This window comes from Cyprinodon tularosa, unplaced genomic scaffold (genome assembly GCF_016077235.1).
Source record: "Cyprinodon tularosa strain WSP-4 unplaced genomic scaffold, ASM1607723v1 ctg409, whole genome shotgun sequence".
Lineage (NCBI taxonomy): Eukaryota > Metazoa > Chordata > Actinopteri > Cyprinodontiformes > Cyprinodontidae > Cyprinodon > Cyprinodon tularosa.
The window spans coordinates 2,781-74,656 of NW_024039129.1; the positions used below are offsets into that span (position 1 = coordinate 2,781).

Below are 71,876 nucleotides of genomic sequence, written 5' to 3' on the forward strand. Positions count from 1 at the left end.
GCGTAGAACCACCTGCTACAGATTCAACCCCACCTGGAAAGAACTTCAGCATAAAAATGACACAAAAAATAAAGACAGCTCTTTTGGTTTCTTATTTAAAAACAAACCAAAAAGAAAACAGGATTTTCTTGATTCTCCTCAAACTTTCACTATTGAAAAAAGGTTAAATGTTGAATCTATTACCAGAAACAAACTACAGCTCTCATATGAGAACTCATCTGAACAACTTGGCCACATGGCAACAACTAACGCCTTAATAAAATGAATAAACTACAAATATCGTCTGCCCAGAGTTTCTCACATTGTTATAATGTCATGCTAATCTTTAAAACAGTGGTGTCCAAATTCATTCCTAAGGGCTGCTATCTGCCATGTTAAAATTGCATTTCAAGAAAGAAAAATAGCAACAGTGGATTACAAAGCTAAGCTGAGTCAAAGGGAACAAGTAACTAGTAGCTTCCTAAAAATGGAGTGGAGTAGACTTTGAAATTTAGTGGAGTGAGTTATATGTCCCCCCCTAAAAAAATACTCAAGTATATATATTCAAAAACGTACTTAAGTACAGCAAGCAAGTAAATGTACTTTGTTACTTTCCACCACTGGATATAACATGATCTGGATTAATTCAGTAATTCATTAGCATCTCTGCATATAAAGCATTAGAGCTGAAGCTCTGCTTTGTCTGCAGTGATGTAGGCTGGAAGACCCGTTCTTTAGGGAAGGGGTGCTGCAGCATCATTTATTGATGGTCTTTTCTCTGACTAAGTCACATGTGGACTTGCTCTTGAAGACTGAGTGTCTGGATTTTATTTGAAGTCTAAAGCTTTAGAAATATATTCGTTTTTTTATGTAAAATGTGATCATTTAAATCAGTGTTTTTCATCCCTGGTCCCCAAGGCACACTGCCCTGTATGTTTTAGATGTTTCCCAGCTTTCACACACCTGTTATCAATTGATAGCAGATTATCAGGCTTTGCTGAACTGCAATCATCTGAATCAGGTGTGTTGAAGCTCAGAAACATCCAAAACATGCAGAGCAGTGTGCCTTGAGGACCAGGGTTGAAAAACACTAATTTAAATAACGTAACTCAATGCTAGAACTGCTAATGCTGTCACTCGCTGTTCATTCCAAATGTTGTTCCAATGTGACTTTAGATGCTTAAATCAATTTGATGAAACAATTAACATTTGAATATATTTTATTGTTTATTTACATATTCATACTTTATACCCATGTGCAAAAAACACATTTTATTATCTCTCAGCTTTACAAATAAGTTATTCCTGCTACAAGAAAGTCTGTCATATAGGTTTAGTTTTGTAAAGTTATCTGCAGCTGACTTTCATGATATATTTTAGAGAAGTTGCTTCAAAGTTTACATTTCATGACTGATTTGATTAAATATTTCATGAAAAATAGAATATTTTAGGAATGAGTCTTTAATCAAGAAAGCTGCATTGATTACAGCTCAGTGATCAATATGTTGTCTTTTTTATGGTATTATTGATCTTTCAATTTGGGAAGAAATTTTGAATATTTTTACATTTTATTGAGACATTAAATAAGAGGCATTGGTCACGGTCTCAGGTTAGGTGGTTTGAATGCAACAGTCTACCAATCTGTCTGCAAACACTGTTTCATGGCTAGCTAAGACAGGCTGCTTGTATTTATTTAGTTTTAATAGAACACATTATTCCTCAGTTTGAGCATCAATCCTTATATAGCAGTGGCATATATGGGCGTAACATATAAGTTATATGTTACGCCCATATATGCCGCTGCTAGAGAACTGACACAAGTGATACTCTAATGTCTGTCTGAACTATAGAAAATTCACTCACCTCTGCATAATAAATGCTTAAAGTGGCTCCAACAGCAGATTAGACCAACCTATTTTTTTGTTTAAGTCATCTAATTCCAGTAATTTGAGGCCCTTTTGGATGGATCCATTATGTGTAGAGTGTTGGACTTTGATGCTCAGGCGCTAATTTTATTCTAAATATGTAAGAAATAAATTAGACTAGACTGACATCACAGGAAAAAGACTCCATCCTGATAGATCCATGCTTTACAAAAAGGGGAAAGTTATAAGGGACACTTCAGAGATATGATTAAACTTAATTTTCTATTTAAAGAATCTCATTTGTTTTAATAAATGATACATTTAGCAGGTTAAGTTTGTCTAACATGATGAATGAAACGGTTTTCAAGTAACAAACATAGAAATCTTGGAGGTCATTTTCATTATTTTTAGTCTTCATTTAATGGATATCTCTTTATTAAAGTAAAGGAGACTTTATTTTCAAATTGTTCAAGAAAATAAACAGTCTGGGTGGTGTTCATGGTAGCAGTTGATAAGTATGAAAAAATCAGATTGATTGCTTCACCCTAACAATCTGAAACCACCAAAGCTAAATGAACACAGAGGAAAAAAAGGCTGCCAGTTCAACTCTTTCTGGTCTCAAAGAGGCCTTTGCGTGGGGAAGAGAAGAATCTCCTCTTCATCAGTGTGCTGGCTGCTGCCCTGTCAGGAGGAGGTAGTTGTGATGGAGGGTGCGTAGCTCTGTCAGTCTGCCCAGCAGGCGGCCGAAACGCTGCGGCCCTCCCCTGGCTGCTGCTCCAGCCTGGGCCCCGCAAACCCTGGAGAGCAGGTCCAGGATCAGCTCCTGCATTTTCTCCACACAGCTGACCGCCTGCAGGGATGCTCGATCTGGACAGGACCGCACAGATGATACATGTTCAAACAACTGGAGAACATACATCCCAAAAGGATTTACACCTCCTAAACTTCTTCTGTTAAAACAACAAAGTTCCACATAACTGACAGGATTTTAGACCGATGCAAAGTGGCAGATCATTTTCAAAAGGTGTGTGGTGCATTTATTACTTATCTAACCCTCATCTAAGTTCAAGTTTGTTAAAAAGCATATTAACACAAAAAAGCATTTGCAGTGTTGGTCAAAGAGTTGCTCCTAAAGTAGCAGAGTAAGGACAAGACAACTAAAATAAAATGGAACCATAGTAAAAAATGAAATCTGCCACTGTGTGGAAGAAAATGTGCATCTTCCTGAATGTGCATTTGATTCAATTCAGTTAATTTTTTTTATTTTAGCTCCAAATCACATCACATGTCATCTCAAGGCACTTTACAGTTCAACCAGATCACACAGTTAAATTGATTCAAAGTTTTCTATCAAAGGAAAATCAGCTGATTGCATCGACTCATTGACTGAAAGGCAAACCCTCACACTAAGCATGCTTGTAGCGACAGTGGAGAGGAAAATTTAATTTTAACAGGAAGAAACCTCCAGCAGAACCAGACTCAGTGTGAGCGGCCATCTGCCGAGGCCGACTGGGGTTCAAGGAGACAGAAGCAGAGATGCAAAAGGCAACTGTAAATGGCAGCCCCGTCCAGGAAACATGCATGATGGCAGTATAATGCTATGGGAATGCTTTCCATCAGCCGGGAAGCTTAAGGGATTAAAGTGAAGATGGAGTAAACTACATACGGAGTAGTCCTAGAAGGAAATCTGTTAAAGGCCTCAAAAGACTTGAGTCTGATTCAGAAGTTCCCCCTCAAACAGGACTAATCTAAGCATAAAGAACGAGCTAGAGTCTATTAGAATCAAAACCTATTCATGTGTTAGAATGGCCCAGTCAAAATCCAGACCTAAAATAGATGAGAATCTATATAAAAAAAATAAATAAAAATCTTACTTTCACTTCCGACGTTAGTGTCCTTTCATTCTGATTGATCTGTTATGGTAATTAAAGGGCTCCAGATGTGCAAAGCTAATAGAAACCTTCACTTAAAGATTTGCTTTAAATCCTTTTAGTTTATACGGGAAACTAACTTTATTTAAAGAAAGCTATCTAAGACAATTAGATTATTTGTTATATAACTTGTTAAACAGTCCCTGGTTAAAATGTTTACCAACTGGAGATACCTGACCTGAGCAGAGCAGAGCTGTGGCAGTAAGCAGGGTGTATTCAGCCTCAGTCACACGCAGCACCGCCATGCTGTGAAGGAAGTTTAGCACTGAGCCCAGGAGATCCTCACTGCTTCCTGTCCACACCAGGAAACAGATCCTTAAAGCGGGCTCTTTATGTCCACAGTTTGCAGATTAAAGGGGATGTATGAGCTCACCTGAACCGACGGACGTCCTCATCTGGAAGTTTTCCCTGGGCTCCAGATTTCTGAACCAGCCGTGCGAGGAAGTGGTGAAAAGCTGCAACACTGATCATACAGTGATGGGCTGTTAGATTCAAACGGGTGTATTTTCTAAAACCGTGTTTATAGTTTTGTCTTTATTTTAGTTTTAGTTTTCTCCCTTTACCTGTAGTGGGGCTTGCAGGGTTATTGGAGAACTGCTGGGCAGAGAGCAGAAACATGACCTCCAGAGAGGAAACGGACAGGAGGGCCATCTGGTCAGAGAAATCCAGGAGATCAAAACCTGGGTGACAGAGCACAAGCATGCAGATTCTTAGACATTTAACTTTAATCTACAAAAATAGGAATGAAATGTGGACCTCTCATTGGGATTTAAAAAAAAAGAACACTGCCTAAATGTGGAGGTGATTCCTTACCTGACTGTTTTCTACAAATAGCTTTTTTTCATCAGAAACAGTCAAATGATCACCAAATCACCATGATCTTCCAAATGATTATCAAACTAAAACAACCAGATTAATGCCATTAATACCAAACACAGTTTATGCACCTGCAAACACCATGAGGCCACATTCTTTGGTGTTCCTGGTGAAGATTTTTACAAACCCTTAAGATCAATGTCTTTTATAGCAGCAAAAAAAAAACATGGAAGAACCTTTGAATCAACCTACCCTTTAATTCAAGCACATTCACCATTCACCTTTATTTATTTTACTAACTGAGTATATTTATTTGTTGTTGTTTTTTTTGTTGTTCTTTTAAATGAAAAAATGTAATAAAATTGTAAACAGCTCCATCTTGTGTTTTTTTTTTTATTAGGGGTAATAAGAGAAGTTGCCATTCGTAGCATTAAACTGCAAAAGTTTAAACAGAAAAATTAAAAAAAAGAAAAAATTAAATCTTTTTTTTTAATTAAGTGTATTTCCCTTTATTTGGAGTTGGTAAATAGGATTATCCGTCAATGGAATGAATATTTCTGCCCTTAAAATTAGATAATTAGGTATTATGCACTTGAAATGATAAAATGGAGTTTCTTTTTCTTATTTCTATTTTAAATGTAATTCATCTTATTCCATGATTTAGTTGTCTACTTGCTACCAAGCAATTAGAGATTTCCCATGAGTGGAGATGCTAATCTCTTCTCATCCTTTAACAGTTGCTTCCTAAATTACCTACAAAAAAGAAATATTAAAATATCTTCTCCACAAACTGGGATTGCACATGTTTGTATCAAACAAACAGACCCACAGCATTACAGATCCTCCATCATTCCTAACAGCAGGACTGAGGAGCGTTTCCACATTTTCATGCGTTTTTATATCAACCAGACATCAATTCTGAATTGAAATGTACCAAAACGATATCACCATGTTATGAGATTTAATTGCTACCAGAAACCTCTATGTGTAACAAGTAGCACTGGGACACACACACTAGGTAACATAATCACAGAGAAATCCTAACCTGAAGTTAAATGAGTCACACCAATCATCAGGACAGAGATTCAGAACAGTCATTTGATATTTACATAGTTTGACCGGAAAGAGAGAATTCAACAGATTTATCCTTTAATAAAATACAAAACGGATAAATGGTAAATGTCAATGAATAAAGGTTTCCATCCACCTCACCTGGTACTGTTCTTGCAAACTGCAGCAGTCTGTTTAGGTGTGGGGATAAAACATCAGGCAGCCCCGCCCCCTCCAGAGCACACTGCCATTCAGAGACCTGCCAGCATGAGAACAACATGAGAACATCATAACAGGTGGTAAACCTAAAGTCTGGACACATACCTACCCTGTAACTGCTGCTTTCTTGCTCCCTAAACTGGCGATGAGCCTCAACCATCCTGTCTACAGTGTATTTCTGCTCCCGGGTCAAAATGGCAGGCTGAGTCTGGGGCAGATAGAAAAGAACTTAGTTAACTTTAACACCATTCATTTATATTCATTAAATCATCTGTTCTATAAAATAATTTTCTCTTTAAAATGTACAGTGTCTATAGGGGTGCAAATACAATAGAAATACATAATTGTGTAGCAATTACAGAAAACGAGGCTTTTAAAATCAGAAAACCATACAAAGCCCACGAAAAAGGGAAATTTGCTGTTTTACTATTGTTATCCATGGCCGGGAAACTTTCCCTTTACATCCTGTCTTGTTTTATGGAGCCTAGACGGAAGTTCAACTGAAGAAACTCATTGTTTTTCATACACGCACCTGCGACAGCCAATCAGCTTTGAACCACACCTCCACGAAAGCCAAATGGCAACCAAAGCTCATCTTAAAAGGCCTCCGATACGCACCTGTCAGCTCCTGTGCGCAGGTGGCGGATGCACTGTAACTTAATTTAGATGACACAATCGTAGCAAAAGCTTCATCAGAGTGTCATTTATCCCGGACTCTTACTGTGTTCCCTGTCTCATCTTAACCGGTCCGTCAGAAGACCACCATGTTGAGCCTGGTTTTGCCAGAGGTTTCTTCCCAACGGGGAGTTTTTCCCTCTCCACTGTCGCTTCATGCTTGCTCATCATGGACAAGTTCTCTCAACCTGTGTTATCCAAGCTGGACTTCCATCTTCCAGGTCCCTGAGTGAAGCTCTAGTATCACAAAGCTCAGCAGACCGTCTCGCTAACCAGCAGTCTACAGACTGACCAACTTCCCTATTCTTCGCTCCTGTTCATGTATATCTATCGAAATTAAGCACTATGTTTCCTGCTGAGGCCTGAGCACCAAAGACAAAGTAATTGTATCAATACATTTCTCCTAATTGTCTTCTCTCTTTGTGTGAGTTTTTCAGATGGAACTTCTCTTTCTTTAGAATCACCTCAGCTCTACTCCGTTCATCAATTTCTAAATAATTCCTCTTCATAAATTCCTGAGCCATTAGCCTCTTCACTCTACAGAGTTTTATTGTTTTTGATTCCCAGAAGCAGACAGCCTGGACTGGTTTAGAACCGGCTGGGTCAGAACAGTGGTGTGGTACCTGTCCAGGTAACCGGCAGGTAGAGCTGACTCTCCGACTGTCTGTGCTCTCCTTCTCTTCTTGCGCTCTGCTTTTACCTCCTTTCCTCAGTCGTTTGGACTGGCATTGGACCTCTGTCAGAAGGCCTTGGAAGAAAAAATATATATACATATAAACACAGAGAGCTGGAAATATACTTATACCATTTAAACCTTTCACAGCGTGTCATTTTACTAACACAAACTGTAATGCTGGTGATGATTCTCAGTCTTCCAGGTCATAGTTATTCCAAAACAGTAAAAAAAAAAAAAACACCAATCCCCTGGACTTTGTTTCCAAGTCTGAAGACATTTCACTCTACATCAAGGAAGCTTTTTCAATTAAAAATCTCATAAGCATGGAGTTCGAAACTTCATATAGTGGCCATCATCTCAACCCCCACCCACATGCAAGGGGCCGAAAAAAACCATCTTGCCTGGTCAGCCAGACCAACAATTCCCCCTAACGACCCCCCTCTGAGAGGCATAGACCAGTATTGGGTATTGCAGGCTGACAAAGAATCCGAAACGACACCCCATTCTTAAGGGGCAGACCCATTCTTCTGGTTCATTTTGCATGTTTTCTAAACCAAAATAAGGCTTTGTTTTTGGTCCACTTTATAAAGCTTTGAACTGAACACTAATTCTGACATTTTGAATTGAATAAGCTTGAATAAGCTTTCTGGATGGGAAGCGAAATGTCTTCAAACTTGGTAACAAAGACCAGTGGATTGTTTTTTTTAAGCCTTTTTTGGAAAACTGTAATGCATTTTTACGACGAGTGCAGGTTTTATATCAGGAGGAAGGAAAAGGATGTAGTTAGTTTACTGATAAAGAGCTGAAAAGTGTGGTGCACATTCTGATCAGCCACATTCTAGTGGTTTCAAGTTTTAGAAAGAATCGATCTGTTTTAAACTCCATACATCTTCCAAGATTCCCCCACCAGAGCAACTTTCATCTAAAGCTCATTTACCTATGGGCCTTTAAATGCTTTTTGGATAAATAATTACTTTGCCCCACATCTACGCCTCTGACTACCACCCAATCTTCTAAGCATCAATTCGCCATGGTTCCCCCTGCAGATGGCGAGCCCACTGGGGGATGGCCTTGCATCATTCCTTCGGGCCGGGCCCAACCGCATCCCACAAGTAAGAACGCTGGCTACTAGGCGCTTACGGAAGAACCCTAAGCCCTGCCCTGGCTCCAGGGTGGCGCTTTGGTTGGGCAAAGTCACATGCCTCGATTTTAAGTCCTCATGGGGGCTTTGTGAACCACTCTTTGTCTGACCTGTCACCAAGAGCCTGTTTGATTGCCTCAAGTTAAGGAGCTTAAGTATCTGGGGGTCCTGTTCACCGGTCGGAGATCGATAGATGAATTAGTGTGGCTGCTGCTATAATGCAGACCCTTCATTTCTTGGTGAAAATAGAGCTGGGCAAAAAGATAAAGCTCCCAATTTACCAGTTGGTCTACATTCCTACCCTAAACTACATGGCTGGGCTTTCCAATAGAAATAGGGTAAGGAGCTTGGTCATGCCGGAGGGGCTTGGAGTAGAGCCCATATCGAAAGGAGTCAGCTGAGTTTGCTCGGACATCTTTTTTGGATGCCCTCTGGATGTGTCCCTCGGGAGATGTTCCAGGCACATCCCACTGAGAGGAGGCCCAGGACCAAGACCTAGGACCTGGCCTGGGAGCGCCTCAGAATGCCCCAGCGACCCAGTCTCGGATAAAGCGGGAGATGACAAGAGGCGAGAGAGATTTTAAAAACAACCTTAATGTTCACCCAAGTGCTGTACAGCAGTGTTTTTCAATCCTGGTCCTCAAGGCACCCTGCTCTGCATGTTTTGGATGTTTCTGAGCTTCAACACACCTGATTCAGATGATTGCAGTTCAGCAAAGCCTGATAATCTGCTATCAATTGATAACAGGTGTGTGGAAGCTGGGAAACATCTAAAACATGCAGGGCAGTGTGCCTTGAGGACCAGGATTGAAAAACACTGCTGTACAGGGATACAATGTCATGCCTTCTTGTTTGGGTCAGAAGATGGGTTTTAGCGTTCAGGCATGTCTGAATGGAAGCATCATGTGAAGAGCTTCAATAATAAAGTTCAAAGTAATAAAAGCGTAAGTTGAATGTTACAAGTTTTTAACAGATAGCAACGATTTCAGTCTTGATTAAAAAAAATGGATTGTTGTGCAGCTAAAGAAATCTTTTTTGTTTTATCCAACTCTAAGATTTTACCCTGCATGTTTTAGCTGCTAATTTAACAAAGATGTCCAGAAAATCTAGATTAGAAAAATTGTGATTACATCTTGGTCAAACAAGATATGATTAGCCAAGAGGTGGTCAACAGCACCACATTCCTCGGGGTGCACATCATAGACACCCTCACCTGGAATGTAAACACCACCTCACTGATCAAAAGGGCACAGAAGCGCATGTTCTTCCTGCTGAGGATGAGGAGAGCCCACCTGCCCCCACCCATCCCCACCACCACACTACAGAAGCACCATAGAGAGTGTTCTGACCAGCGCCTCAGACTGGAAGAAGGTGAGAAGAGCAGAGAGGATCATCTCTTCCCCACTGCCATTAGACTGCTAAATGTTATATAAATTGGGTGTTTTTTTTCATCACAGTGTTTTCAATCACTGCTGCTTACCTTTATCAAGGCTGCGCTTTAAAAAAATGAAAAAGTCTCGATAGCTGTACATAACGAAAATTCTTTTTGTATACACTTGTGTGTAGAAAATGACAAATTAAAATCTGTCTAAGTCTAATTTCTTTGGATCTTGTCTTATTTAAATCAAGGATCATTAAGAGTAACCCAGGCTTTGACTTCCAAAAGACAAATAATGATTTTAATGGGGATGAGCAGTTGCCCTTAGTTAAAAGTAGATCCAAGTGTTGTCAGCATTTGAATGGCAATATATGTTTCTCTGAAAATGAAACCCAAAGCAACATATAAATAAATAAAAATGTGACCAAGAATAGACTCCTGAGGTACTCCATAAGTAAGGGACAGCTGAAGAAGAGACAGATACTTCAACATTCAACAGCTGCAAACTCAGGTCTCTATCTGTTTTGTAATCTGACATTTTGCTTGCGCAATTTTTTATTTAAGAGCATCTGCATAAAGGGGAATGAATGCAAATCACACCATATTTTTCAGATTATATTTGATAGACTTTTTCCAATTAAACACTAAGTGTTGATGTTTTACATAAATTATAAATAACGGGCAATAACATTTTTGTTTAAAACAAGACAAAATGTTAAAAAGATTCCAGGATGGAGAACTATTTAAACATTAGCAGCTTTAGTTTATTCTCTGGTTGTCATTTATACTAAAGATTTTGGTTATTGCTATTAATGTTTTCTTATTGAACTTTTCATGTCATGTGCTTGGATCAGCGTTTCCTTACACTCAGCCAGCATTCCCACCGCGCGGCACTTCCTCAGCCGGCAGTCCTGGCACTTCCTCCTCATGTACATGTCCATCTCACAGCTGCCGCCGCTCTTACAGTGGTACACAGCCTTTTTAGTCACACTGCGCCTAAAGAAACCTGCAGTTAAGGTGGAAAAAAACTTCCAGCTTTAGCTTTAAAATACATTAAAAGGTTTAGAAAATAAAGTGTTTGAGAGATTACCTTTGCACCCTTCACAGGTTAGAGCATTGTAATGATACCCTGATGCTTTATCCCCACACACCACGCACAGCTCATCCTGCCCTTTACTCTTCCCAACCGAACCCATTCGAGACCTCCGTACAAGATGCAGCCCCGCCGGGCCAAATCCCTGATTCAGTTCCCCGGAGAGGGACTCCTGGCTGGGATCGCAGGGGCCCTCCAGGCACTGAGAGCTGTACTGGTATGGAGGATGGCAGAGTTGAGAGGGTGAAGCCAAAGACGAAGGCGAAGGAGAGGTAGAGGAGCCATAGAAGGGGAAAGGCATGTTGGCAGGGAGGTACTGCTGCTGGTTGTGAGGAAGCAGCTGGGGGTCGGGGTCCTGCAAGGGGTAGCAGAGAGGGTCTGCCAGCATGTCTGAAAGGAGAGATGAATGAAATGATGGAGATGTAAAAAAAAACAAAAAAGTTTTACATCATAAAAAAAAGAACAAATGTGCAGATAAAATTAAGAACACAGAGGTAATCCAATCATTAGAATCATAAGACAAAATCATAAAAACCATCAACCGGAAACAGCTGATGATCAAAGGGAGATTGCCAATCTGTGATAAGAGCAGCTTTTCCCCTGGATTGGTTTGCAGATTAAGAATCAAAGACGTCTCCAGCCTTGATTTAAAGCGATTATGTGTTTCAACAGTTTTTCAGATTAAAATTGCTTATAACTGGAAGCTGGTTCTTTATGTTTGGTTCCGCTTCTTTGTATACTGGAAACAGAAGACCTGAACACTCTGGAAATGTTGATAAAATGAAAAAAAGTCTTAAATGTATTATGGTGTTAAACTGATCAACAATTTATAACCTAATAGATGTATTTTAAAGTCTATTCTCTGACGTAGCCAGTGATGTGCTCAATTTTTCCAGTCTAATTAATGACACTAGCAGCAGCATTTTCCTTTATCTGTAGCTCTTTGGTTGATTTTCTGCAGACCTTTGAAGAACCCTTTGCAGTAATCAATGTGACTAAAGATAAAAACATGGATGAGTTTCTCTATGGAGGACCAAGTGAGTCACTGAAAATGAAAAACAGCCATTTCAAATTTAAAATCACATCACAAGCATTTTTATTTTAGATTTGAAAAAGAACTATAAAAATTGTATTAATGATTCCATTATAAAATACTGCAATCTTAAAAAAATGGGATTTAAATACCTCAATTCATAAACATAATTAAAAATAGCTTCCCTACTACCACATCATTGCATTTTTAAATCCTTTCAGCAGTTGCATTTTCTTTCTCTTTTACGCTCTCCATTTACATTTGGTGTGAGCCTTCTGGCCCCTGAACACACTGAAAACCAAAATGTGCAAATAGAAAATACTTTTCAAAGTGGATTTCTAATTGCTGTTTTCATTTTAGAGGGATTCCTCAGGTCCTCCATATTTCTCTTGGTCTTCTTGTTGCATTTGTTCTTTAATTCTGGACAAGTTTTTCAGGTAGTAGAAAGACAACTTTTTGTTTTAATGTGTTTCTAAAGGCCCAGATTTCAGGCCTGTTCATGTTTCTAAATGTAGTAACTTTTGTTGTGTGCTGATTCTTGATCGTTTATCATTAGATCCAAAGATAATACCTTCATTATTTAAAAGGGAAACCGTTACATAGAGCTTTTGTTTTTTTTATCATTATTATATCATTTTTATCATTATTATCATTGCCAACCATCAATTCTCCATATGTTTTGTTAATAGATTAAATTTATTAATATGTTGGAGTGAATTTGACAAAATTAATTTAACAGACTGTAACACCCTGTATGTTTTGGAACATATTTTTCTAACTGAACTCTTCCTACTTGGTTTTCCTTTTGGAAATCATAAGTTTTGCAATCTAAATGATTGAACAGTGAAATGTTTTATTCTCGTTAGACTAAAGAAAAAAAAAAGAAAAAAAAGAAAAACAATCGAAAGAAACAGACACAAATGCAACATTTCAAGATGATGCTTCCCAAAGCCAAAGAGCGTCATAGGACTATAATTTTACGTGCCTTGTGTGACTTCACCATTTTAATTGCCCTATTGGGAGACAATAAAAAGCCGAGAGTGAGACCTTGTGAACTTGTTCGGACGGTTGAAACAGGATGCAGCTGAGATCTCTGAGTGCCACGGAGGAGGGCCAGAGGTTGTCTCTGATGAACAGTTCATGAGTTTGTCTCAGCAGAGAAAACATGTGGGGCCCCTGGCATTGGATAAAAGAGCAGCTGCACCAATGGAGTCGCTCAGGGAGCTTCTAGCAATCATACACTGATTAAACAGAGAGCCCACCCTACAGTCATACTGTTAGCAGCATCTGCTGATGATGGAAATACAAGAGTGGATACAGCTATTCAGAATTTGAAAATGTCCCTATAAACATGTCAGATGAAACAAATAAATCACCCAGTGACGGCCTGTTAGTTTTTATTACCGTATTTTCACGACTATAAGGCGCACTTAAACGTCTTTTTTCCCCCTCAAAATGTGCGGTGCGCCCTTTGGTGCGGTGCGCCCTATGTGTGTTGTAACTGCGACTTTTGAGACCACCTCATTGAGGAGATGATGAAAGAGTGGCTGAATGTAAGGAGACCAGGTGTTTTATTTTCCACTCATCACCATCGCTGTTAATATGTAACTCCATGCGTGCCCATCTCACAGCTGATGTGAAAAACATGGGGAAACAAATTAAACCTGTGCTCGCTGTTCAACCGCTCGACATCGGTGTGAACCGGACCCAGCAAGTGCAGCAGAAGCAGCGAGTTTACATGCAAAGTAAATGGTTGACGCGCGTATAGGTGCAGCAAAAGGTCCTGCAGCGCGTTTTGAGCAGCAGGAGCGTTTAAGCATCTGCCAACGCGCTGCTGCTGCTTGAGATGGAAAAATTGAAGTTTTGCTGCTGGACGCGCCGCATCAACCAATCAGAGAAGCTGATCTGGGAGCTGACAGCGAGACAGACACAGCGCTCTGATGACATGATATTAACGCAAATGGAAAAGGCTGGATGGATGAGGAGATAATGAAAGCGTAGCTGAGGGAGGTGTAGCCTATGTGAGGAGACCAGGTGGTTTTTTCCACGCATCACCATCGCTGCGTGCCCATCTTGCCCATCAGTTGCCAAACAAGTTTGCGATCACTTCCACCATAATTAACTTTTTGAAGAGTTTCAGTCTGGCTTTAGAGCTCATCATAGCACTGAAACAGCTCTGGTGAAAGTCACTAATGATATTCTCATGGCCTCAGATAATGGACTTGTATCTGTGCTCGTCCTGTTAGATCTTAGTGCTGCATTTGATACAGTTGACCATAATATTCTTTTAGAAAGACTTGAATATTTTGTTGGAATTAAAGGAACAGCACTAGACTGGTTTAAATCTTATCTATCTGATCGAATTCAGTTTGTTCATGTTAATGATAGATCTTCAACACGCTCAAAGGTTACCTGTGGAGTACCACAGGGATCAGTGCTAGGACCAATTCTCTTTACTTTATACATGCTCCCAATTGGTAGAATTATTAGACAGCATGGGATTAATTTCCACTGTTACGCTGATGATACCCAGCTATATCTGTCTATAAATCCAGATGAAGCTAACCCATTACATAGATTACAGGCATGTCTTGAAGACATAAAAACCTGGATGACTCTTAACTTTCTGCTCCTGAATGCAGACAAAACAGAAGTTATAGTCTTTGGACCAGAGTCTCTGAAAAAGAAACTGATTAGCCAGTCACTTCATTTGGATGGGATTAAACTGATTTCAGATAATAAAGTAAAAAATCTTGGTGTTATTTTTGATCAGGACCTGTCATTTAAATCCCACATCAAAGAGGTTTCTAGAATTTCCTTCTTTCATCTGAGGAACATTACAAAAATTAGAAATATCCTGTCCAGGGGTGATGCTGAGAAACTAGTCCATGCATTTGTTACTTCAAGGCTGGACTATTGTAATTCTTTACTATCAGGAAGTCCACAAACTGTAGTTAAAAGCCTTCAGCTGATCCAAAATGCTGCAGCCAGAGTTCTAATGAAAATTAAAAAGAGAGATCATATCTCGCCTATCCTGGCTTCTCTTCATTGGCTTCCTGTTAAATCAAGAATAGAATTTAAAATCCTCCTTCTCACATATAAAGCCTTAAATGGCCAAGCTCCATCTGATATCAGAGATCTGATTGTTCCTTATGTTCCTAACAGAGCACTTCGCTCTCAATCTGCAGGTTTACTAATGGTTCCTAGAATTTCTAAAAGTAGAATGGGAGGCAGATCTTTTAGTTATCAGGCTCCTCTCCTGTGGAACCAACTACCAGTTTTAGTCCGTGAGGCAGACACCCTGTCTACTTTTAAGGCTAGGCTTAAAACTTTCCTTTTTGATAAAGCTTATAGTTAGGGTGGCTCAGGTTATCCTGAGCTATCTCTATAGTTATGCTGCTATAGGCTTAGACTTTTGGAGGACATAGGGACCCCCATTTCATCATTCTGCTTCATTCTCTCTCTGTTCTCCTATTCTGCAGAATCTGTTAGTTCAATCTCTAAACTTCTGCTCTCTCTGCTTTTCCTCAAAGTAGCTTTGCCTCGTCTGTTCCTGTTTGGCTGTGACGTCATCCTGCAAAGAAACATCAGCTGTGCTGCTTCTATCAACACCCTTGTTTATAGATGTTGGAGATCGGCCTGTTTTCCAGTGTGGTCCTGTTTCTCTGACCGTGACTGAGTGGATGTGCTCTCTTCGTCCTCTGGCATGGGAGCTGCCTTGGAGCTCGTCTGCCTGGCTGCGTGTTTCCTGGACGGGGCCGCCTTTTACAGCTGCTTTTTGTATCTCTGCTTCTGTCTCCTTGAACCCCAGTCGGCCTCGGCAGATGGCCGCTCACACTGAGCCTGGTTCTGCTGGAGGTTTCTTCCTGTTAAAAGGGAGTTTTTTCCTCTCCACTGTCGCTACAAGCATGCTTAGTGTGGGGGATTGTATTTGAGTCAATGAGTCGATGCAATCAACTGGTTTTCCTTAGATAGAAAACTTTGTATCAATTTGACTGTATGATCTGGTTGAACTGTAAAGTGCCTTGAGATGACATGTGTTGTGAATTTGGCGCTATATAAATAAACTGAATTGAATTGAATTGAATCTCACAGCCGATGTGAAAAAAAGGTGAATCAAATGGACGCTGTGCTCGCCGTTATCCCGGGGGGTCTGACAAAGGAGCTTCAACCGCTCGACATCGGTGTGAAGCGGCCGTTCAAAGTAAGGCTGCGAGCGGCGTGGGAGCGATGGATGACAGACGGAGACCACAGTTTCAGGATAAGTGGAAGGCAGCGCCGGGCGAGTTACGCCACCGTTTGCGGATGGATTGTTGATGCTTGGACTAACGTGTCTGCTGGCTCTGTTGTTCAAGCTTTTGCAAAAGCCGGCATTATTTCTGAGGAGCCGCGCTGCACGGAAAGTGACTGACAGCGAAGAAGGGGAAATTGGCATGTCTGATTTAGCGCAGCTGTTTTATTCAGAAACAGAGGATGATGACTTTAATGGGTTCGATTAATACTTTGTAATAAATACATGAATAAAGCACAATCATACTCAGTTTTGCTCCCGCTCTATTTTTCTACCTGAAAACTTAATTCAACAGCAGCCTCTGGTCGGGTCTCCTCCTCTTCACCGCGGTGGCTGGCAGGTGTTTTTTCATCTAAATAATCTAAATCTTGCAGCTATATTTGCTGTGATCAGTGGGAATAAAGTAGTTTTAATATGTTTTTAAATGAGAAAGTCGACCTGAAAACTTAATAATTGCAGTCAGTTCATCCAGATTATCTATTTCTGTCGGAGGCGCTCAGACCCCCACATACCAGCGGTGCGCCGACAGCAGAAATCCTTTCATCAGCAGCCTCTAGGCTGGGCAGCCTCCGGGTTCATGCGGTGGATGGCAGGTGTTTTTCATCTAAATAATTTAAACTGCAGGCACCCATAAAAGCGAACATATTCCGTCGGCAGGTTTCAGGATTTTAAGTTAATTTAGGAGTGATCACAGCGCTTTGTCATCTGTGATGTGTATGTCTCACGGCCAGCTGCCAGGTATGATTAATACTTTGTAATAAATACATGAATAAAGCACAGTCATACTCAGTTTTGCCCCCGCTGTATTTTTAAATACGCAGTAGAGCTATTTAAAGGTAGTAGAGGACATGTACCTGTATATAAAAAACGCGCCCTATAGTCCGGTGCGCCTTATGTGTGTGTTAAATACAGAAATGGGACACATAACTGAGACTGCGCCTTTTAGTACGGTGCGCCTTATGGTCGTGAAAATACGGTAGGTCATTTTCACATTATATATATATATATATATATGTATATATAAATTGGAAAACTTAAAGAAATGAAAACAATTTAAACTAAAGAAAGAAATATTAAAACTTTGTAAAACATCTGCTCCTGACTGGTAAAGGGAAGGAAAACACCAAGATAAGTTTTAACAAGCTGTCTGTGGCCCTAAGATAAAAATAGTTTAGGAGTCTGATAAGGGATTTTAGGAGCTGTCAAACCAATCTAAATACTTTACAAAAAATAGTGGGGGACTTTCAAAACAGCTGTCAACATACATATCGCAAGAGCTTCATCAGGGTCCTACTTCTGCTAATGAGAAGTTCCTGTCTGTACACTCAGAAATAGAAAACACAAGTCCATAGTTCCATACTGTACATGCACTCTTTGTGTAAGAAAGAGATGTTTATTTATTAAAAACATGTAAGCTATTTTTTTGTTTCTTTTAATGAAATAGCAAAAGAATGTCTTGATTTCTACAACAGTATCCTTTACATAGATTAGATGATGTTTGGATGTGTAAAGATAGCAAATTTTTATCCATAAAACAGGATTTTTTTAGGACAGAATCAGCAGATCACATGTGCAGCATGGAGCTGGGAGTGACATGGTTTGGAGATGCTTTGCTAGTTTTTTTGTCGTATACTCCACCATTCATTCTGCTACATTCACACCTAAAGCAGCAGGATCAGCTAGTTTACATGCATAGTCAATGGTTGACGTGCATCTTGGTGCCGCGAAAGGTCCCGCAGCGCATCTGAGCAGCTAAAGCAGCGCCTCAAAAGCTTCTGAGCATCTGAAGCAAGGAACGCGCTGCGAAAGCAGCTGCTGGAGTTGGAAAAATTGAACTTTTGCTGCTCAACGCACCACATCAACCAATCAGAGTAGTTGATCTGATAGCTGGCAGGGAGACAGACACAGCGCTGCTGATGCAGATCGCTATGATCACTTCTCTAAAATAGTTCATTAACGTCTAAATTAACTTAAAATGCAGAAATCTGCCGGCAAACAATGTTTGCTTTTATTATCCTGGTGCCTGCAGTTTGGATTATGTATGTGAAAAACATCTACTTCCAGCCACCGTGAACAGTAGCGGGAAAATGCGAAGAGAAGACTGGGCCAGAGGCTGCTGTTGAATGGGATTACTAGTGACAGAATATATTATATAATAATATTTGAAGGCAGAATCATTGTCTTGATGCACAGATGAAGTTTTCATCTTTCTCACTTAAAAACATAGTAAAACTAGTTTTTCCCCACTGATCACAGCAAATATAGCTGCCATTGTTACAGGCAAAGAAAGGATAGGGTAGCTCCACCCAACGCGCATCAGATCCACTTTTTGACCACACAGCTACAGCAGCAAAGATGCTTCAGCCATGCATCAGAACTAAACTTGTACAATCATAAAAAATTAAGCAGTATGCACATTTTTGCTGCTACTGCTGCTCACGGTGTGAACGGAGCATTACAGATAAAGAGATTACAGCTGAACCAGAACCAGACCCTTCTTCTAAGATATTATGGCTTTTAAGCTTTCTGGAGGCTTTTTTTGTGGTTTTCTTTAGAGGTATGCTATTTGTCTTTTTTTTAGCTCAATACCTAAAGGTTTATTAACTCAAAGGAGTCACAATTGTTTCAATACATAAAGGAGAAATGTGTGGAAACAACAACTGTAAACAGGATCTTCTGTCACTTTCTTACTTGATCAAGACAGAAAACAGGAAAAATATATTTTAAAGAATGATTACTTTATTCAAGTGACTCGTGGTCCACAAAAAGACTTTACAAAAGATTTTTAAAAAATTATGCAATTCCAGCTCCATTGACCTGATTTCCATTGTCCATTATTTCTTGAAAAGTCAGTTTCAAACTATTTTTATATGCCATTTAAAATCCTATTTTATGACATTTATGTGAACTGTATATTTATTTTTGCTTTTGTTGTTAACTTTTCCCTTTTTCTACTAAAAAAAAACACAGATTTCTCCACTCTGGGTCGATGAAGATTATTCTGTTGTATTCTATGATCAATTAAATTCTATTATATGAAAACTGATACATTTATCAGGTAGGTCGAGTCTTAGTTAACCCTTTATAGGGCACTCAGTGAAAAACTTTGAACATTTCAAGCCAATAGTGTTATTGGAATCCAGGACAAGACCTTATTACCTTTCTAACATTCAGAAAATATGGATATATTGATGTCAAAAACTGATGTCAATGTAATAACAAGAAACGCCATCTTGCCTGAATTTTGATGAGAACATTCTGAGCCACAATATTTATTTTCTGTGAATATTAAAATGTTTGAAGGAGACATTTTTAACTCCAGCTCTCTGTGAAACACTCAGCTTGTTCATATGTCGTCTGTTGATTTAATCTGATGTGAAATGACCTTGCAGAAGAAAGACATTGTTTTGTTTTCTGGTTGACAAGGTAGAGAAATGTGCTCGTAGTGTCAGAACAGGGCCGTCTGTGGGACTTTTTAATCAACTGTTCCCATATTATCACACATTAAAGCACATTTTTGTCTGTTAGTCTTGTTTTTCTGGATATTCGGATTAAGATACTGTCTGTTTTGTGTTCTGAAGTAGGGAGATTTTGTGGAAACATCCTTGGCTTTCACTAAAGCAGCCACCACACTGCAAAAAACTGAAATCTAAATAAATAATTTCTTCTTAAAATAAGTGCATTTGTTCTTGAATTTAGTTGGTAAGTGAGACACTTTGCCAATGGAACAAGACAATTAACATTTAAAATAAGAAAAAAACAATTGCATTGTCTTATTTCAAGTGCATATTATCTCATTATCTTATTTTAAGAGCAAAACTACTAATTCCTTTGGCACATCGTCTTATTAACCTGCTCAAATTAAGGGTAAATACACTTAATTTCTGAAATTTTTACTTATTTCTAGATTGTTTTTTGCAATGCAACACCTGTGCAGACAAACAGCAATAAGTGCGCCTTAATGCCAACAACATAGGACTGTGTGTCAGAATTCCCTAACCTTGAGAGACATTAGTGAGGCACTGGAGCAAAGTGCCAGAGTGAGACTCATAGAGGAGAGGGACTAAAGTCAGAGGGGTGGGCTATTTATGTGATGTGACAGTGGCTTTAAAGCCCTGAGATTCTTAACCAAAGGAAGCCACCTGGATGGACCTTCATCCTTTAAGAGTTGCAAAGTCTATAGACTTCCCCACACAGTCTGAAACAGTCCAAGACCCTGAACTTGTTGACAGATGAGCTTTCAAGCTGAACTACAAATCACTGTTGATGTGTGGAAACTGGAAGCGGCTACTTTGCTCAGCCCTTTGTGGCGCTCCTAGCAGACCAGGAAACCCTATGGCAGAGGTGGCGGATTAACGGGCCGCGGTCCAGATCCGCACCCACCTTCTGGCTAATCCGGACCCACCTGATTTAAAACATTTATAAATTGCTGCATGTTGTCCAACAACAGTGTCTAATTTCACTTGCGCCGCTTCTCCTGTTAATACAGTAAAACCCTCCAGAGCTGCACAGGATACAAATTAGCTGTGTCAGTCTGAGTCAATGTGGCAAGCTTCTTTTAGACACAAGAGGGAAACCTGTGTCAAGCGGGGCGATGGGAAAGAAGGAGAAGATGATGAGAAAAAGAGAGCAGAGAAAGTGTGGACTGCTGGAAGAACTGCGGTGAACTGGTGACGGATAAGTGAAATGGTGTGCTCAGAGACGACCCTGAACGTTTTGAGTATTTTTGTGAAGCAGGATTCTCCACCATGAACATAATCAAGAATAAATGTCGATCCAGGCTCACAAATGAGCACCTTGATATGTGCCTGTCACTACCCGATCAGTCCCAGAAGCATGATCTGTTCTGCGCATGCGCCATTTGCGAATCCATATATACTCCCGGGTCATCCTTAATTTTATTTTGTTAAAAATACCTAAATGACGCTTTTCCCTTCCCCAAAATAGTAAGCGTGCTAAAATATATTGTGTTAAAGGTTAATAATGTGTTTCCTGAGAAAATAAATGCCTTAAAATCCTTCCTGTTTTATCAGCGTCTCTGCCCGATCTGCACCAGAAATGGGATCCTACGCCACTTCCAGCGGCTAACTTTTTCAGCTTTGGATTTAAACACAAATCTAGTGTTTTTGAGTTGTATGTTTCCATTTAGTGTTAACATTATGGTATGTGTTGCGTAATCAAAAGAAAGAAACAGCAAAAATGCAGATAAACATGTTTTAATCATATTTAGCTGGACTGCTCTGACCATGTCTGATGACGTCAGAGAAGCAATTTAACGAGGAAAATGTAAAAAGCATAAAAATTGTCTCACAAAAGTCATAAAAAGTTTTTTTTCCAGTTGTATATTACTATTCTTTAGTGAGTTAAGAATAGAAATAAGTAGTTTTAGTACCATAATTGCATTATTTATGGACACCTGGATGTAGATCTGTTCGGGCATGCGCTGAACGGATTGTGCTTCCGGGACGGATCGGGTAGTGACACTGCTTGAGAATGGCTTTGTCGCCATTCAAACCCAGGTTTAAAGCCTTGCAGGGCAGCATAAAACCCGCTTCTCTCATTAAAGAAAAAAATAACAGACAGTTCAGGTGTTTTATAAAATATGTCAGTCAGGAAATTGCCTATATGCCAAACTTAAAGATTGTTGTTCTCTACTTCAAAAACACTTCAGATTTAAATATGTGAATCTGTTTAATCTATTTAAAGTAACAGATTATAATTAAAAATATCTCCTGAGCTTCACTGGTTGATGGTTTTCTTTATTTGGACCCCGCTGATTTTTAATTGGTTACACCTGCCCTTTTGTATTTGCTCTGGTTTTTTTTGTCATTATTATTATGCACTAAAACGTATTATCTGACCAGATGCATTTCGCCCAGCTCTACTTAAATGTGTTGATTTTTACGCAAATATTTCAGGTTGCAAGATAAACTGGAACAAGTCTGAGGGCATGCCTGTCTCGCCTACAAACAAGTCCAGATATGTCAGCACTTTTGATTTTTGATGGGTTTTAAATTAGAGCAAGTAATGCTATAAAATATGGAACCTCTCCTCCTCATAGTACGGCCTCAAAGACACTTTGCCAATGGAACAAGACAATTTCCATTTAATATAAGAAAAAACTAATCCATTGTCTTATTTCAAGTGTATTATCTAATTATCTTATTTTAAGTGTAAAAGTACTCATTAGATTAGAAAATCGTCTGATTTGCCCATTCAAATTAAGGGTAAATACACTTAATTTAAGAAATGTTTACTTATTTCTAAGTTGTTTTTGCGGTGTATAATCTGGCATTCGAGATGTCAAGGCTGGCAAAACAAAAATGGACGAGTTGGATTAACATCGAAAAGGAGCTGGTTCAAACTTTCATTCTACTGGACACTTCCTCTCAGGAGTCAAATACTAAAAGCTTGAACCTGCAGGGTAACCCAGTCCTCACACACTCAAAACATGCTTGGAATGAGGTGCATATGTGTTGTGGTGTTTCTCACCTTATGCCTCCTAGTGGAACAATTCAGTAATGCAAATTAGGGGAGGAAAAAAACAGTTAATTGGAAAAGAATGGACTGAAAGTGGAATTCATACAACTGGTCAGATTTATGACAGAGGGATGATGTCTTTTGAGGGAATCATTCAAAGGAAAGGCCTGGAAAGGAAAGGAAACTTTTTTTAAGAGATTGTATGAATAAGAGAGTTATCTGATGGAGTACACAAAACAGCTCTATTTAAAAAAAAGTTTAACCCTTTATAGGGCACTCAGTGAAATACTTTAAAAATCCAAAAACTTCAAGCAAATAGTGCTACTGGAACCCAGGACAAGGCAATATTACCTTTGTAACATTCAAAGAATATGAATATTTTGATGGCAAAAATCAATGTCAATGAAACAACAAGAAACGCAAACTTGCCCGAATATATTAAGAAAAATAACAAAAGTGCTTCTATAAAAACAATTTATGAAAAACAGAAACACATTTTCTTTGGTAGAACATAACCTTAGAGGCATTAATGCTGATACGGGCACTTACATTTTTTAGTTTATAAACATAAATATAATTGTTAACTAGGCTAATTAAGTTTTTAACTTTACTTTTTAACTTTTCAATTAGCTTTTTATCTTATTTTTTTTGACTTGTTAACTTTTTTCCCCAATTATTTACAGTAGGTAATATATCATTCAAAGGCTCATCTAATTGGTCAAATGCCAAAATAAGATGTACAGCCATGTAGCAGTATATAGATCTTGTGATTCTAGACATCACTGAGGGACGGGGGGGGACTCCATTTGTAAGGGGTATGCAAGTGATCAAAAACAGTAACTTGCCCTAGAAGGGGGTAATAATTGAAAGAAAGACCTAATGATCCTTTCAAAGTGTTTTGGCACAGAGACTTAGGTTGTAACATAAACAAGGAATGTGGATTAATTTATCATTTTTGGGAGAAGGTACTACTGTAGTGTAGACCCAGATCACCAAGATCCTGTTTACTGGGGGACTGCTCAACAATACCAGGGATAACACAGTATGGGTACGCGGTTTTAAAGACAGAGGTAAATACAACAGCTGGTGGGTAATTCTTCTTGATAGGACACTTCCTCTCCAAAGTTTGATAAATGGATAGATGAAAAAAGGGAAATAGCATCATATTAGAAGTTATTAGTGAGGTTGGATGGTAGCAAAGTCTAGAATCCCTTAGAATCCCTGTGAAGTGTTGTCATTCATGAATAAATAATGGAGTTCATTGAGGGAAGACACTGCAGGCAGTACTTATTTTGGTTATCCTCACTGGAACAGGCTTGGAACCCGTTCATAATATGGTCCAATTCTATTGTTTGTTTGTTTCTGGTACACATCTAGATGACATCTTGTTACACACAACACACATATAAAGATGGTGTATGTACCACACCATGCCACCTGATGGCAGTATACTATGGGAAACCCAGCAACTGGTAAAGCCTCCCTGCTTAGAAAATGAAGGAGAAAATGAGCCCTTTAAAGGATCTACCTTTAATTTTGTTGACTATAGGCTGGTGATCCCGGGAATTTAGTAACAATCCAATACCAAGTGAATAAAGGTTCTGCATTGTCAATATCGATACCATCAATAGATCATGAAGGTGTTGGTGTTTTTGGATTTTTTTTGTCTTACTTATTACAATTGAACAATGAAACATTAAAAAGAAGTTTCACAGCAATTTAAACAAAATCGTAATATTAAAAAAATTCATGTTATGCTGGCGCCGCTATCATGCAGGACGGGGGCGGGTGAGGGGAGACAGACAGGGACACTGGTGAATCTGCTGCACTCAGTGCATGTGGGTAGAAAAAAATATAGATTTTTTACAAAAGTATTGTTATATAATTAACTACTGATGTTGGTATCGATTTCATTGGTACTAGAATTCATCCGTTCACCTCTGTTGAGAACATTTCCACCTTCTGTAGGGGTTTTTTGCTGTGCGCCTAAGCGTCGACTTTCTATTGATTTCTGTTCAAATCTGCAAGTGCCGGGGCTTCCTCATACTGGAAGGTTTTCTTTGTTTTTATGCAAACAGATTCTCCAGGTGATCCAAAGCACCTAATGACCAAGTACAGTGGAGGATCTGTAATGCTGCGGGTTTGCTTCTCTTCCAAGGAGCCTGGGATCCTTGTTAGAGTTCATGACATCATGAACTCATTGGAAATAGCAGGACAGTTCAAACAAACATGTGATGGAGTCTATTAGTAAACTAGAGATGAGTAATTTCTGACCAGATCAACGCTGTTCCTCATCGACAATCAGAGACCAAAGACCTGAATCTTACACAAACACGAGGGCTGAGCTCAAGAGAAGAGGCTCCAGGATGATCTACAGATATTATTAAAAGAATAATAGACAAAGATTTCTCCCTTTGTTTGCTCTAATCCTCTGAAATGTGAAAAATGATTGTACATAGTTTTAACATCAGGGATATCAGCAATTATCCATTAAAGCCTTAGTAAGTGGTAAGTAAATAACTGTATATAAATAAACCGCTTAGATCATTCAAACAAAATGAAGTCTGGACAATAACTTGATGCATAACTGTTTACATGGATTTCTTCATTACAGACTAACTGGACATTTGGACATTTAAATGATTCAATTACTTGACTCCATAAAATCCTGCTGCATCTCAGACTTTAGGAGACAGATCAGTCTAGAAACTCTTATTAATCCTCGTCAGGCTCTGTCTTTATCCTCCTCTCTGTCCCTCTGGGTCCAGATGTTTCCTGTCTTCATCAGACAATGCTGGCGTTGGGGTACAGGCGAGGGGAGGGGGGTCCTTGCTTTCTCGGCGTGTGACAGAGGCTGAGCTTGGTTCTGTTTGTAAACCATTGGAGCGCTGTCTAAACACTCCTCAGCCTCCCCTTCCCTCCCACGCACGCTAGGGAGCAAAACCACACCAGCAAACAGCCTCCCCCCCGCACAGCTCCCCTCTCTAGTAACAGAGGGAATTTGTTGATGGTACGCATCAGTATAAATAGAACCTGAGACGTGGTGAACGCAGCCGGCCGAAACACCTCAAGGCTGTTTTATGTCCCCCTCTCCTGTCATTGGGTAAATAAAAACTCAGCTCTAGAATAAGATGAGAGTGTGGTAGACGCTCTGGGTTTATGGAGAATTGAACCTGTCTGTTAAACTTTAACATTTTGGTTAAAGCATAAGTTCTAATTATAAAGTGTTATTAAACTTGGAGCTACTTTTAACTAACAAGTTTAGTTCTTTAGATGTTCTTTGTTTTTCAGGAGGATTGACAGAATTTTTAAGTTGTTTACATTAATAGAAATTAACTGAGATTTAAGCCTGATGTTCTTAAGTGTCATTTAAATGTAGGAGTATTCTTTCTATAAAGATCCCTCACTGACATTGGTAGCATGAGCCTAATGTCTCTACAATAATTATTTGCACCACATTATTCACCTGTTTAGGTCTAAATTAATATATATAAAAAGGGGGGTGGCAGCCTAGTGGTTAGGGCATAGGGCTTTGAATCCTGAGGCTGTGAGTTTGATCTCCCAATCCCACAGAGTACCACTCTGGCTCCCCGAGCAAGACCCTTAACTCCACACTGCTCCCCGGGTGCATTAGTGGCAGCCCACTGCTCCCCAAGGGGATGGGTTAAATGCAGAGAGTTAATTTCGTTGCTCTGCAATTGTGACAGTGGAATGACAATAAAATTGAATTATGTGATTTTGATGATTGCAGCCTGTGGGAGGGGCTAAAAGATTAGGTGATGGAGGCCTGCCCTAATTCAACCTGAGAAAATTCATGATGAGCAAGCATGAAGCGATGGTGGAGAGGAAAAACTCCCATTGGGAAGACATCTCTGGCATAACCAGATTCAACATGGCGGTCTTCTGCCAGACAAAAACCAGAGGAATCATCAGACTGGATTAAGAAAGTTTAGATGGAGCTTATGGCAAAGGTGGAGGAGGGTATGGAGGAGGGTTAAACATCGTGAAACAACTGAGCAGAAGCTTGGTTGAGCAGCAGCTGTGTGCTGATTTTAAAAGTCTTTTTAACTGTGGGGATTAGGTCCAAGATGGATGAGCCTCTGATTGGACGAGTGATTCAGTTGAATATTTATCTAGGCTTCACAATACCAGAGAAAATATGCAAAACAATTTGTACTTATTATGAAATAGGTTGGACTGCTGCACTAATGTCTGCTGAAAACAGATTTTTTTTTTTTTTTGTAGAATTTTAGACACCTGAGTAAAAAATATCAATCTGTAAATGCTAAAACTAACCTAAAATAAAAAATAAAATAATAAACCTTGGTCTGTGGTGTGGCGCTATTTTATTATTGCTATAGCATCTGACCTAAAATGGTTCAGCTGCATTTCAGAGATTAAAGAAAGGGCGGTGATATTCAACAATAAATGCAAAGTCTTTAAAACTCAGTTTGTGACTTTTTTCCATTTATTTAATTTGAAGAAACAGCTGCTTTAGAGCTTTGGCTGTAATTCTAACTAGAAGTACATTAAGAAGCAAAGGTGCAGTTTGACCTGAAATAAAGTTTACTAGAGTAAAGCAAAAACTTTGCTTGGCTATCATCCATCAACACATTTATTCATAGATGTTGGAGCTTGGCCTGTTCTTCAGTGTAGTCCTGTTTCTCAGACTGTGACTAACCGGATGTGCTCTCTTCATCCTCTGAGATGGGAGCTGGCTCAGAGCTTGTCTGCCTGGCTGTGTGTTTCCTGGACGGGGCCATCTGTGGAGCTGGTTGACAGTTGACTTTTGTATCTCTGCTTCTTTTTCTATGTCTGCTTCTGTCTCCTTGAACCCCAGTCGGCCTCGGCAGATGGCCGCTCACACTGAGCCTGGTTCTGCTGGAGATTTCTTCCTGTTAAAAGGGAGTTTTTCCTCTCCACTGTCTCTACAAGCATGCTTAATGTGAGGGATTGCTTTGACTCGAAGGCAATCAACTGGTTTACCTTAGATAGAAAACTTTGATTCAGTTTGACTGTATGATCTGGTTGAATTGTCTCTGTAAAGTGCCTTGAGATGATGTGCTGTAAATTGGCGCTGTATTAGTAAACTGAATTGAATTGTGTAAAATTTATGAAGCATAATTATTATTTAACCTTTATTTCCATCCTTTTTCAGACCTGGAAAATGAAGATAGCAAATTCTTCACTTTTCCAGACTTGTTGAGGCTGGATCAATGATAGTGCTAGCTGAGAGATGGAAGAAAAGGCTGAAACAAACACCCATGATAGGTCAAGTTTCACTTTTTACCTTTGTGACACCCCTAAAAGTAAATACACGGCGGGAGCTGCTGGTTATATTTCTATGGTGTTAATTAGTCCTATAGACTAAAGTTGTTAAGAGAGTCTAGAGATGCTGCGTATTCTCATCCTTGGTACCAACCAACCAAAACACAGTGCAGGGTAGAGGCTGTGGTTCAGCTGGACAAACTGCCTTTTTCAACTTATAAAGTTTTGAGCCACATGACTTAAAACAAGAGTGGATACTTTCAAGCACCCGTTATGTGATCAACCATTAAATGGTCATTTTTGGTGGTTATCAGTCCCATAGAAGGGCTTCAGACTGTGAACTGGCTGTAGATATTGTGGGTTTTTGGCTCTTTTTCTACTTCCAATATGATTTCAGGGATAAAACATCGTTTATATTTTGTTCATCCTTGTTAAGATAACATACCCGGCTTTAATCAGACATAACATTGGTTTTATTAAAAATACATTACTATATTGAAGGACGAAGAGATTAATGTGTTGGTTATAGTTCGTTCCTCTGTAGAAAATAAAGGGACCCGAATATGAAAACCAAAAACATTTCAATTGATCACAGAGTAACTAAAATAACAGAATATTAGCAAATGAAGAAAAGGTTAACAGGTATCTGATTTTACTCTAATGCCTATAAGTCACCTCTGTGGAGCCGAGCCACTGATAAAACTCCATAAAAACTCCCATTTGTAATAAAAGAAAAAAAACACTTGCTAAAGATTTTACTTTGTTTTTAATTCTGCTATAATGAGGTCAAAATGGTTAACAAGTAACAATACAGTAAAAGTATTTTAAACTTTTCTTATGCTGCTGAAAGTTTATTATTTCCGCCTTATGTGCAATAGTGTCGTTATTTTAACCGATTAAAGGTGCAAACAGCCACCCGACTAAAATATAACAAATTTGTATTTTTAAAAATTTCATAAAAACCTCATTAGACTATAATATGCTTTCCACCACAAATACACCTTTAAATATAAAAAGATTAATATCTTCCTGTTTGTTCTACAAGTCTTTAACAATTTAAACACAAAAAGCAATAAAAAAAACAACATTTAAATCATTTTACAGATGGACACCAAAGCTGCCCTCTGTTTAAAGATGAGTGACTTAATGGTAATTGCAGGATCTAAGTCACTGTCATTTTAATTGGTTAAAATCTACAACACATTATTTGAATACCAAAAAGCGTGAGAGCAGAAGCAGGAAAAGTTAAAGTAAAAAAGGGAGTAGAAAGCACCTGAAAAAGCAGGAAGGAGCAGAAGTCTGGGAGTGTGATGAAGGACTGACCGTAGTACTGGAGCGGCTCCGTGGAGCAGTATCCCTCCGAGGTGGAGAGATAACCCCCTGATGAAAAGCTCATCTCAGGCTCCGTCCACTCTCTCATCTGGACTGAAAATCTCCTCTCCAGTCTTTGATTCCGGATCTATCCTCTCACACAAACTCCAAGCAAACTCAAAACCAGTCTTAGCTGAAGGATTCACAGAGAATGTGTAAGATCTGGGAAGCAAAGAGACATTCCTGAATCCCCACAAAAGACTGCAGGAGAGGAAGAGTGCAGCTGAGGTTGTTGGTCAGTGAGCGATGGAGTGCTGGAGGAGGGCCTGAACGTCCCTCAGGGGTAGACAAAAGGGAAAGTGGGGACACCCAGGAAGGGACTGCTGTCCAAACAGCTGGACCTGACTGTGACTTTAAAAATCAGATGAGACCTCAGAGATATTCAACACTCACTGTGCGTCAGAATATGTGCATGTGAAATGATCTCCTTCCCAGAGAGTAAACATGTCGAAGTTTTTTATGAGCCCAAATGTTATTTTTCTTTATATTAAATCCCAAGTTTAAACAGATGAACAGACTCATAAAAAGTTTTGTTGGGGATTTGTTTCCTCTAGTCTTGGGAGTCTGTTTACTCTGCCTTTTGTTTACAGCTGCAGTTAATGTTAAACAGCAGTTAATATTAAAGGGTCTCATGAACCCCCCCTCCCCACAGGCGTTTTGGCCAAAGCTGCAGGGTGTCGAGGCCGGATCTGCCTGAAGAAGACAGAGGAGCGACCCCGACCCCGGCCTGTAAATCTCTTAGATTTAGGCCGTTAGACGTGCAGCGTGCTCACAGAGGATTGATGGTGTCCTCCCAGCCCGCTATCATCCCTACGCTCTCTGGGAGCATAATGCAGGATGGCAGAGGGTTAGAGGGAGAGACAATCCTTCTTCCTAAAACTTCACTGGTACTACTGCGATCCGTCTGTGAGAAACCAGGCCTGAATGCGGTTAAAAGTTACACATCGGCTTTGATTAGAAGAGAATGTACGAAAGATAAAATGGCACAAACAGTCACAGCATGTTTACAACATCGCTTCCATCAGAAGGTTTAACTTTCCCACATTACAACCACAGACTTTACTGTATTTTAGTTATTGGTGTATTTTCATGCACATGTAGAGCCCAACATTCCTGTCATCTCAAGCCGAGTCAGATCGGATTAAACGTTTCTTGATTTGAAATTAGGGCTGAATTTAGGGCTTGACTGTTACTGGATTCTATTATAGCTCTGGATGTTTGTGCACAATTATACACTGGAAAAAATAGAAATCTAGATAAGTCCTTTTTTTCTTAAAATAAAGTGCATTTGTTCTTGGATTGAGGAAGTTAAAGAGACATTTTGCCAATGGAACAAAATAAGAAAAAACAATTGCATTGTCTTATTTCAAGTGCATATTATGTAATTACCTCATTTTAAGAGTAAAAATACTCATTCTATTCGCAAACTATCTAATTTACCTACTTAATTTAAGGGTAAATATGCTTAATATAAGAAATTTGTACTTATTTTTCCAGTGTATAGCAGCTGGAAGATGAATCTCTTCTCTTTCTTCAGTCTTTAATAGGTAAGTTTCTTGTCCCTGCTGCAGAAAGCCTCCCCTTGCCATAATGCTAACGCTGCCATGTGTGAATGGTGTTTAGAATCGTAATATTCTCTGGAAAACAAAAGTGGCCTTCAAAGAACATGCATTATGATTTAAATATAGAAAGGTAACCTCCAGTTGCTAAGCAGAAAGGCTCTAAATTTAATTTGAGGAACCAAAGTAAAGGGATTAGAATAGGCCTGAAACAATGATTTGGATTAATCATGATTAATTGATTATTGAAATAATCATCCCCTAACTTAGTAATCAATTCATCGCAACTTTAACATACACTGCCTTTAGATGACAGAGCATCCACTTAAATCAGTTATTATAACAAAATTGTGAAAAAAATATAACCATTTTGCATTCATTATCCATTAATACATTCGATCCAGAAGTCATCAAAGTGCAGTTTCAGCTTTAGTTGGTTCAAATTCTATGTAAAATCTTCTTTACGGAACCTTTTGCCATCAGATTATTAAATTAATCGAAAAAATAATCAACAGATTAAGTGATTAGCAAAATCGTAATTAGCTGCAGCTCTGGATCAATTAAACATTTATGAGATTATTTACAAAATAGCTTAATAATTGTGTTTATTTATCCTCCGCTTTCACCAGTGTGCCCTACTTGATTATGGACTATCACAAAAAAAGGTTTAAAACTACAACATAAAACATAAAAAATATATGTTCTAACTAATACTAACCATGGATAAATTGGCTCAAAGTTGTTTTTATCCATTTGGGCTTGCGATTTGTTTTCTTGTTAAAGTTTGAGGCTTTTAAAAGAATTGTTTTGAACTTTTAGAGTGAATTTGATAGAAGATAAATCAGCCCTCAGTATATTATCATTAATAAACAGCACTCTTAGTTGTGATAAACAGAAAGAAGTTTAGGCTGAAAGCTAAAAAAAAAACAAAAAAAACTAGTTAAATAACCAAAAATCCTAAGCAGTTGTAATGAACACAGTTTTAGCTCAATGCTAAAACATAACGAGGTGTTTAGTGTAAATGACTTTTTATTTTGGTGTAAAAAGTGCTTAGATGACTCTTCAGAAACCAAAAATTAGCTCAACAATCTTGTATCTATCAGGTGCAGGAGAGAAACTCAGAGATCCTTCTCCCCCTGTCAGCCTCTCCAACTTATTCTGGGGGATCTTCATGCATTCCCCTGCTGAAAGGGAAATGTTGCCCCTTCTGGTGGGTTCACCCATCTGCCTCCAATAATTTCCTTCAATGCAGAGAAGCAGCATCAGATGATGATGCTCCTCTTCCCTTATGCCAAGTGAACGAACCCTCTCTATAATGAAGCTCATTTTTGATATCCAGGATCTCGAGCTATACTGAAGACAAGGCTCCAACTCGTATATCTCACTCAGATAATGGTTTGAAAACTGTACCTCAGTGCAAAAGCAGGATATTTCCCAAACCTACAGGCGTGTAAATACATCAGGAAAGCAAAGAGGGTGCATCATGTTTAGCTTGTGTCACTGAGATTCATTTGGTGACTGAAGCCATCTGGAGGTTCATTCTCTATAGTAAATGAAGAAAACTTAATTTCTCTATAGATTTTTAAAATATTAATCTTTACATGTAGGTAAAATTCTAGATTAACCTTAGATGTATACATGTATCTCCAAATCCCTACATGAGTGCATATTTAGCATTCACAAAGACAGGAAACATTTTATATGAGCAATGTTTCTGACCAAAAGGTCCTGTTTTAAAGTGATTTATAGTTGAGCATTTTTTAACTGCTCATCAGAGGTGTTAAGTGACAAAGTATAAATACTTTGTTACTTTACTCAAGTTGAAATTTGGCTATCTATACTTTAGTAATTTCTTTTTAGCCAACTTTTTAGTTCCACTCCTTACATTTTTTGCAGTTGTCTCTACTTTCTACTCCTTTCACTTAAGCAAATTTTCATTATGGTATTTTACTATTTGAAAAAATAAAAACCATCAAAATAATTGATCTCATCCAAAAAAAATTATTTCTTTTTGGTGGGACTCGATACTGCAAAAACTTGTTGTTCACCACATACCAAAATAAATAGTTTTCCAAAATGATGCAAAGTTAAATTTCACACCGTTACCATTAGTTATAAAACTAAGAAAACTGAGTATAAGGAAGGTATCATTCAGAATTGTACAAAAATATTCCTTTAATAGGGTTACTTACAAACCAGTTTAGAGTTTAAATCATCTGATCTCACATTTTTCCTGAATTACTTTAACTTTTATGCTTCAAGTCGGAGCTCTTCAACAGGGGGTCCCTGGAGGTACTGCATGGGGTGGCGAAAGTTTTGGTTGATTAGACTTTTTGTTTTTATTCCCCCCTGCAATTTTCTGCACTAATTGAAATGTCTAAATAATCATGAATTCAACACACTGTAGTAACCAGATAAATGGAGGCAGAAGATGTATTTCAGTCATCAATGCACACATTCAGAGATGTACAGGAGCTCTTTCAAGCTGGGCACCATTTCATTCACAACACCTGTTCCATCAACGAGGAATCTTAATCAGAAATACATTAATAATCCCAGGGAGAAATAACTTTTTTTTTTTTTTACATTACTCCATATGTAATAGAGTGACTACAGTACCAGTTTGATATAACACAATTTTATATATATATATATATATATATATATATATATATATATATATATATATATATATATATATATATATATATATATATATATATATATATAATTAAGGGGGCCGGAAGTTTGGGGATCCTTAGCCTGGAAAATGTTGAAGACCCCTGCTTTAAGTAGTTTTAAAAATGGTACTTCTACAGCCCAGGAGTCCCCCAGGGGCAAATTTTCACCCCACTTCTCTTCTCTGTGTAATGAATGAACCTTGGCGTACCGGCTTGTAAAGCTCCTGAAGTTTGAAGATTCTATATATCATTGATCTGATTCAAGACAGTAATGTCTTTTTAAGTCTGCGTACAGACAGGAACAATTCGATTGGCCCAGAAAAACTCAGAGCATAACGCCATCTTCTTAAACAAATCGTTCTCTGTGTCTCTTCCTAACTTGACGTCATCCTCAAAACACAGGTAGGGTTTGTGTGATCTGGAAATGGAGAACTTCTACATACATGGTCGGCTCTAGGTAGGGGCCAAGAGGGGCCAGAGCCCCTGTAATGGCCCAAGTAGTAAAGATGTAACACTACAAACATTTATGATAATCATTTATGTGTTGGTACGCTAATTATAAATGATAGGTCCCCTGGACCAGTTTTATTCTCCATTTATTCTATTAATGATGGAAAAATTAAGTTGTTGCCCTTTTAATTTAGGTTGTTTTGAGATATGGTAACGGTTTTTATCTGTTAAGGTTTCCAGAGCTTCAATTAGCTTTCTGGTTAACTTAATATGAACCATTGCCCTGTTCTTTGTTTGATTCTTTTATTTGGTGCCGTAAAAAAAACACTGACCCCACCCCTGATAAATTATATCCTGAACTGCTACAATCTGTGTACCAACTTAGCATGGAGTATTAGGGCCAGGCTAGAGATTTTTTTGTCTTCTATTTCGAGAAAAAAGTCATAACATTACAAGAACAAAGACGTAAAATTACGAGAATAAAGTAGCAACGAGAATAGTCATAAAATTACAAGAATAAAATCTTAACATTATGAGAATAAAGCAATACAATTGTGAGAAAAAAGTAATAAAATTACGAGAATTAAGTCATGATATTACGAGAATAAAGTCTTAAAATTACGAGAATAAAGTCATAAATTTACAAGAACAAAGTCGTAAATTAAGAGAATAAAGTCGGAATGAGAATAGTCATAAAATTACAAGAATAAAGTCGTAACATTATTAGAATAAAGTAATAAAATTGCGAGAATAAAGTCATAAAATTCCGATAATAGAGTCGTATCAATATGAGAATAAAGTTTTAAAATTACGAGAATAAATTTGTTGTATTAAGAAAAAAAGTCACAACGAGAATAGTCATATAATTACGAGAATAAAGTCGTAAAATTATGAGAATAAAGTCATAATATTAAGAGATTTAAGTCCTAAAAATACGAGAAACAAGTTGTATTTTATGGCGACTCTTAAAAGAAACACTTTCTTCCCTTTATGAGGAATGTTGAGCATCATGTGAAGTTATACTCTGGCTCTGGTTTGACAAATAAGGAAATGTTTTAGCACCAGCAATAAACTGGTTGGATGTCAAAGTGACCTCAGGTTGCTGTTTGGTGGAGCTGGTCAGCCATCATAAGCTGGTCGGAGCTCAAAGCTTTCTTTCTGAAACGGGTTGTGGTGTGATGGCTTAATTATCGTAATATTACAACTTTTTTCTCGTAATGTTACGACTTCATTCTCAAAATAAAATAAGAAAATCTCTCTCCTGGCCCTAATACTCCGTCGTACCAACTCAAATTGGATTTGAAACTTCAGTTTAATCAAATATAAAAAAAACTGCTGCAGAAGTACCCAACATTCAGCAACAAACCATCCACCAAACAGAGAAAGCTTCGCAATGACTGCATCTGTCTGCATTTAGTCGACTGTTCAACTCAGCATCCATATTTATCAGCTAAGGGTTGAACATTAAAACAAACCGGTGGCAGAATCTGGTACAAACAGAGAGTTGAGGTTTTTGTTTCACTTTGAAAGGAGAGCTGTATTTATTTCCACAAGTCTGTGAAAAGTCTCAGCTATGATAAAGCATCCGCCTAGCAGTCTCTGACCTCCGATGGATGGAGGGAGAACAGAGAGCAGGCAGCGGGGCAGAGAGAAGTCCTAAATGATGGGGACAGCAGCCGACAGTCAAAATGTCACCGTGGATCTTCTGGAGGTGTCACACTGTTGGACACATTGTTGAACACAAGCCTAAGAGCGGGGGCTCGGCCCATGGGAGAGGAGAGTCAAAGAGAGAAGAGGGGAGGACTTTTGGTGGACATGAGGAACGTTACTGGGTCAGGATTTCTAAAAATGTGCTCAGAGAAAACAGAGGATGTGAAAGGATGAGACCAACCCTACAAACTTTATCAGGGATTTCTAAACACACTGACCCAAACTGGTCAGAGTGTTCAAACCTTCCATCTCATTAGCGTCACATGACTAACAGCACAAGCTGTAGGAGATAAATGCAGCACTTCATAAATCCAGTCCTGGACGCCGTGTTCATGGGTCTTTATCTGCTGTGGTAGCTGACGGTAGCTGTAGCCCGATAACGAGTTGTTCTGTTTACTGACACGCTCACAGGAGCCCGCGCTCACATTAAAGCGGCCCCTGGATTTACTGAACAAAGTCCACAGCTCATGTCTGAAGGGGAGGGGGGGTTAGGCTATCATAGAGAAGAATGTCCACATCGTTTAAAGCTCCTTTTTTTAAGACCTTTAACCCGTTACTGTGAGGCATTTTCATGATGACCTATTTTTCCTGCTATTTTGTTTAATATAGATGGATTTTTTAATCAACTCTAAATATGACAGCAGCAGTCATGAACTCACAAAGTCTCATTTAGGGCATAAATGGCATTAAATGAGGCCTTTTAAAAGGCAAATTTTATCTTTTTTGGTTTGAGAGTGGGACAATGAAACTAAAGGTTTACTTCACAGAATTCTTTAAAGAAAAAAATGAAAATGTTTGATTTTTATTTGGATTTTCTTTCATGAAGTGGTTCAAATCAAAACATAATCGCCAATAATATTTGGATCATCTCATTGCATTTTAAAAATAAACATTTTATATATTGGTATTTATTTATTGAGAATTATATTGAAATTATTATAAAATGGTGGAGATTTAAATGTTAGATTTTAAGGACTTGTAAGTGTTTAACGTAGTAACCGTCTGATGCTATGAGATCAAGCTCTCCTTTGGGTTAAGTTCACCAAATTTAACTAATGCATCTCAGCTAATCAGCCAGGTATCCCTGATCACTTTTAATACTGTTAGTGGTTCATGTTATTATCAGGAGGTGTGTCCTAAATTCAATTCTGCTTATGGCCTCCTGGAGCCTCGACCCAGTCCAGCTTTAGATGCAAATGTATGAGAAGCACCACACTACAGGAGCACCATAGAGAGCGTTCTGACCAGCTGTCTCAGTGTGTGGTGTGGAGGCTGCAGCGCCTCAGACTGGAGGAAAGTGAGAAGAGTGGTGAGAAAAGCAGAGAAGATCATCGGGGCTCCTCTACCCTCCATTAAAGACATTTCATCCGAGCCCGTAGTATCATAAAAAAACTCTCACACCCCCACCATGGACTGTTCTCCCTGCTGCCCTCTAGGAGGAGACTTTGAAGCATTCAATGCAGGTCCAGCAGATTCTAGAACAGTATCTTCCCCACCGCCGTGAAACTGCTGAATGTTATTTAAAATGGGTTATTTTATTGTATTTGTTATATTTCATTATTTAAAAAAAAGTTGAACTGTGAATATACAGTCATATGTTTATATCACTGTTTTTATGTATTTTTTTTTTTTACTGTTTTCAAGGCTGCACTTAAAAAAAATGAGAGAGAGCAGTTCTTAACAAAATTTCTTTTTGTTTACACTTACGTATACAACATAAATAAATCTAAGTCTAAATGTGATCGGATATTAAACCACTGCTCTTGGTGGGGTTGTTATAAGAATGGCTGAATTAGAGTTTATCCCCCTTTTTAAATGACCCCCCCACGACATACACAGTCAAGTCGTAGGGCCCTATGTCCTTAGGGGACCAAAATCCTGGTCCCCATATGTTAAAGTTTTGTTCTTTGAGTTGAGATTAGGGTTAGGCCTATGTTGGTAATAGGGTCACAGTTAGGCTGTAGAAATGGGTTAGAAATAAATTGAAAGTCCCTAAGAGGATAGAAAAACGTGCTTCTGTGTATTTTTGTGTGGATGGATGTGTGCATATATATATATATATATATATATATATATTGGTAAACACAACATTTAAATGTATGCAGGATTATAATGTTTTTTACTCTAATCTTTTAATTCTGCACGTTTGTAAGAACCCTAATAAGCGCTTTTTAACACCTTGGCAGCTGCACTGGTTTCATTTTATTTGCTATCAGCAGTCTGTTTAGTCTTCTAGCTACTGAACACACCTCAGATAAACCAACCGTTTCTTGATGTAAATGTAATTTTATAGAAAAGCTTGATGTGTGGTAAGATAGATAAATCCAGCATTGTAAATAATAAAGTCTTAAGTTTTAGCATTTGAGGCACTTTTTGGTTAAACTATCCGGCAGCCGGAGTAAAAAAAGTGCTTGCACTGGAAGTGCCTCATTAAGAAATTCCCAGCATATAGTGTTTATAAACAGGCTGTTGTTCATCCCTGATGATGGATGGATGCGTCCTATCGCTGACTCTTCCTGCAAACCTCCTTAACTCCCTCTTTAACAATCTTTCTGCCACTGTTTGCTGACTAACACACACAAGCAGTAACTGAAGTTCTGATATTTTCTGTTTCAGTACCTCCTGGCTGGGTGGGCCCTGGTGTGAGTTTCATTATGTGTGATGGAGAGTGGGGAAGTGTGTGTCCGTGTGCTAGGAGAGAGGAGGGTGCAATGGAGGGGTCAGCGTGATTCTGCTAATGAAGAAAAACAGCGTGGCTGTCAGGGCCTCCCAGGAGCGGGTCAAAACGTAGGCCGCTGCGCGTTGGTGTCAGCCACAGCGAGAGGTCGGAGGTCAACGTTAAGGCCAAGCTCAGACCTTGGCTTCTTCTGTGTCGAGATAAATAACCTCAAAAATAGCGCTAAACCAAGCAATTCTGGTGCCTCCCAAAAATTATTATTTTTCTGTTTTTCACATCTTGTGAGCCAACAAATAAGAGAAAGCAAAGTGACTAAAAACTGTACTGCAACAATACTTAATTGTACTTTTTGTTTAAGCAAAAAGTAGTCATACAAGAAATGAGAAGAACCAAAATGTGTTTGGTAAAATAACGACTCAAGTAGTAACTGATCTTCTCTCTACTCATGATATAATATCCAGTTTTAATAATAATAACTGAACTTTACTGATCTCACACTGGAGTAATTTAACTCCAGTGGGCTGCCATTGTGTGGCGTCCAGGGAGTGTGTGGGGTTAAAGGTCTTGCTCAGGAACCCAGAGTTTGGCTGTGGGAATTGAACCGGGTGCTTGCAACCTTCTCAGACCACAGGCATAACTTTCTGAAGGACAGGTGTGGACATGTCCCCCCAATAATCTCAGGTTTTTTGTTCCTTTCCGCTCATTTACTTTCACCAAAGGTAACAGAGGTTGGATGCAGCCATCAGTGTTCAGAGCGTTTTGTGTTTTTTTCCTCTCTCACGCTGCTCCCGTGTACCGCCCCTCGGTGTGACATCATCAGATATGTCACTTTAAGACATTTGACTTGCCCAAGCTTAGCAAGAAACTTGAGAAAACATAGTTTAAATGTTGTGTTCTTCTTTACAAGTTAAAGAAGCTGGGCTTCTCAGAGGACCATGATTCTCAGTTACAGGTTAAAATTAACATGTTTTCTTATTGTACAGACAGAATCAGACTGCAGAGCTTCTACATATCTTGAAACTTTGTTTCTGGCATCATTATATTACTAAAGAGGTTCATAAATCTTTTTAAACAGAACACAGAGAAGTAGGGAGAGCTGCAGATTTAAAGGTGAAACAGATTTACTGGGATATGCAGCATGCAATAAAATAGATCTTCAATTTTACCAGAAAGTTTACAAGAAAGAAATATTCTATTCTATATTTAAAACGAGCATATCCATATTTTTCTGGATGGATGGAATTGAAATTGTACATTTTAGGGATGCATGATATATCGATTTTGGCATCAGAATCAGCTGTTATTTGTTGTTTTTTCATACATGAATGTTTTTAGGCTCTACATATCTAATGCACTAAAAGGCATCTCTCTAACGAGCTATAAATATAAATATCAGTGTATTATGGTTCTCATTTGTTCTTAACAATAGGAAAGCATTCAATAAATACATGTTTGAGCTAATTTTTTGGAAAAAACAAAAACCTAATGAAAGCGTTCGGGTGGAGTAAGTGTAGGTCCATCAGCCCCCATCCTTAGAGTTTCCCCACCAACTTTAATCAAAAAGTTACACCCTTGTCTCAGAGCACAAGTGCACTGCTCTGACCACTAGGCCAACACTCCCTGATCCAAAATCCAACATCTGAAAATACCTATTTTCAAATGTTATTTCATACTTTCAAATTTTATTTTTTTCACAGATTTTATATTCTTTTTTTTGTCTTTCAAATTTCCTTTTTTTCTGAATGAGTATTAAGAACTGCATTCTTTGCAAATTGAGTTTTTCAGATCATATGCCCTACCTCAGGGGCGGCCTTTCCTGTGGGGTGAGGAGCAAAGCATTTCTACTGTGCTGCACGGACATTACAAACATCTTTACTGGTCCCCATCAAGAGCAACTGTTGGTGTCAGGCTTGAAGTCTGGAAAAAATACAATTAATAAAAGTTAATCTAAAAAACAGAAGGAAAGTAGAAAAGCACTAATATAAGTCAAATTGTGACTTACATAAGGTGCGTGTTTTTGGACAGCCTCATTTCTCTGGAAAGCAGTTAGCTTTCTGGAGAAAAGTTCAGTTGTGAGGAAAAAGGTTGGGAGTTCTGTATCAGAAAACATCTCTTTGAAATTTAATGAAACTGTTACCAACTAGGCAGATATTTGTCTTTAACATTCTCGCCTAAAACACCTTCAACGTTTATTTTGGGTCTTATAAAGCATAATATAAAGATTTTTTAACTCCAATTTTTGCCACCATCGTCCACCATTTGTCTCCGAGCTGACCAAGCTACGTTAGCCCGCAATGACTCATGGGAAATGGAGGGTCATGTAGGATTCTCAGCCCGCAGCAAAAGTGCCAACAGGCTTCATCGCGGGGAGTATCCTGCTTCCGCCAAATATCTCTGTAATTAATGTATACAGACACACATATATAGAAATATACACTCACCGGCCACTTTATTAGGTACCCCATGCTAGTAACGGGTTGGACCCCCTTTTGCCTTCAGAACTGCCTCAATTCTTCGTGGCATAGATTCAACAAGGTTCTGGAAGCATTCCTCAGGGAGTTTGGTCCATATTAACATGATGGCATCACACAGTTGCCGCAGATTTGTCGGCTGCACATCCATGATGCGAATCTCCCGTTCCACCACATCCCAAAGATGCTCTATTGGATTGAGATCTGGTGACTGTGGAGGCCATTTGAGTACAGTGAACTCATTGTCATGTTCAAGAAACCAGTCTGAGATGATTCCAGCTTTATGACATGGCGCATTATCCTGCTGAAAGTAGCCATCAGAAGTTGGGTACATTGTGGTCATGAAGGGATGGACATGGTCAGCAACAATACTCAGGTAGGCTGTGGCGTTGCAACGATGCTCAATTGGTACCAAGGGGCCCAAAGAGTGCCAAGAAAATATTCCCCACACCATGACACCACCACCACCAGCCTGAACCGTTGATACAAGGCAGGACGGATCCATGCTTTCATGTTGTAGACGCCAAATTCTGACCCTACCATCCGAATGTTGCAGCAGAAATCGAGACTCATCAGACCAGGCAACGTTTTTCCAATCTTCTATTGTCCAATTTCGATGAGCTTGTGCAAATTGTAGCCTCAGTTTCCTGTTCTTAGCTGAAAGGAGTGGCACCCGGTGTGGTCTTCTGCTGCTGTAGCCCATCTGCCTCAAAGTTTGACGTACTGTGCGTTCAGAGATGCTCTTCTGCCCACCTTGGTTGTAACGGGTGGTTATTTGAGTCACTGTTGCCCTTCTATCAGCTCCAACCAGTCTGGCCATTCTCCTCTGACCTCTGGCATCAACAAGGCATTTCCGCCCACAGAACTGCCACTCACTGGATGTTTTTTCTTTTTCGGACCATTCTCTGTAAACCCTAGAGATGGTTGTGTGTGAAAATCCCAGTAGATCAGCAGTTTCTGAAATACTCAGACCAGCCCTTCTGGCACCAACAATCATGCCACGTTCAAAGTCACTCAAATCACCTTTCTTCCCCATACTGATGCTCGGTTTGAACTGCAGGAGATTGTCTTGACCATGTCTACATGCCTAAATGCACTAAGTTGCCGCCATGTGATTGGCTGCTTAGAAATTAAGTGTTAACGAGCAGTTGGACAGGTGTACCTAATAAAGTGGCCGGTGAGTGTATATACAGATAGACTGATAGAGGGAGATAACAAAAATAGTAAAAATAAATAAATAAATGTATGAAAACCCTTAAAACCTCTTTTGATTAAAACATTTTTCTAAGTCTTAAATCTAGATTGCATTTTTTTTTTCTTTTTTCAAATTTTGATGTACAAAATGCGTTCTTTGCTACAATAATGGAACAAAATTCACTCCACTGTGAACCAGGCAATAGGCCCATTCTAACTCTGTAAGGAGCTGCAGAGATGCACATCTCAGGAGGAATAATCTGCTGACAGGGCAGCTCTGGGTGATACGCTTTAAAGCATGGGCTTTTAGGAAAGGATGGAAATAAAGAAACCCAAGAGGTCTTCTTTTCAGTTGAAGCAAATTGTCAAGGAAACCACAAAGATGCTTCAATCAGATGAGGTGAAAAATGTCCAAAGGTCCAGGTGATAGGATCAGAATGTGGGAAGAGAGAAATCCTCCATCTAAATCTGACTGAACTTCTGCTAATATGTTTAAAAAAAAATAATATTTCTGTTTCTGCAGGTAAAGATAAAAGAGATATTCCTTTGAAGATATACAGCTGTAACTCGGCAAAAGGTGCACCTATAAATGGTTAACCCAGAGGGACTGACTATAAAAACCTTCCACACTTTTAAGTTTTATAAGATAGATAATCTGAGAATCTTTCTTAGAAACAGGTCACGGATCTGTCTGACCTGTCAGTTCTAATCAAACCCAAAGAACTGCCTTTTAATGTTATGACTGTTACATGAATAAATGTGGAAATGTTCAAGGGGAGGAAAATATGTGTATTTGCAAAAAAAAATAAAACAACGAAATAAGAGGGGAAATAAACATGTTTTTAATGTGTTTATTTCTTTCTAGTACACTGACCAATCAGATATGCTTAAAATCTCTAATATAAAACAAACTTCACATTAAAATGTGCAAAACCAGACAATACAATGTGCAAATCTAAAAATTAAAACAATAGTTTTAAGAAACCTTCATTTTTTTTTTAAACAAAAAAAATTTCTTTGTATGAAAACATTTTTGGGTTTTTTGTCATTAATATTTTTGGCACATTGTTTTACTTCAAATTAAAAAGAGACTAGATCTAAACTAAACATGCTATAGATCTCCTAAAGCCTTAAAACATAACAGATAGCGACGTTATTGTGCCCCGCTTAAACCAGAGCACACAGGGCTGCGTGTGCATGGCGGTCAGACCAACCGTTCGCAAATATAAAAGCACCGTTGGTATTTCAGAGTAAACCTCCAGGGAATGGTCAAGGCTTCCAGATATCACTGGACATTAACAGAAGGCTTGGTGTGAAACTTAGAGCTCCATGTCTGAAACCATCCGCTCAAAAACAGAAGCGTTTTGTCCATACATGGATTTCAGGAGTAAAAGAATCTGTAAACATTAAACAGAATGGCTACGTAATAAATAAAACTAAAAGTGAGATTGAAACCGAGCGGGTTTGATTGGAGGAGAGTTTCTCCAAGATGTCGTGCGTTTGATGGTTCAGCTGCTGATCAGAGGCGCCGTCTCATCATTGACGACGATACCGTTCACGTTCTGAACCGGGGCATTACGGTAGATAAAGAACTGCACTGAGATCTGAGCAGCAAGGTTAAGGAATAAACTGTTCACTCTATTGAAAAAAAAAGATGTTTGACAAACAGAAATAAGCAGCAGGGTTAACCTTCCCTTTTTTTTATTAACCTCTTAATATCCACCTAATTTTGGGTAATCCTCACCTATTTTGCATACCCAAATGGAACACTTCTCTGTGTTCATTTGTATTTGCACCTTGTTGAAACTCATTGATACCTGATAGGACATCAGATCTTTGGTTTGTGAAAACACAAGTTTAGAAGTTATGAATACCAATGAGAAAGTTACAACTTTGCAGCAACGCAAAAACAAATACAAACATTTACAAACACAAATTACAAATGAAAAAGCATTGCTTGTACATTTCGATTTTTTTTTTAGTTTTTGCGGGACTAGTACATCGTTTTTCCGACAGTAAAGTGACAGGAAAGTACTTGTATGTATGTTATTTTTTCTTGAAAATAAATATCTTTCATACTTGTAAATATGTGACTCATATTCATAAAGTTCTGATTTGTAGTGGTAAATTTGTGCAATAAGTACTTGAAAATATGTAACTTGTGCTTGTATTTCAGCAAAGCTGTAACTTTCTAACTTGTATTAATAACTTCTAAACTTCTTACAAATGAAGATCTGATGTCACATGTTGAGTTTATAACAAGGAACAAATAAAAACCCTAAAGTTATTTACATTATTGACTTTTATTTACAATTTTATCTATGTATTCGTAAATTTTTATCGCCAGTTAACCTCCCCAAACAAGGCAAGGTAAAATGGAGAAAGGCTGAAAGTTAGAAGGAAAGCTTTTCTGCGTTAGGTTGTTAACTCTAAATAATATGTGTAAATGAAAATGACTCGGTTGAGTACAGTTAAACAAAGTGCAGTGGAATTAAGAGCAGCCTAAAAAAAATAGGGGGAAAAAGCTGATTAAATGTCAGTAAAACCACTGCTACAAAAGCAGAGCAGCACTATTGAACCCTGGCAGATTTAAACTGAACACCAGCACCCAAACCTCTGTTATGCAGATCATTTCTCCATCTGACAGTGTCAAGAAATCTTTTAAACAATTCCTGAACTCAGCCTAAGTTAGGCTAATAGAAAACCTGTGGTAATGATTCCAGAACAATCCATCCAAACTATTCCACCAAGAGACAACAAACTAACACTTCTGAAAAGTTAAATCCAGAACAGGCTGTTTTAGAGTTAATAAGAGCTCTTAAAGTATTAAAAGTGTCCAAACTAGACTATAGAATGTTAAAAGATATCACATCACTTCCGTTGGTGTGGTAGGAGTATTCTTCCTTATTTTATGCAAAGACTTTGAGTGTAGCTTCATACTCAACAGTAAATAACCTAATAATCTGATAGAGGACCTTTGTAGCAAAAAACAAAGCAGCCAGCAGGGGGAGCCAATGTCTTCTTTTTACTCTGTCTACCCTGCACTACCTGTTTCACTCTAAACCAGAGACTTTCAGCCATCATCTCATAGGAATATGGCATCAGGTAAAGTATTTCTTTTTTTAAAGGATACGATGAGGTCCAAGGTGAGTGTTCCAAGGCTCCCGATGAGCCAGGGCAGGTGATGGACCAGGTAACTCCTCTCGCCCTGGCCGTGCTCTGGGTTCTTCAGTAACACACTCAGACCGTACGTGGTGTTCCCCAAGATGACGAGGGCGAATAAGAAGTAGGACACTCCCTCTGTAGACTTCCTCTTAAACTGTGATGAGAAACGAGACGACAGCAGAGGAAATTATCATCTTAACAAGGAATGGGGAACATTTTCACTTCTTTTACATACTCACAACTTATGTGCACACTGCAGCACAGGTCTCACAAAATCTATGAACATAAAATCTTCTCCTTTTCATCTTAATGAACCCTTTTTCTATTTTCATCTTCTGCTTACCAACATAGACCTCCTCTGTGATGACTTATAAGCAGAAGAGGCACTAGCTTCTTAAAACAAACACACAAAACAATGCACTCTTTAGGCACATAGATCTACTAAAAACTAGATTGTTTTTTGTGTTTCTGTTAACACACTCATGCTCTAATCATGACCTCAATGCACAAAGCAGCAGAAATATTAAAACTGGTTAAAGTTCCCTGCTGTGCTGCTTGTATGTTCTTTTAAACTCTACGACACATGCATACAAACGCTCCCTGCTTACTAAGTGGGGTTGCCACCCTTGAAATACGGAATCGTCCCATATTTGGAAGTTTTGGTGGCACTTGTGCACAGAACAACTTTACTGTTGCGAGTGAGACCCATGTCTGCTCGTCCTGATTCTCTCTCCCTTCTTCTCGTAGCTATAGCTTAGAGTTCTACTGTTCTTGATTCACCTTCCCCTTATGACGTTGTCGGTCTAAAGCATTCTCCACTCGGTTATCTCTCTTCCAGGGGCGTTTGTCATGGTTTCCTGGTGACGGTCCTCATGTTTAGTTCTAGTTTTACAAACTGTGTGCCTGTGCACGCCAACTTGAAGCATCTATTGCAACATTATTCATGACAAGTGCCCAGCTGATTTGCTCAACTGCATTCAAACAAACACGTAGAACTTTATATCCATTATGATCTTGGACAGTGGTTTTCAAAGCGGGGGCGGGAGACCTTGGGGGGCCACAGCAGGTTCGCAGGAAAAGTATAGCACAACAAAATTAGTAATTTAATAAACTGGGTAACTAACAACCAAAAAAAAAAATAAAAAATAAGCAACAGAAAAAATACATTAATATAATACCGGTAATCTTTCCTATAGCCTAAAAAAATTCTAGCACGCCATTGGTTTGCGGGAGGATTTCTGTGCGCGATGATACTGTGCAAACTTAACATTTCCATTGATTAATTATTTGAATTGGCTGTAGCTTATTGCAAGAAATACAAGCCACGCTCAAAGAACAACATAAAAGTACGGTATGGTTCTGTGTTGAGCTGAAATGGGACACAATTTGATTAAAAAGCAGGAAAATGCATCTAAGAAATACAAAAGTTTCTGGGGGAGGACCCCTGCGACAATGAATTTTCTCTAGGACCCCCGTGTCCCTTATTTCCATTTCTGAAAGTTGGTAACCCCATTAACAAGGCACTGCCACTCATTCAGACTGGAATATAACACAGCAGCAAGACTGGGACAGTTTCCAAACGTTACACAGAAAACTGGTTTTCTATAAATGTTATTTCCTGAGAAAACAGGCGTTGCTGGTCTGTACCTGTACGCCAGCATGGAGCAACACTAGTCTGCTTTGATCACTGAATATTTTTTATGCACAAACAGGAAAGTCTTCATGTGCATGTTTGCATGTCAATGCTCAGTTCCAAAGAACACGTTGCCCTCTAGTGGTGTGGCAGTGAAATTGCAACTAAAATGTCATGTAAGATGTGCTTATAGAAACAGAAAAATAATTCCTGTTTTAAAAACTTGCTTTCCTGTGAAAACATATTTATATCGACCCTGAAATCCCAGAGATAGAATTTTGCTCGTTAGAAGCGAGTCGGAAATGCTGACCTCTAGAGGTCGCCTATGTCTAACTGTTCCTAGGCTGACTTTGTAAAATGCAACATACAAGCAAGTGATTCTGAATCATGTACTGAAGCCGTTGCCAATATATATATTTTTTTATTGTGGTGCAGGATTTTCATGAATTACAGAGATAAGTCAAAACATTGAGCTTGCATTAATCATGATGCGTTCAGACTGCATGCGGTGGAGGCGGTTATTTCCACCAACCCCGCAGGTAGTTCACCGCTCTGCATTTCAAACTCAGTAAATAGACAGTAATAGCTATTACTTCTTTAGTGCAGGTTTGTGCATTTAAAATGGTCATTTGTAAAAATGAAAACATTTAAAAATGAAAACAGATCTGATGTGCTGCTGTTGTTTCAGAGATATTAAAGATTATCTTAGGTCACCCTGAGGTCAACTATCCCCCCTAACAAATGTTTTCTGAGCTTTCTTTAAGCAGGGCCACCCTACAAGGCTGGAACTCAAGGCTACACCAGACATTTTGAATTGAGAAAGCTTTAGGGATGGGAAGCAGAACATCTAAAAACTTGGAAAACTAATTCCAGTGGTTCGGTTTTTAACTTTTTTGGAAAGGTAAAACAATTATTTATGCTGATTTGGTCTTAAGGTTGGTTTAAGATAATTATTTTCAATCACCCACAATGATGTCACCATCCCAGCAGAAGTTAGTGCTGTACTCTTTTCCTGATATAAAGATATACATGTACTTCCTGTGCTGGTATTGAATATAACTGTGAGCATGTTTACCTTATTTAGAGGCTGGAATGATTTTTTTTTAATATTTAGTAAATCACGAGCCTACCAAACCCTCTGCTTTAGTCCTACCGTTACCCCTGGCAACTACATTTAATTTCCTGTCAAGGTCTCACTGCCGGCATTTAACAATAAAAGCACAGGTGAACCTTACAGCAGACAATGTCAAACAGTGACATAAGAAAAAAAGTTAAACTATTTGGCTTTTAAACACTTCCTGATGTGCGATCGGCACCAAACCTTAAGCAGATGTTTCCACTTCATTCCTAAAGATATCAGTGTTGTGAACTGAAGGGTTAAAATGACCAGCACCTGTATAGGTTGTGTTGTAGACACAAATCTTCCCTAAATAATACTTTTAGCAGGGAGCAGTTTGTCATACTCACATTAGTGTACATTTGTGGCAGCCTGGAGCAGAGGTAGAGGACTGATGACACTGACCCAATGGAGAAACCAATGATCTCTTTAGGGGTAAAAGCCTGAGGTAACAGAGAGGAAGAATTAATGTCAACAGACATAAATAGTTCACTTCTTTCAGAGAAATAATAATTAGAAAAAAAAAAAAAAAAAGGTCAGACCTTGATGGAGCTAAAATCAGTGGTTGAGAGCAAAGAGCGGCTTCTGAACCCGAAGGAAATCCTTTCAGTTGGCGAGCCGAACCCAGGGAGGGGGCTGAGGCCTACGGTGAGGCCCAGGATGCAAGAAACACCAACGACATGCAAAACACTTCTGCCTGGTGATGAAGGAACAACAGTTTCATCTTTAATAATAAGAAACAATTTGAAAACAACTACTGAAAACTGAAGCTTGGTTTGGAGTAAAGATGACTCATTATACAACAGCACCACCATACAGGGGGATGCAATATATGATATAAATAATAATAATAGATCCAAAACCAGGTTTAGACTTGCTAATTTAAACCATGAGTAACTGTTTGCTGATAAATAATAACAGGTATGTTACAGACTAGAGATGACTTATGAAAGCTTTGCTTCATTTTCTATTTTTGATTTGAAGCCCAGGAAAATATTTCATTTCTACCATCAGGATAAAGTCCAGCAATATGGATTTGATCAAATTACTCATTGAACAACCCAAAGCAGGAGACGTATTATCCTTCCAGCAATGGTGGAGATTTGCTCAGTAACAACAGGCTCATTTTGTCTGCAGGAAGCAGCTTTGTTTTCTAAAGTCGTTCTTTAAATTACCAGTTGTTCAGTAACACAACAGCAGCTCATATATTTGGTAAGTTTTAACTGTTAATATTTGTTTTTACTCCAGCTGCCATGTGACAGGTAAGGGAGAAAACCCTGTAGTATTTTCGCTATATTCAAACACAGAAATAAAATGATTAAAATAAAAAAACACATCAGCCTAATGGCTGTGTAAATTCTTAGTCATCTGGGTCATAGAAACCACAAAACAAACTTAAATTAGTGTGAGCCGACATATTTGCCAAAGACTCCTGGATAGGCGTCAAAACATCTTCCTAAAAAATATGAGCAAAGGTCTGGTTGCCTTCATAGTTTTAAAAATCCTACAGTGGGATTTCCTTTATCTTTCTGGATGTTTGTTACCACTGACTAGAGCAAGACCTGCTTTATTTACAGACCATCTTTGGTTGAATTTTTTCACTGACATTGTGTTGTTATTGAGCTTCAGTGATGTTTTATACTGTAGATGTGGTAAGTAACAAAAAAGGTATCTTTTAAATGCTGCAGAGTTTCAAACTCTGGAATATTAGCAATGTTTAAAGTGAATTTATAAAGGATGTGGCATCCTTCATAATTCATCTAACTTATATGAAATTATATATATATATATATACACAGTATATAAAATATTTTCATGTGTCAGCTGGGATAAAAACTAAGATGAATCTTTTATGAGTCTAATTTCAGCATTTTCTGTCTAACTTAGCTGCAGTATGCAGCGATGTTTCCTTAACTATTTAAGCTGCATGACTGATCACGATTGACTGCTGGATGGCAAACGATAACCAGCATGTTACAGACTAGAGGGGACTCCAGATTAGATCCAAAATATCTCTTAGAATTAAACAGCTCAAACTATAAAATAAGACTTTATCATAGCAAGAGTATATTTTTACAATCTTTAGCACACTTTATATTTTTCTGGCAGCCTGATTGGATTTTGAAACCAGACTCCGTGTAAAAGCTAATTTTTAATATTCTGAATCAAAACGTGAAATTAAGACTTTTTACTTGAACAAGGCTCATCTAAGCAGTAGATAAAAAAAAAAAACAACAAACTCAAATCATACTCACTTTGAGTCATTCTGTGCCTCATTTTGTAGTATGTGTACATGCCCAGCATCAGGAGGTCAGCCAAGACGTAATAAATGGCCGTATAGGTCTAATTTACAAGAAAAAACAAGACAGATGATCCTCAGACCAAATAAAACAAAAACAAACCTGATATCTGATAAAAGTTTGCTTTAAACAATTTTTGATGCTTTAAAATTACACAAGAATTATCAGAAACAGTGAAATTGCTTAAACAATAAAAACTTGAAAAAAATATGATGGTTTATTATAACTGTGGTGTTACTTAAGAAAAAAACAAAACCATAAATGTTATAGGTTACATGTCAGGTTTAAAATAAGATATATAACCTATAAAAAACATGTTTTCAAAAATCACCTGAAGAGGAAGCTGGTCAGCCAGAAAGGATCCCACCAGGTTACAGGAATCCCCTCCCAACCACAGCAGCAGGAACCAAATAGACAGGGCACTGTCCATATTCCCCTTTTTACAGGAGCTGTAGTACTGTCTATAATCAGTGGGGTGGTAGAGATAATCGTAAAAAAAAAAAAAAAAAAAAACAACAACAAAAAACACACAACTAAATACTTACGGAAGAGAGGACACCATGAAACAAACGATGGACAGGAGACCTAGATAGACGCTGGCCATGTCCCTCCCATCCTGGGCACATTCCCCAAGTCCTTCCCAAATCCACTGGGAACCATTAGGACATAAGGACGTGAAGTTTCCTGAATCGCTCCATCCGGTCGAACTCGATGAGAAGAATATGCTGTTCCGCATCGTCTCCTGGTTAAGAGAGAAATCTGTTAGTGAATACTATAACTGTTACCTAAGAGGTTCTTCATCAACTAATTAACTGGAGATGGGTAATATAACAAATTCACTAAATCGGCTCTGATGGATGCTCCACAGGTAACAAGGAAAATCCAGATTATTTCCCACTCTATTCAATATATACTTAAAAAAGTAAAAAAAAAATAAGACAAAGCCAAAGTATGCGTTTGGTTCCTCATGAACCTCATACCCAGGGTCAAACACGGCGGCGACAGTGTCATGGTCTGGGACCATTTCAGGAACTAATTAGCCATAAAAGAAAAGCTGCGTCATCGTCTTATAATGTCTATTTTAAGACCCTGAAACCCTGAAATGTAACAACTGCAAAGAATGAAGGTGAAGATTGTGTCGTCAAGCATTTATCCATTAGAGGAGGAAATGGGAATTCAAACACATGTTGCATTTTAAAATCTGATATATTTAGGTGTGATGAATAAGCAAACTTTGTCCAGATCAAAAATGTATTATTTTCAGCTGAATTCAAAACTATCACCCCCATTGAAAAAAAAGATACACCATTTATTATTTCCATCTCTGCTTACTTCCTCATATCATCAAGGCAGCGAATGATGGAAAAAAGTTTTGCAAAACAGATATGTGGATAAAAGAAAAACCCACCACCAGGTTTGAATGTGAGGCCACAGAGTGAAAAACCTTTTCTTAAAACATATAAACATCTGTTAACCGCTGGCTTTATATGTCCACTCTGAAGGGACCAAAGGTTGCAAAATATCTTATATATAAGAGAAGTAAAAAACAAAAACAGAGTGTTCAGTTCAGTCTACTGCGGGTCTGTTGATTAGATCAACGTAAAAAAAACGTAAAAATCCATAAACATTTGTATTTTTTGTACTTTGTATTATAGCAACAGCAGCTACCAACTGATCAGTAACAGCGTACTGTTGTAACCAGTTTATAAACGTGTAATGTTTTGGTTCGTCTTGCCTGTGTGGCCGCTTGGAGATGCCCACTGTCCCCTCTAAAAGCAGAACAACAACGTCGTCGTCTCTAGTTTCGGGAACGTACAACGAGAACAGATAAACAACTCCCACCGGTGTTCCGTCGAATTCAGCTTCCCCAAATACATCAGACACCCGCGAGCTGATTGGTTGGTTGCAATATGCTGCTGATCTGATTGGTTGGTTCGACAGAGAAACGGAACCGCAAACACAGTCATGTGACCTGTGGCGTAACCGCGCAGTGACTTTCAAAATAAAATGTTTTTATTTTTTTTATTTTTTAAAACATAGGAAATTATTCATTTTAAAAACAAATATCCACGAACATTGAATTATTACTACAGGCTGAGCAGAAGGGACCTTGATTCCCTAATACTGAAGCCAGGTTTAACTTGATTTTCTGTTCCATAACTATAATTTGTGCTACATAATCAAGTTCCGCAAATTGTATTGTAAAAAATAAAATTATTCCACGATTACATTTAATGTAGATCAAATTCATGAGAGAATTTTATTTTTTTCTAATAATCTTTTGATAATTGTACAATTCAATCGCTTGCTTCAAGTGATCTGACATTTTTATGATGTGCATTTATTTTTTTTAAGGGTAACAAATTAAAGGAGCCACCTACCCAGAGAGCTGCTTAGATCCGATGCTGAATCCAAGTTTCTGCAGAAGCAGCGGTGTCAGCTGACCCGCTGTCAGACTGACGACTCAGCACCGAGTTCACTGATGTCAGCATGCGGGATTTTATTTGCAGGTTTCCGGAAACATCACGTGTTTTTCTCAGACAAGTTATGACTCGAAAAGCTGAGCACAGCTCCCCGTTTAAAATAAACAGACCCAATACGAGAATAATAATTAAAAATAAAACTAAAAGCAGCATAGATCTCCCTGCTGATTGAGAAAATGACATCAGTGTTTTCAGGGCTGGGTTTGGTGTGATCTTAACTGGAAATATGGGCATAATAAAAACAAACTCAAACAGATTAGAAAAAACAAGTGGCATATTTTGTCAAAACTACTAATAACGTTTGACTCTGATGAGAAGAAGGATGTATGGTATTCAAAATGCTTTCCAAATTGAAATCTAAAAACCTTTGCGTTCATTTGTAATTAATCTGACTTGCTAAATAAAATAACCTCAAATTTAACTAAACTTGACATGAAAAGCAAAACGTGTCAGAGAATCTAGACACTCTGGAGGAGCTGCAGGACAGCTACTAGTCATGAATCGCACAAATTTGATTATTGAAAACTAATAAAAAGAAATCCAGAATAAATTTTAAGTTAGCCCATGTAGGATTGGCAACACAATGAAAATAAAACAATATGGCTCACTTCTTGGAAAGTCATCGACGCCTAACAGAAATCTTTTTTTCATATTCTTCTAAGTAGGGCTTAAAGTAAAGATTATTTTATTTATTCTTATTTTACCTTTTTTTTTTTTTTCCCGATTAATCGATTATTGATCGGATAGCCAAAGCCTCCATAAGAGAAGACCTTTTGAGAAATTAAATCAGGTAAAACAAGAATTTTTCCACTTGAGTTCTGTATAGGGCATATTGACTGGCGAAAATGTATTATTTTTTTTAGCTTATATGCAAAATGTTTATATATTTTTTACAATTTTGGTATAATTAAGGCTCTATTTTGATCACTCTTTTAGCTGAAAGCATGTTTTTGAGTCTCTCCTCCTCTACTCTACGATAAATTACTAAATTAGTTAACGATTATTTCTACAATCAATCAATCATGATTAATCCTATTGTTTCAGCCCTACTTCTGAATGTGAAATTATATTATAAACATTTCACACAAACCAGAATGTAGACATACTTATGATTTAAATATAAATAGGTTTTTTATCCCCTTCCTTGAACACTCCATTTATATGATGAACATGGTGGTGGCAGCATCATGCTGTGGGACTTCCCTCCCAGCAGGTGCATAAAATCTGGTCAGCTGATGGAAAAAATAAATAAATAAATCAGACGTGCTAATTAATTTTGTAGCTGAAGCAATGACACGTTGAGCCGTATGTAACTTGTATCTTCTGTTTTATAGAGGTCAGAAAGAACCAGTCCAAATCTTCTCATTTCCATAAAAGAAAAAAAAATCTTAATTTTGTCACTCCTGCATGTGTTGCTAATTCAGACACATCAGTTTTTTTTCCTGTGCATTTTCTTACCTTCTTTATCTTGTTACTTGTTTTGCTCATCATTGTTCAACAACTTATACACAGACATCCACCCATGGCCTCCGTAAACATTACCCTGCTGTGTAATGTCTGCTCTGTCCTCCTGCGGATGTGGGTCACGTTAAGGCTGTGAAACGTTCAGGGTCAGATGGTGGCTGCATGTGTCTGAACGACCATGCAGAAAAAAATAAAAATAAATGAATTGAACATTAAAATCTGAGTCGTGGACGTTGTTCCTAAGTCCAAACATAAGTCCAGTAGAGAACCTTGTATGACAAAAAGCTGATATTCACAAACGCTCTTTGTACTTTTCCAAGGCACGGTACATAGTTGTGTTTATAAGCTAATCAGGGCTAAACTGCAGAAAAAAGACCTTTTCTTGTTTTTTCCCCATCAGATTTATAAAATAGTTTCATTTTCCAGACAGTTGATTGTATTATTTGATTGAACATCGAACAGCTGGATGTTGTCGTCTCAGCTGTTCTCTAAAACCTTTATAACCTAAAACAAATGCAAACCTATTGTACAAATATTTTCTCTGGTATAGTTCCAGATGTTTTATTGATGCACCAAAACACCTATACTGTAGACTCTCTTATTTACACAACATTTGAACACAGTCATACAAATACTTGGTAGGCTCGATGTCGAAGTATAGATAATATACATCAGAGTAGGTCAAGTTAAATGTTTTTATAAAGAAATTGTTACAACTCTACAAATGTAAATGGATGATAGAAAACACAACTAAATCAGTAGCTACAACTAAAAAAAAAGAAAAAGATCAGCCTTGAAATTTTGTACAAGCAGGTTAATGTCCATGAAACACACAGATCAGCGCTTCCATCTTTACGCCTTCAGGGGTTCACAGAAATAAACACAACGAAAGACCTGCAAATACTTTTATTCTAAGGCAACAATTTTAGAATGAGTTTAAGAAATCTTCGTACTCATCATATGTTGCTCCAAAATAAAATAAAATAAAATAGAGGAGTGGGGGAGTGTGAGGAAGACAGTCCTTTTCCTTCTTGCTTCTGTTTCTTTTACGTCCGCTTCTATTTGATGTGAAAAACCTTTTCGTCCGTTTTCAACCGTTTACGTCTGGGCTGAATGTCGTCCTCCGAGTCCTCCGTTTCCACCTCCTCTCGTTCTCTCTCGTCTGACGACTCTGGATCCGGCGAGTCGGGGAAGGTTTGATTCGGGAACATCTCCTGAAGCTTCTCCTCAAAGTACAGGCTCACCGCCTTACCGGATATCGCCATCTCCGATCCCGCCTGTCGGAGGAGGAAGAGGAGGAAGAGGTCGAAGAAGAGCGTGAGGAGTGGCATAGAGAAGGAAGGTGCGAGTACCATTGAGTAGGAGGTGGTTGGGGGCATGAGTGGGTTGAGGCAGGAAGGAGGAAGAGGAGAATGAGGAGACAAATTAGATTTGGTTAAGACTCCAGGTAGCAGGGAGGCCCCAGCTCAAGCTTGCTGTACAGAGCAGGGATGTCCTGCCGTCCTGTCCCACTGTGGCTCCATGAAGCATTTCCACAATTATCTTACAGGCTAAAAAGGCTCCTCTGAATTCTATTATAAATATTTCTACCTGTTCAAAGATAAAAGAACAATCTAACCTCCACAGGCTGCTGATTATATGCCTTATTGCTCTCAGAATCCATCTCACCTTCACCACTGAAGAGCATCAACCAGCTAACCTAAAATGCATTTTTAAGATGTCTAAAACAGCAAATCAAAACAACCACAGACTAAAGTACCTCTAATTCGAACATTGCAGTTTGAAATACAGACAGATTGTTCCAAAACACCATTTCAGAGCCTCACACAGAGATTACCTTAACGTCAAAGGCTAAAGGAGCACACATACCCTTTGTTTAAGGTATTTTCCACTTCAATGATTTAATATTTTGCATTTAAATCACATCATTATTTAAAGGTTTGAGCATGTTCTATTTTTAATTAAATTTCAATCTTATTCTATTTTTGATACTTCTGCTATAAAGTAGCTGAAAACAGTTTAGTTATTGTTCCTAGTGATTCATAGAGCTCCAGACCAAAAATTTGTTTTCATTCATTTGATCAATTTTCATCTGCAAGGTAGGAAATCCAAAAATCCTACAATTCTTTCCTGATCAGTGAACGCACCACATTTAAATGCCATTAAATCACACTGAAAAATATCTTTGCTGTCGTGGTATGTTTGAGGAAAACAAAAAAATTAAGTCAAAGAAATTGCCAAAATGTCGGACATCTTTAAAAACATAATTTTTAGGAATTTTTTGATTTCACAGATGTTAGGTTTTTTTAAAAACTAAGAATTTTCCAAAATATTTCCACACAGTGTTTTAGGGATTGTTTTCAGATTGCATTTCATAGATCAGCTTCTCTTCTCGCTCTTGATGCAGACATTGAATAATACAAAAGAATGAAATATGTAAAACTCTATCTGGAAAACTGAAAAAAATACCTCTAATGAAAAAGGCTAAAATAAATAGAAATTGAAAATATAAAATCCATAAAATTTTTTTACTTGAAATGATAAAATAAATTTATTTTTTTACAGCAAAGTTACTCTTATGACCTTTTTTTAAATTAGAAAATTTTTTTCAAAGTTTTATTTCTGGATTTAATTCTTTCTGCAAAAACTGTTGTGTGATAATGTAACAAAATTGACTCCATAGAGATCCTGATTTGTTTTAATAAAGTAAAACTTGTGATTCATTCCTCAGATCTGTTAAATGTGGCGTTTATTTTTGCTCAGCATTAGTTCTTTTTAGTTGAATTACTATTTCTTTCACTAGCAGTTCAGTGAAGCATTGCCATGGATGCCACACCGATATTTTTCCAGTAAGCTTTGGAGTAGCATCATGTAGCATCATATTCTCCTGTTACACTTATATTTCTGATCTTATCAAACTACCAAACCATGAACAGAAAGTTATAACATGGAAAAAGAAACGGTAGCAGGAAAATAAAAACAAAGACAATCAAACACACTTTAGTTCACCTCGTGACCCGTTTCCCAAACCTTTTATAATTCTAATTTAAAGACAGCAGCTTAGATATGTTGGAGTTTCCAAACATTTCTTGGAGCCTCAGTGGGAGGGAACAGAACATCGAAGCTCTATTTGAAACGGCTTACCTGGGTATTAATCTCTTTCTCCTCATCATAAACTCGGATTATTCGAGACATCTAAAGGGGGTAATAACATTACAACAAAGACAGTGAAGCAGAAGAGGAGGAGAGAAGAATTCATAGCACAGGCAGTTTAGATCATAACAGATAGGAAATCTGTTTTTTTTAAACTGTGCTCGATTAAAAAGGTGTGCATCATCTCCAAGTCCCAAAAAATAAAAACAGCAAATAAAAGGTCACAAACGACACACAGAAAGGAAGATCGTTTGTGCCACTTTTCCCCCTCTTTATATGTTTCCCCATATTTTGCTGGTTGATATAAGAAACATCCAATTGCCTTTTTTTTGTCTTACATGATGAGAAAAAGAAATAAAGGGAACAAAAGGGAAAAGGGTGATGAATTAAATACTGTTGAACAACCTGGAGGTTTAGTAACTGGATAGAGGACTTAGAGCAGTGTTAGTAGAGAAAGATGGAAGAAAGGATGCCTTTCAGTTCCATTTTATCTATTAGTTTAAAGGTACAAAGGTGTAGAAAGCAAGCATCACGAGTTTCCAAGTGTTGTTAGAGGGATGTGAATAAAAATGTGTCTCAGTTTAAAATATAAATATTACTTTCAAGGTGGAAAATTCAGATAAATTACACAAGGAGAATTTGTTGAGTTTAATGATTGCAGCCAAGAGATGAGGAAAATACAACATTAAGTGTCTCAGAAAATTTGAATATAAGACATTTAATCAAAAATAATTCATACAAAAATGTTAGCTTACAGCCTGCACAGTCATGTCAACTCACTGCCGAAAAGGATAGAGTCCGTTTAACAGGAAAGTTGGGTGGAAGGAAAACTGTGGTAGAAAAGGCTGCAAAGGCAACATGGATGACTGACTGAGGAGCAGATCAGGATTCTGGATATATAGCTCTCTGGTTTAGGAGTAGATTAACAGAAGGAATGTAATATCTTATATATATTACATTCCTTCTGTTAATCTACTCCTGAACCAGAGAGCTCAGCTTAATATGACATGGGCTAAATCTAAAGCTCAGAGGTGAAAAACTTTCTTTTATACGACAGAATATTAGGGCCAGGCTTTTTATTTTGAGAATAAAGTCGTATCATTGCGAGAATAAAGTTGTAATCTTAGGAGAATTAAGTCATCATACAACAACCCGTTTCAGAAAGAAAGCTTGGAGCTCCGACCAGCATTATGACGGTCGACCAGCTCCACCAATCAGCAACCTGAGGCCACTTTGACCTACTGCCCAATTTGATGATGATGCTAAAAGATTTCCTTCTATTGTCAAACCAGAGCCAAAGTATAACTTCACATGATGCTCCACATTCCTCATTTTAGGGAAGAAAGTGCTTCTTATAAGAGTTGTCCTAAAATACAACTTGTTTCTTGTAATTTTAGGACTTTATTCTTTTAATTTTACGACTTTATTCTCTTAATTTTATGTCTTTATTCTCGTAATTTTACGTCCTTATTCTCGAAATAGAAGAAAAACAAATCTCTAGCCTGGCCCTAAAACTCTGTCGTACTTTTATACTTCGCCTCTAATTTAAAAACTTTAAGGGTCTCTGGAAGAGCTGAGAAACAAAGAATCCAGGTTGCTTTGAGTCCAGAGAAAAGATTCTGCATTCAGCCGGGTCATCTGCAGGGCTCATCCTGGTCTTCAGAACCCACTGCCCTGCATGTTTTAAATGCATCTCAGTTCCAGCACACCTGAATTAAATGACTTTTATTACCTATTTATTGAAGTCAGATTTTGGGGGTAAACCCAAAAACCCACAGGAAAGGTGGTCTTGAGGACCAGGGCTGAGGGACACTGCTGCACTAGAGCACTTCCTCAAACTGGCCTCACCTTAGCCTCATTTAAACTCCAATCCTGGAGATCTACTGTCCTGCAACTTTTCCGTACATCTCTACGCCAAAACAGTCAATCAAACAATTATCTCTGCAACATGGCAACGATGAGTGACTCATTGGATTCAGGTTTGCTGGAGCAGAGATGCATCTAGAAGATGCTGGACAGTAGCTCTGGAGACACCAGAGCCAACAATGCAATTAACCTGACAGCTGCAATCAAACAACTGGGCCACCGTCTGAGTGCCTCTGTGCCACAATGCCATGATGCAGTGGTTTATGAGGAAGGAGATTTTTTTTTTTTTTCCATCCTAAGGCTTTTTCTTTTACTGCACCCTACAAAAATACTTAATAGGACAAAAATTAGGAAAAATATGGCTGTGTAGTTAAACAATAAATATATACATGACTTTCACTGAAAAAGTGACTAAAATATCTCTATCTATTTGTATAATTAAATATTTCTTTAATAGTTTATGAACAAAATGTGTCAGGTCAAATACAAAAAAAAGGTAAAAAATGTGGAATCAAGACTATTGGATTTTAACTATAACCTCCTATAAAAATGTAGTAAAAAAGAACCAAAAAAAAAAATCCAATGAAAATCCATAAATGGGAAATAAGAGGGAATCAAGTTATTGGCAGTACAGATGTGAGAAGTCACTGTTTGAGACAGTCCCTTTTTCTGGTCCAGATGTGTCCTCAGTTTTAGAAGCATCCGTTTCTAAAATTGTGGTTTAGGCCGATTCCCTGCTCTTAAGTTGCTAAATACTAAAGTACTGGGAATTTTTTTCATGCTCCCACAGCAGCAAAAACAAATGTTGTTTTAATCCAACCATCATCTGGGCTGAACCCTTTCCCTCAGAACTTCTAAAGTCTACCTTTACCTTCATCACTGATACAGCTACAAAAACTGGAATGTTATAAAGTACATAGAATTGGACATACTTCAACAAAGGCTGAGGTTTGTGTTTAAAATATCTTTTGTTTTAATTGAAGATCTTCTTTTGCAAATATCTACTTTTCTGAGACACTGGATTTTGGATTCTTATCATCTGTAAGCCTCAATCATGGCTTGAAATATTTTACTCTGTAAAATTAAACGATACATAAATGAGCTTCACTTCCTGAAATGAGTGAAAATATTTCATATTATCTGTATTTTTTATTATAAACTCAACACCAAGTTCAAATTTCTTTCTTTTATGATCGAGAAACAACAAACCTGGGAGAAAATATTTTAAGGAGTATTTAACAGACCTACATAAGTCACTGGTGATTCCTTTTCTTAACTATAAATATTCTAAAACAGTAAGACCTTCCTCCAAGAATGTTGATTCTCTATTTTTTATGGGATTCTTTAACTTCAGTAGACTTCAGTGGAACTTGTCTCTGCATGCACAATTTTAGTAGCTGCCATTCCCCAAGCAGGCTGAAAACACATGCTGCTCACCTCGTTGTATTTTGCACAGTTTTTGAAGATAAGGCGCATGTCATCCACAAACTCCTGGATGGATTTGTAGTACTGGGAGCTGCGCAGCTGCAGCTTCTTCTTCACCTTCTTTAAGTCCATGGGCTGCTTGATGATCTTGTAATAGTTGGGTACCTAGGTCCAAAGACCGAGTATATTCCATTTTAAAATATTTCATGTTGTATAAAAACAAGGCATGATATGAATATAATTGAAAACTGAGGTGAAGGCTTCTAAAGGATTGAACATTTATTCAAATGTGAGATTTTGTATTAAGGCTTCAACAGCTAGTATACTTTCTAAAATACATGTATACATAGATATATGCAAAAACAATATTTGATCCAAACAAACCTACATTATATATTCTTCTTGTTTTGTATTTAGAAGTTGTTTCTCTTTCCCCTCAGTTTTCTGTGAGCATCTCTATCTTACCTACTTTAATACATGCAGGTTGTGCATCAGGGGTGACAGAGACCATCTAGCGGCTAAATGTGTTTATAATACAAGTTGGAATGCATGGCGCTCTGTCATCGATATCCAACCAGATATTGTATGCAAATATTATATGGGTGAAAAATGAGTCTAATTCCTTGTTTTTGTAATAAAAGTCATTAATGTTTATTCATATATAAGTTGTCCTTTACCGTTTCCAACTTTAAAGACATTATGGATGCAATGGTTACTAAAATTCTGAATATACACTGTAAAAAATCCAAATCTAGATCAGTCATTTTTCCTTAAAATAAATCCATTTGTTCTTGGTTTGAGGAGTTAAAAGTGACATTTTGCAAATGGAACAAGACAATTTTCTCTTAAAATAGGAAAACACAATTGCATTGTCTTATTTCAAGTGCATTTTATCAAATTATCTTATTTTAAGAGTAAAAATATTCATTCCATTGGCAAACTACCTCATTTAATTACTCAAATTATGGGTAAATAAACTTAATTTAAGAAAATTATACTTATTTCTAGATCGTTTTTTCAGTGTATTCTCTGCCAGCTATGATTAGAAAACATATTTAATTTCCAACATTTTATTTCCTTTTATATCCATGCAGTTCAGTAATATCATTGCTCTAAAATTTATAAAGAATATGACCTTAGCTTATTTGTCGTGTCACTGAAAAAAATATTTGAAAAAGGAACTGTGAGTTTTATTCTGTCCAACTCTTATTAACATGATTAGGTTTTGCAAAAACTATAAGCAACTTTTCATTTTAGGCAGAGAAGACAGAGACATCAGTTTTAAAACGGTTATAAAAATGGGAAATCAGATGTCTGTTAGAGGGTTGAGCCTGAATGTCTGTGAACAGGCTAGAAGGCCATTTAAAATCCATCAATAAATCTGCCAGGCTAATGATATGCGTCTGTCATTTTGGGACTACAACAAAACCACCATGCAAGTATCAGAAAAAAACTCATTGATCTGACTTAGTTATTTTCTTGCTTATTACTGCCTCTCATTACCTAAACAGAGCTCTCTAGCATCCAGGGAAATTAGCATGTCATGTGAGCTTCTCTCTCATGCTCCAGTGTTTAAGCTATCAAAGTTTAGGAGAAAACCAAAATCCCACAGGAAGAATAAACAGAACCTGCGGTACCTGCACACAAGCTAAATTACATCACCCATTAATTTCAAAATATCCCTGAGATTATGATCCAAAAAAAAAAAAAAAAAACTAAGAAAAACAGCACAGATAAATTAACTTTGGACTAAAACCAAATGGCTGAAAGCTCCTTAATGTGGTGACTGCTACGATAGTTCAGATAGTGACAGGTTGAACGGTTTGTGTGGAATTCAGGAACACTTACAGAGCTTGAAACGGGTTCTCTAAAGCCCATGCTGAGCTCATGACAGAAAATATACAGGAGGAGCCGTTCGCATCTCTGCAGACAGAAAAAGATTGGGTTACATGTGTTGTTAGCATCATAAAGAAGTCATCTGAGGGGGTTTTAGCAGCACTGACCCGCTGATCTTCAGGACCCAGGCTCTGATCGCCTTTGACCCTCTTGCTTTCATCACAGTACTCGATCTCAGGGTTGGCTATACTCCGGCAGAACGTGCAGAGAAAGTCACCCCTAAGAGACAAAAATGACACAAAGCACAACATTTAGTTTGATATGGCTCCACAGTAGGGAGTATTACAACTCTGACCATTGCAGCAAAAATGAGTTCAACAAGAATACCCAACATGCAACTCTGCAAGGTGCACTTACTGTGGGATGATTTTTATGGTGGGAACGTGACATTTCATGTGGAACACTTTCGGACATCGGTCGCAGCACAGAAGGTCACCACCGTTGATACAAACAGCACACCAGTCCTCATTGGGGTCGTCATCTTTCCCACCAGCACCCTGCGTTGCATCATTAGTCCCGCCTCTCTTGTCTACGCTTCCGTTGGTGAGAGGGCCTCCCTGACTTGTGGTGGACGACGAGGTAGCGGTGGATATAGTGTTAGTGGTAGAGGAGGATGTGCCGTTCAGGCCGGAACAAGACGTCTCAGATGCTGGTTCTGTTTTGATGCGTTCTCCAACACCCCTGAAGGCATCCTGGCCTATGGATGCAACTCCGAGTGGGCTGTTCTCTGGACTGCTCATCTAAAGCAAAGAAACAATAAGCAGCTTTTTAAAAAACCTTCTTTGTTTCATTTTAAACAATGAATATTCAGATGGACAAGGACAGAAAAGTGAATTACATCCAAAAAAGTGCAGAGATTCCAATTTTTTTTTTAAATGATGTGATTCCTTCACAGCTACACTGAAAATGGTGTCCATACCATACAGGCACTCCTCCCAGAGTCTTTGCCTCGCTCAGTCTTCACAGAAGAGGAGGGACAGCTGTACTCATCCCCAGTACCAGGTTCCTTCTTCACCTTCACCTGCTCTGCAGTCGCTCCACCGCCGGTTCCCGCTCTGCCAGCAGAGCTGCAGCTGAAACAGACCAACAAATCCATCAGTGCTGCAACTGAGGAATCTATGAAAATAATAACACTGTCGTCTTTATGCCAAGAGGTGGCGGCAACTTCAACTACATTCAACTCCAAAGAAGATGCTGTTCAGAATTTAACTTTTTATTCTTTACTCTTCCCTTTTAGTCATTTATTAATAAATTCGACACTTTACTGAAACAGGAGTGAGAGAAACTGAAACAGATAAGCAACGCAGGAAAATGACTAAATACAAGAAAACATTTACCCTTCTGAAAAAAAAAAAAAAAAAATCCTTCAAAGAACCAAAAAAAGGTCCCATTTGTTTTGTTACCCAACAACAACTTTTAGATTAGTTAGCTCTGGCATTTAAGAGGAGCTCAGACTGCCGTGAAGCGGCACTCTGGGTCACATGACTTGTTCAGCAACTGTACCAGTTCTCTCAGCTGACATTTTTGAGAAGAGCAGCTTGCCTGTAGCATCGATAACGTGCAAAATGCTGCGTATTGACCTGAAAAATCGGTTAGCTAATGCTTGGGTCAAAAATTACACCATTAATTTAAGCATCTCTTTCATTAACCCCACATTTCTATTTCAAATATAATTTTTTAATAATTCTAAATGTCATGTCATTAACTGTAAACAAGAAATCCTCAACAGAAAAACAGAGCATGTGTAATTTTTCCGTTTTACTTGGTAAACAAAGTAAGGAAACTTTAATAAAAATATCACTACAATGAATGGTATTGAAATATTGGTAGCGCTTTCTTTTACAGTACATCAACAACCATGTAATAACATGGTAATAACAAAGCAAGTCACACTATATTACTTGGTAATAAGAAAAACTATTTGGTATTTACCCCAAAACTAAGATATATCTGTATGTAATTACCTGCATGTAATTATTACAGTAGAATGCTACTATGTAACATGTAACAATGGATACTTAGGATGGGCAATTACCATAACCACATCTATTATTGGCCACAACCTACCAACAGCTAACAAAGTAAATTGTAACTTGTGATTATGTAAATAAAGTATTATAAAACTGAACTAAAGTTACATATAAACAAAAGTTTAGTTAAGAAGATTGGCCTGCTGTATTCTAGGTTTGGTTTTCTGTTATAATCCACATAATAAATTGCATTTTACTAGATAAGAAATTAATTAATTGCTTCACAAGGTGAAGTCTGACTTCACCTTGTCTGCCTAAAATTTGAGGCACGGCCCCTACCAAAATTCTCAATAAAGTGTTTCCTGTTACCAAGTGATATAGTGTGACTTGCTTTGTTATTACCATGTTATTACACGGTTAGTGATGTACTGTAAAAGAAAACATTACTGAAATATTTAAGATAAAATTAATTGAAAATTTCCAAGTTTTTTTTAAAACCCTTTTAATAATAGAAATACTTGGCTTGGACTTTCCGCTTCAGCATTCCCATGAGGATTGTTCGGCACATTATTTGGATTTATTATAGAAATTTTTAGAATATTGGATATTTTCGCCTTTCTGAAGCCAAACAGATTTGAAAAGCAACACTAAGTCCAACCAAACTTTAAATCAATGCCTGATTGTTTGTAGTGAAGGACAGGCTGAAATATAACATTCCAAGAAACCACTGTTCTCTCCTCACTCTACAGACAGTGAGTGCTTTTCTGGCTCTTAGGATCCTCCCTTTAGTTTTGTCTTCAGTGACTGATTCTACAAATCAAAGACATTCCTCAAATTCACCCTAAAAGCCGTATAGCTTTCCTGACACACCCCAACATTCATCATTCTGCAACATGATAAAATGCTCTCCTCAATTTGACTAAGTGCACATGAGCGGCCCTCGTCCAGCTTCATCAGGAGTAAAACCATCAATAAATGTCGGTGAGGCAGTTCGGTGAGCAGCCATGGTGAAAAGGCGTTGGTGATAACATAAGCACTGCCAAGTTTGACAGATGAGGAACTTTTTCAGCTCAAACATTGTTCCCTTTTCAGCGTGCTTTGCCCCTTTTTGCATGTTGACATAAATTGATGTGAGCTTCAACGGTCCATTAAGTTCCTTCGTTCTGCTGGTTTCTTTTTGCATATTTGCAGCAATAAAACTTGCTTTTTTTGCTTTCATTTGCTCATTTGCTCTGCTCTGCTCAATGCATATCGCTTCTGTTTTCTCATTCAAATAACTTCTCAGATGCTATAAAGTTAATCCTTTTTAATCTCTCTGTAATTTCTTAACCTATAAAAAATAATCTCCTCCCTTAAAGCTGCAGAAGGAAGATCTGAAAACACCATGGCCACTGTACAGGTCCCACCCCATGGCTCTCTGCTGCATTACAGTCACCCATCCACAGTAATCTCTACCACCAATATTCAAGCTAACAGGAGGGGCCACCAATGTCAGTTTCATCAGATAAAGACTAATAATCACCCAACATTTTAGAGTAGAAAAAAAATTATTAAATGCACATAAAATTCCTAAGCAGCTATGTGATGGTGACTTTTGGATTGCTCCTCCCACAAGGAAATGCAAACCAGTGTAAACAAAGCTCTGTAAAACATGGGATAGCTAGCTTTACCAACATTTTACTGAAATGCAACGTTTAAAGTTTTAACTCTGTAAATGTATTTCAAGGCAACAACGAATAAACCAAAGTTACGGCAAACCCCTTCCTCAAACAGCAGAAGAATATCGATGGACACAAAGCGAGTGAAACTGTGTCTTTTGCAGTTACAAACAGGCGAGTGAACATAGCGCCTAAACGAAAAGATAAAAAAATCTAATCAAGCCAAGTTTGAATATTTTCAGTCCATGCCAACACTCCCCACCTGGGATGTAGTTTATTACCACATGTTTATAATGAAGCATAGCAGGCTCTTTCCAAGCTAAATATATGAGCAAACACTACAAAAAAATACTTGGAGATTAGCTTGTTGTCTTCGTTTGACAACTTGTAGTAACTTGTATTACTGCTGTGTTCAGCTGCCCCCGAGGCTTCATGGCCTTTATCCATATTTTTTTATTTTATTTTTTTTACTTATTTTTTATTGAACATTTCTGAACACATACAGTGGAGAGGCAATCATACATTCAACTTCATAAACAATGTTAAACAGCTGTGACCATATTTATCTGGGTACAAGAGTGGTATTCTCCTTGCGCCTGTAGTCGCTCCATCTTTCCCATTTAACAACGAATTTGTCCTCCTGCAATCTCAGTCTATGTGTGATTTTCTCCATTAGAAAAATCTCTTCCACGATGCTCAGCCACTGCTCCGCCGCAGGGGGGTCCTGTCTATACCATAGTTTTGTGATGGTTTTCCTAGATGCTGAAAGTAAAATTTTTACCAAGTATTCATCATCTTTGTGAATTACCTCGTGTGTCAGGCATCCTAGATAAAGTATTTTACAAGATCTGGGTATTCCATAACCCAGTATTTTTTTCAGAATAAGGCAAACATTACGCCAGTATGTAGTTAGCTTTTGACACGACCAGAAAATGTGCGTATGGCCTACATCAGTCTGGCAACAGAGTCTCCAGCATGGCTGTGAACTGGATAGCATCCTGGACCTGACCTTTGGTGTTATAAAAAATCTAATCATGTTTTTCCAGTTAAATTCCCTCTAACCACGAGAGCAGGTGGCCGTGCACTGCATTTTACAAATTTTAAACCATTCCTCTTCGCTTATATGTTCCTTTAATTCGTCCTCCCATTTTTCTTTAATGTAGATAGTAGATGTCTTCCTGCCTGCCATCAGTCCCTGGTACAGTGCTGAAATAATTTGTAATTTATTCCCCTCATAGGTTTTATGAAATATCTCTATTATTTTACTTACGTTGGTTTTTATCTCTTTCTCATAATAATCTTTTATTTGCAGGTATCTATACTGGTCTTGGTCCTCTAGTTCATATTTTCTCTTTAAGTTATTGAAGTTCAGCAGTTTGCCCTTTTCAGTCAATTTACACATTGCTGTGGCGCCTTTATTTGCCCATTTTTTGAAACCTGTGTCGTAAATACCTGGTTTAAACCTCGGATCCCAAGCAAACCAGCTCAAACTCCTAGTTTCTTTCTCTAGCTTGTATTTATCAATTACTGTGTTCCATATTTCGATTGTAGTTTTAGTTATTGAATCTATCTTATTGCTTAGCTTGTCTAAGAGTGTTTTATCTGCTATTACATTTTTAACTTCTATGGCTTTTCTACCCAATTCCAAATTTTTCCATTTTGAAACATAGTCATCATTGCACCAACATACCAGAGGTCTAATTTGTGCGGCCCAAAAATATTCCTTTAGGGCCGGCAAGCCCAGACCTCCCCTATCTATTGGGAGCTGAAGTGTTTTATATCTAACCCTAGGTTTCTTCCTGTTCCATATAAACCTTGAAATCCATCTGTCCCATTCTACAAAATGTTTTAGCGGGACAGTCAGTGGCAGGGACTGAAGCAGGTACAACAGTCGTGGTAAAATATTTATTTTAATTATCTCCACTCTAGAGCTGAGATCCAAGCCAATGTCCATCCATCTCCCTAGGTCCTTCTTAATATTGTGGTTTATTTCTAGATAATTTGCATCATAGAGTTTACCAATTGTTTTGGTTATGTTTACCCCCAAATATTTTATAGATTTTTCGTTCCACTTAAGTTTGTAGGTATCTCTTATTTTCTGCTGCGGGGAGTAATTTATTGTTAAGATCTGTGTTTGTTCCACATTAATTTTGTATCCCGAGAGTTTCCCATAATCGTCGAGCAACCTTATTGTTTTTAAAAACATTTCATTTGGGTTTTTTAAATAAATCAAAATGTCATCTGCAAACAACCCTATTTTATGTTCTTCCCCTCCTATTTCCACTCCTTTTATTTCCACTTCCTGCCTAATCATCTGAGCTAATGGTTCTATAAAGAGTGCAAAAAGACTCGGTGAGAGGCAGCATCCCTGTCTTGTTCCTCTCTCCAGTGTAAATCTACCTGACAGGTTGCCATTAATCTTAATCCGTGCAGTTGGCTCTTGATAAATTGATTTAATACAGTTTACAAATGTCTCATTAAATCCAAATTTTTCTAAGACCTTATACAAAAAGTTCCAATTGACACTGTCGAAGGCTTTTTCCGCGTCTATGCTAATTAAAACTGCCTCCTCCCCACTTCCCTGCAGATGGTCTATGATATGAAGAGTTCTCCTTATATTGTCTTGTGTTTGTCTTTCCTTTATAAAACCAGTTTGATCCTCATCGGTTAAATCCTGCATTAAATGTTCCATTCTTTTAGCTATGATGGAGGAAAACAGTTTATAGTCTACATTTAGTACCGATATCGGTCTGTAGTTTTGGCAGTATTCTTGGTCTTTGCCTTGCTTTGGGATTACGGAAATAATGGCTTCCTTCCAAGAAGGGGGCATCTTGCCGGTCCTGAGACTATAGTTAAACGAATCATATAGTAGTGGTGTTAATTCTTCTTTGAAGGTTTTATAAAAAGAAGCCCCTAAACCGTCTGACCCTGGTGACTTTCCTGTTTTAGTTCTGCCAATTGCCTTTGTGATCTCTTCTTCTGTACTTTATCCATATTTTACTTTTTTTTATTTTCAAGACTTCTTTTTATTTTTGGTAACAGAATTAAAAAGTATTTGAATATTTATTTAATACTTTTCTTAAGTACTTAGTATCACCTAAAATGCATATCCCACAATGACAGCATTTAACTATTTATAAGATATTCTCAACAAAATGTCGCATGTACACCATGTCTTCATAAAGAAAACTCCCTGATTGGTCAGCTGCTAATGAGCAACCTGGATTAACCAATAGGTGGCGTCATGTCACTTCTATTGGTTTATTGGAGTAATAATGAAACTTTTGTAACAGTTGGGGAATTTTACACATAAACACTGGTGGTGGTGCAACTTAGATACATTTTGGATTTGATTTATAAAAATTGTACAAATGATCAATTTAACAAGAATGTTATGGACAAACCCTGAGCTCCTCTACAGACTGTCCAACAACAACACATTTTCTTCAGTCAGAGGCTCCTCCAGACTTTGCTGTGAGACAGACTGCTACAGGAAATCCTTCCTGCCTACATCTATTAACATCTTTGACTACTTTTTTAAAGAAACAACAAGAATAGTTATAGAAACAGACAGAAACATGTCCGCCATAGAAATATTTCTTTATCATGTTTCTATAATTTCATCAATTCAACAAAACCTAAACCACACGGTGAAGGGAGGTAATGCGGCGTGCTGTGAGAGCATTCACTGCTCCTCTATCACCTCATGCTGCTATGTGACATTTGCTCCAGGATTAACACATTTAAGCCCACGTAGTCCTTTTTTTTAATAGTGGGATAATACACAAGAGCACATGTCGCCATATAAGCATATATAAGACTTCCATTTTTGCGGCTCCAGTCAGGTTTGTTTTTTTGGTTTAATATGGCTCTTTGAGCAGTTTGGGTTGCCGACCCCTGACTTTAACGTTCAAATCCTAAAAGTCCAATAAAACGTATCAACACCGCAAATCCTTGACTTTATCCACTTAACACTTTTTTTCCACAACATACATGGATAAAAAGCATGTTAATATTTGGAAAAAGGGATTATAAAGGAAATCTCTCCGCTTGTCACATTTTAATTAGTTTTCTTCACTGAGGACATAGTGAGCAATGCCTTTTCCCCAAACAGGACGTACCTCAGCAGGCATGAGCTTTTCAACATAACGCCGAGTACAACAACCCTGCAGCGCTGCAAGCCAAAGATTAGACTTGGCAACAAGCAACAAAGTAAAATGAGATTCACAGTTTGTGCACCTGATTTTAAGACAGGAATTAAAAAAAAAAATAGAAATTCTCTAACCTTTGGGACAATATGGTCTGATAAAGAGTTTATTTACATTTATATACATGTTTAAACCAACTTTAAACAGAGGTGGTGGACTCAGATTACAGCTTCCAAAAATTTACAATTCAGTTATAGAGATGATCCCTTCCAGATATCACCACACCCCCCACCCCACCCCATCACAGGGGAACAAAGTACCTCCTCCCTTCAGCCAGGTGAACAATCCCTCCTTTAACGACCAACCCTTAACAATCATAGACAGGTTTCAGGTATTACAGGCTAAGGATGGAACCAAGCCACCCGCTCGTCGGTTTTAATTTGCATGTTTCCAAGCAATAAAAGGCCTTGTCTATATAAGCCTCAAACTCACTGTGGATCCAGACATTTGAATTCAGAAAGCTTCCTGGAGGGGAAGCGAAACTTCTTCAAACCTTGGAAACCAAGTCCAGTGGATTTTTTTTTTTTACTTTTACGGAATGTTTAAACAAGAAGGATTTGAAATTTAAATATGACTTCCCTACAATTTTAACAAATTAAAAATATTTTTACAGATGGCTCCAAATTCCAAATGCAAACTGTCCTTGGTTGCAGCAGGCGCATTAACTCATTGCATGCGACTCTGACTTGTATGCTTAAATGACAGAAGCATGTTTAATCTGACAAGTTGTATCTAACAGGGTGCCCTATGTTTCTGGAAAAGACGACAGGACCACTGAAAGGAGCCACAAAGGTTTCACAGATGATCTCTCTTATATTTTACAGTGGAGAACAAACCTACAGCTTTAACAATAAGTTAAATGTATATTTTCATCATGAATTCATTGCACTCACTGATCCCTTAAACTAAATGTTGATTAACATTCTTTTTCTGTGATTTTTATAGAATAGACATAATATCACAAATAGATCCAAGTAAAAAAAAAAAAAAAGTCCAACACTTTTCAGAGAAAATCTAATCTACAGCATATTCAATATTTTTCCCCATCAATAAATTCCTAGAACTGTGTTTAAGCAAACAAGCACATCTACCTCTGACTGCCATTGCAGAGGAAGAATATGTCTAAGATCCTTAGAAAGAACTGATTTCCTGTTTTTTTCCCCTCCTAAATCCTTTTTTTGACCACAAAGTCTCCTGCTGCCTCACCTGCCTCTGCTGCCTGTACTTGATGTACTGGAGGGTCTCGCTGGTGTGTGAGCGTTGGACAGACCTGCACGAAAAATTAAGATTGGGATAAAACCGCAAGGTTATTTTTCCTACTTCAACAGTTAAGAAGGAAGTAGTGTAGGGCAGCCATCTTTGAAGATGTGAGTACCTGATGATCCAGGAGAGAGGGTGGACAGGCCGGGTGAGGGGTTCATGTCTGTTGAGCCGAGCTGATGTTGGCTCGCTGAGATGTAACGAGAAAGAAGATGCCCAAGATTGCTGGAACCTGCATCTTCCAACTGACAACAAAAACCACAATTTAGC

At 38.1% G+C, this 71,876-nt stretch overlaps 3 protein-coding genes across 7 annotated transcripts in view; all 3 read right to left on the reverse strand.

The window, feature by feature from the left end:
- Positions 1-2,300: 2,300 nt before the first annotated feature.
- Positions 2,301-29,457, reverse strand: nr1h5 (nuclear receptor subfamily 1, group H, member 5). Its single transcript, XM_038298492.1, has 10 exons — positions 29,219-29,457; positions 10,821-11,213; positions 10,596-10,736; positions 7,159-7,283; positions 5,970-6,068; positions 5,804-5,900; positions 4,339-4,455; positions 4,149-4,238; positions 3,954-4,067; positions 2,301-2,711 (listed from the first exon to the last, which is right to left on the reverse strand). Exons 1-10 carry the CDS (start codon positions 29,313-29,315, stop codon positions 2,506-2,508), a joined length of 1,479 nt encoding a protein of 492 aa, XP_038154420.1. The 5' UTR covers positions 29,316-29,457; the 3' UTR covers positions 2,301-2,505.
- A 13,388-nt stretch (positions 29,458-42,845) lies between these two features.
- Positions 42,846-52,739, reverse strand: slc66a1 (solute carrier family 66 member 1). Of its 2 annotated transcripts, none has more exons than XM_038298532.1 (8): positions 52,605-52,739; positions 50,769-50,965; positions 50,555-50,684; positions 50,179-50,266; positions 48,466-48,620; positions 48,274-48,366; positions 45,142-45,327; positions 42,846-43,612 (listed from the first exon to the last, which is right to left on the reverse strand). In XM_038298532.1, exons 2-8 carry the CDS (start codon positions 50,957-50,959, stop codon positions 43,517-43,519), a joined length of 939 nt encoding a protein of 312 aa, XP_038154460.1. In that variant the 5' UTR covers positions 50,960-50,965; positions 52,605-52,739; the 3' UTR covers positions 42,846-43,516. The 2 variants fall into 2 exon arrangements, with proteins under 2 accessions (XP_038154460.1, XP_038154459.1); XM_038298531.1 differs by lacking the exon at positions 52,605-52,739 and adding an exon at positions 51,959-52,111.
- A 1,955-nt stretch (positions 52,740-54,694) lies between these two features.
- Positions 54,695-71,876, reverse strand: part of trim33 (tripartite motif containing 33) — a 52,350-nt gene continuing 35,168 nt past the window's right edge. For 2 of the 4 annotated variants that reach the window (XM_038298527.1, XM_038298529.1), the window contains 9 exons: positions 71,722-71,851; positions 71,553-71,616; positions 63,430-63,583; positions 62,868-63,250; positions 62,618-62,729; positions 62,463-62,537; positions 60,627-60,779; positions 57,315-57,365; positions 54,695-55,447 (listed from right to left, as the gene is read on the reverse strand). In XM_038298527.1, coding sequence (XP_038154455.1) covers positions 55,229-55,447; positions 57,315-57,365; positions 60,627-60,779; positions 62,463-62,537; positions 62,618-62,729; positions 62,868-63,250; positions 63,430-63,583; positions 71,553-71,616; positions 71,722-71,851 — 1,341 coding nt within the window. In that variant the 3' untranslated portion in view covers positions 54,695-55,228. The remainder of the gene's footprint in view (positions 55,448-57,314; positions 57,366-60,626; positions 60,780-62,462; positions 62,538-62,617; positions 62,730-62,867; positions 63,251-63,429; positions 63,584-71,552; positions 71,617-71,721; positions 71,852-71,876) is intronic. The other 2 variants (XM_038298530.1, XM_038298528.1) reach the window with 1 other exon arrangement.

What these genes read in the sequence shown, in the direction of transcription:
- nr1h5 (XM_038298492.1), bottom strand. Translation starts at nt 29,315, where the DNA reads ATGAGAGAGTGGACGGAGCCTGAGATGAGCTTTTCATCAGGGGGTTAT. An exon ending in AACCTGTGAAGGGTGCAAAG is followed by an intron (nt 10,737 to 10,820) that starts GTAATCTCTCAA and finishes CCTTAACTGCAG; the next exon opens with GTTTCTTTAGGCGCAGTGTG. An exon ending in GAGGACGTCCGTCGGTTCAG is followed by an intron (nt 4,068 to 4,148) that starts GTGAGCTCATAC and finishes TGGTGTGGACAG; the next exon opens with GAAGCAGTGAGGATCTCCTG.
- slc66a1 (XM_038298532.1), bottom strand. Translation starts at nt 50,959, where the DNA reads ATGCGGAACAGCATATTCTTCTCATCGAGTTCGACCGGATGGAGCGAT. An exon ending in TGCCACAAATGTACACTAAT is followed by an intron (nt 45,328 to 48,273) that starts GTGAGTATGACA and finishes TTCTCATCACAG; the next exon opens with TTTAAGAGGAAGTCTACAGA. An exon ending in CACTCACCTTGGACCTCATC is followed by an intron (nt 43,613 to 45,141) that starts GTATCCTTTAAA and finishes CTTGCTGCTCAG; the next exon opens with ATCTCAGTGCAGTTCTTTAT.